This window comes from Fundulus heteroclitus, unplaced genomic scaffold (assembly GCF_011125445.2).
Source record: "Fundulus heteroclitus isolate FHET01 unplaced genomic scaffold, MU-UCD_Fhet_4.1 scaffold_770, whole genome shotgun sequence".
NCBI classification, from domain to species: Eukaryota; Metazoa; Chordata; class Actinopteri; order Cyprinodontiformes; family Fundulidae; genus Fundulus; species Fundulus heteroclitus.
Window position 1 is genome coordinate 1 of NW_023397220.1, and position 53,393 is coordinate 53,393.

General features: G+C 38.0%; 1 protein-coding gene across 3 annotated transcripts; it reads right to left on the reverse strand.

The window, feature by feature from the left end:
- Positions 1 to 2,774: 2,774 nt before the first annotated feature.
- Positions 2,775 to 42,911, reverse strand: LOC118561975 (ephrin type-A receptor 6-like). 3 transcript variants are annotated; one of them, XM_036134236.1, is made up of 9 exons: positions 42,795 to 42,911; positions 42,465 to 42,529; positions 22,757 to 22,885; positions 22,036 to 22,185; positions 21,787 to 21,948; positions 21,445 to 21,673; positions 6,378 to 6,533; positions 3,038 to 3,193; positions 2,777 to 2,924 (listed from the first exon to the last, which is right to left on the reverse strand). In XM_036134236.1, exons 3-9 carry the CDS (start codon positions 22,865 to 22,867, stop codon positions 2,845 to 2,847), a joined length of 1,044 nt encoding a protein of 347 aa, XP_035990129.1. In that variant the 5' UTR covers positions 22,868 to 22,885; positions 42,465 to 42,529; positions 42,795 to 42,911; the 3' UTR covers positions 2,777 to 2,844. The 3 variants fall into 3 exon arrangements, with proteins under 3 accessions (XP_035990127.1, XP_035990128.1, XP_035990129.1); XM_036134234.1 differs by having other exon boundaries at positions 2,775 to 3,193; XM_036134235.1 differs by having other exon boundaries at positions 2,775 to 3,193; positions 42,762 to 42,797.
- Positions 42,912 to 53,393: the final 10,482 nt, after the last annotated feature.

Here is a 53,393-nt window from a genome sequence, read left to right on the forward strand (position 1 = left end):
TTACCTGTCAAAGCTGTCGGAAAACTACATTGATGTAAAGTAAAGAAAAGTAAAGCAAACTTAACTAAACCAAAGTGTCAAGAAATGCAAATAAATCATTTTCACTCTGTATGAAATTAAGTATATTTGTAAATCTTGAGTTGTGAAATGATTGCTGTAGATATTTATTTAAATGGACAAAATAAAAAAGTGACAGATAAGGTCACTTATATTGAGCATAGTTGAATGAAAAGTTCAGTTTTAATGTAGGGATAGAATAAAGAGTGCAGCTACTGCTTTAATGACATCTTGCATGACAACAAAGGTTGTCTAAATATAGTTTAAAGGATAAAACATTGCAGCAAAACTTATATAAACACACACACATATATATATACACATATATAATATATATATTATATATATATATATATATATATATATATATATATATATATATATATATATATATATATCGACCAGGCATTGACTTCATCAAGCAGGACCTGAGAGGACCTTAGAGACCCCATTGCTACCAGCAGCTGCATAATAAAAGCCTAATGAATGGATCAATGTTAAAAAAAGGTGGATGTTCTTTAGGGCATTTATTATTCATAGCAAGCTTCTTGCAGCATATGAGAGAAGAAATTACAGTGTGTGAGTTTGAAAAATGATTTGGCCCCACCAGAGTCTCACGGTGGGATGTGAGTCTTCCTCATTGGAAAAATAACACATTCAGTGGGTGGTTTCTATGTTGGCTGAGAGCTTATAATCAGTTCCATCATTAACACTTTAGTAAGTCAGGACAATCATATCAAATGTAACTATTTAACACTATACAGACGGATTAAAAACTTTCTGCGGAAAGCAACTCACTAGACATGGCGCATGGTAAAGTGTATGCTTCCAAAGAGGCACATTTTCCATCAGATGCTCCATATTTTAAACCTGGACCAACAGTCTAACACTTGTTAATAATATGAAAAGTGTTGGCTCAGGTTTAACCATTGGAAACATTTGGCATCCTTTGTAAGCTGTTTTATCAAGAAATTAATAAAAGGAATAAAAAGGAGTTGTTGCTAGACAACAAAAGGCGCTGTTACATATGTATTATATTAATTTTCAGTACAAATGGAGAATTGATTAGACCCTATCTCATGTTAAACAGGGAAATGGGGAAAAAATATTCACAAATATATATATATATATATATATATATTAATGTAACACCCTGGAATAGTCTATTAACCCACCTTCATATTGACCTGCTTAATCAGCGATTCCTTCGGTATCCCTGTCCCTGAAATTTCAGTCTAAGGTTAAACTTCAGGTGTTTTATTTTTGCTAATTCAAGCTCATGACAATGATCCCTTGTGAACTCGTGGCTCAGCAAACCTTGGGTCAGTCGGGTTCTGCTAATTAAAATTAGGTTCAGCTCAGAGAGGCTCTGTCAGCTCTTCAAGGGTCACGAGTGTGTTTCACACATCGACTTGTTATTTGGACCTACAAGGTTGGTCAGGAGGGGGGCAGGGTGCTCAGGGAAGCAACACGGTGGTTTTAGTAGCATATCAGTTTCAAGTTGCAAACACAGCGTTATTTAAGTATGAATCAAATAACGAAGCACAGATTAAATATTATATAAATTGTAAAGCAGTTAAAGGTCAATTCAATGTTAACCCATCGGAGTAAAAACTAAGCATACCTAGTGCAGGGGATTTACGTTCTACTACCCTTTGTAAAATAAAGAACATAAAAAGCTACCATTTAAAATCTGTTTTAACTATTAAAACTCTTGGAAACTTATGCAACTTTGCTGGCCTGAAAATTTAGAAACCTTTTTAATCCCATCTCTGCATGGCTGGACAGGCAGAACAAGCCCGTTGAGACTGTTGCAGACAAATTAAGGCCAATTCCATACCACTTCCCCATCTCCGCTTCATTCTTAGTCCATAACGTTACCCTTTGCAAATTCATGAACAAAAAATTCATATCTGTCGCAGCTGGGCTGATGAAGTGAATGAGCATGAACTTCTGGAAACTAAAAAAAAAGGATTTTTAATTTTTTTTGTGAACACTAAGTTACTTTTCCACCTGTCCACCAAACACATAGCTCTGCCCATTGCAATGCTTGGAGTCCAGAAAGCGATTAAAAACACTGGGAAATCAGATCAAAACAGCATAAATCTCCAATTGTTTCGTGGCGATTACTAGGGGTGGGAATCTTCAGGCACTTGGAGAATCGAATGCTGCTCTAGTTTGAAGCACACAGCATGCTAGCTGCTGCACATCAGAAGAATGCACAGCTATGCAAGACTGAAGGAAAGGCTTTCCGTGGATCAAAATTTTAGAGCTATTTTTAATTGCCTGTAATCCTCTTACTTTGTTTGGTCTCACTGTGGAGCTGCATGACCCTAAGTGTTTGAGTTTTGGGTTTCTTTATGTTTCTGTTCTCTAGCTGTTGCCATTTTAGTTCATCTGCTTGTGAATCAGATTCTTAGTTCATTCTTGTGTGTTCATTTGTGATTATTCCCTGTTAGATTCCTTCCTTGTGTTTTTCTCTCTTCAGCTACAGTGCATTTCTCTCCTCCCCTTAGGTTACTCTGCCTTCATTAGCATCAGTTGTTCCTCATCTCCACCTGACTGATCTCACCTTTTTCTGCCATGCCTTTCTCCAAACCTCCTTCTGCATACAAGTTCCCTGGTTTTCACTGCTCATTGCTGGTTTCTTCTTTTATTCTGCCTCATGGTCCATCACTCTACCCCTTTTTTGCTCCTCGTGCCTGCGTAAGTTTGCCTTTTGATTCTTTCATTAAATCCTTATATCCGTCATGTGGAAAAAGTTGTAAATTACAACAGCTCTGCTACTCACCAGCTTGGTGCGTGTTGACGGTAACGTTTGCCAGTGATCGTGGAGCCACACCCAGTCCGGAGACACCATTCACAGCCTCCACATGGAAGGTATAATTGGCATAAATCGCATAATCCAGTATTGCCACGGAGGTGCCAGTTATACCGAGCGGTCGTGGGATAAATCTCAGATCTGGTTCACATGGCTCACATTGGGTCACGATACTGTCACCTCCATCACATCGTTGGCACAGAACGTTGTAGGTGATGTCACTTCTTCCTCCCGTGTTGATGGGAGGCATCCATTGCAAGAAAAGAGCAGTGTCGTTGATCAGTGAGACGAGATTTCTTGGAGCTGACGGCGGCCCTGAAGGCAAAAGCAAACAATAAAATAGAGCAATTTATTAGAAATTGCTTTCTTTTAATTAAACAAATACTTTATCCCAAACATACTCTTCACATGACAAGGTAGGGGCCAATTACTGAATTCTTTAGCAAATAATGTGCAATTAAAATAAGTGCGTAGGTGTTTGATGATAAATATATGTTTCAATCTTACTTTTTTTCTAGATAATAATCAGCCAGTCCTCATCTTTATTTTAGTTTTCAAAGCTGTCCATGATATCATTTGGCAACAAAATGTGGAGCGTTGTGAGCGTGTCTTTAAATGCCTGTGTGAAGTTGTGTGGGTGGTAGGCTTTTGCTGAGTTTGAAATGTTTTGTTCCATCAGGCAACTCGTTAATTTCTCACTGACAAATGTCTGAAATTTCAACCCCTTGTTAATGAGTCCATTTATAACTGGTTTTGAAACCATTGGATACCACAAAGCATAACTCAGTGACTGTGAAAACTTAAAGACCTGTAATAAAAATTATATTCTTAACCGTGTCAAAAAGCTTGTTTAAACAGAGGATCACTAATGGGGCGGAAACATGATATAAAATAACTTTAAACATTGTTTTCAGATCAGCTGGTTTAGATATTTCTAAACGTGCAGTTCTGTTTATATTTTCACAAGCAACCGTCTCTCAGGTTTACGAAAGAAATGTTCCAAAAAAGAGACTATATTGATGTGAATTTAAAACTCCCTAATAGTGGAGAAATATTAGCTAAAGTCCAGAAATACAACCAGTCCGAGCCATACTTATCAGGATTAGTCCCTCTGACCAGAGTGGTTTTCAAAACAGCTGGATTGTCTTAATATCACCAAATGGATTTTCTAATGGTTATGTAGTTGCATAATCAATCATCCATCCAGCCACCATTTGGTAAAATGTACCAAACCATGACTTAACTCAAGTACTGACCAAATTGAAATATTTGTGTACCGTTACACCTATCAAGTGTTGTTTTGTACAACAATACGTCATTTATGTCAGAGAAGAGTGGGCAGCATGTTTCAATATGATAGAAAGCTAAAAAAAACACTCAACAGCTTGGATCGATCCGACCATGTCTGAACAGTTCAGGTCGCTGGTGTCATGGTGTAGAAGATATGTTCTAGCAGCACCAATTTAACACAGTCACACCACCGCAGCACATTCATACACCGATACGCAGCTCGGTAGGCTCAGTGGTTAAGTGCCTTGCCCAGGGGCACATCGACATGTGACAAGGGGAAGCTGGAATAAAACCAACAACCTTCCAATTGCAAGACAACTACTCAACCCATCAAGCCACAGCCACCACTGATGGTCACTTCCCGCTGCGTAATACCAGGTCATAGATCTCAAATGATCTGAAGCTGGTTTAATCCAAGGGTCTCTAGAGTCACAGATCTCAACCCAACAGGGCACCTTGAGGTTCTGGTGGAAGTGGAGACTGGCACCATTAAATAACTGAAATCAGCCAAAATATCTGCAGCAACTGCATGAAGCTGTCACGACAACATGAACCCCACATTTCTGAGACATGCTTCTGACACTTTGCTGAAACTATGTTATAAGGAATATAAGCGAAGCCCTGGAAGTTGCAAGCAGGGAAGTGTCACAGTTTGTGATTAGGCGTCAACGTTTGTTCAACATTTGAGAAGAAATAGAAGTTAACTAGAGCCCTTGGATTTTTGCTGATGAAAATGAGGGCAGAGTCACACAACATACGCAAACATCATCAGCAAGCAAAACGTGTCTTTTGAAGACTCAGATATTTGTGTCCTTTTCCTCCAAAAGGAACAGTACAACAACACATGGTTTAATTAAACTGTCGTAGCAACATAATACCATTAAAGCAGTCCAAAGAAAATGTTATTTTTCAACAAACCAATAGTTGCAAGAATTTACGGTGTCCTAAAGTTTGTCACTGGAGAACGAGTTTAGTAACTTATAATCATTACAGTTATGAGGAACATATTACTTGCTGTTTAGCATGAATTTGAGTTGCATAAGAGAATCACTCATCTTTTATGAAAGCACTGTCTCTTTGTGTCAAAAACATATGTGAGATACATCCTTTAACAAAACACATGGATTATTTTTCTTTTTTGTGACTAATGTTTAGGTCTGTCCACAGATTCTCAGTAAGATACAGCTTAGGACTCTAGCTAGGTCACTCCAGAATGTTAATATTTTAGTACAGTCAGAGAAAGAAATGGTTACAAAGTTAAAATATCAATTTAAAACTAAATCCCTGAGAGGTATGAATCAGTTATGGCTGAACTTTAGATTTTTGAATACTTAATTTTTAATGGTATTGGATGTAGGATAGAGCTTTTAACTTTTTTAAATTCATCAATATTTATTAAAAGTAGTGACTTCTAATAATTCTAATGATTATTTCAAATTAAATAATTGAAATTCCATCCATCTGATAACTGCTTAAACATTCTTTAGGTGAAAACTAAGGCTATATTTTTAAATCTGGATGTAAGAGGAAGAAAAACCGTAAAAGCTGAATCTAGGGGAAAACAAAAACTGAATTTCGGAAAATATAAAACAGATTTTGCAACTGGCCTGTAAATAACCATGTTTTTCTGCTGCAACACATTGTTTTGGTTTGCAAAACCGGTATGGTTGCATGCAACCATTTTATACTATATAATGAGACATGACAGCATGCATAATAGGAACCCAATCACTTACAAATATTAAAGTTATTTGCTGCTAATAAAACATAGAACCTTTACAAGAACATTGCTTGTTACATTGTCATTAACAAGACGTGGTAGTATTAAAGACTTCTGTACTTTGTTGTAAAGTAGGGTTATGTACAGGCAAGAATTTTGTCCGGCACGTTAAGTTTGCTGATACTCAGTGATGCCTTTTTTTTTACAGCAGTTAAAAATCATAGGATATATAAGAATAATTATGGTTTTAGGGTCATGTGATTTTTAATGGGTAGAATGGCTTTGATACAGAGTGCATCCCCCTGTAACATGGTGCACAGCGCAAAGCCATGTTGCAAAAAAACTGTATAACACAAAGCCAGTCTCTCCAACTACTGGACACAAAAGTAATGTGGTTTAAAATAAAGCCTAAAGTGTTTCCCGTCTGACAGATGGGTGCAACGTCAAATGTTTCTTTTATTATTAGTTTTTCCGTTAATTTCTACTCACTTGTGCAGGCCATCGAGGAAGGGTCTTTGACACCTCTGTAGAAGCCTTTATTGCAGTGACAGATTGTGGCTGCCTGGTCATGGCTGGAGCTGTGCTGAGGACATTTGGAGCATTTAGTGTTCCCAGCAAACGCCTTGAAGTAGCCAGGTTTACAAGCTGGAGAGAAGAAATACAAAAGAAGACTGTTAGGAAAAAGGTAGGCCTCCTCAGATAAGTACTTCTCCATCAGCCCACCTCGTATCTAGCGGTAAAGTACTATGGATGACAAGTACCCACTTAGTGGCTCGGTAAGTTAGAGGCACAAAGCTAGCATGCAAGTTTGGCTCCAAAAATATGAATTTGGCAAAAAAGTTAAAAAGAAAAAATCTCAGAAAAAACATTTCAGAGAGTAAAACACACATATCAGATTCATTATACTTTGAGTGCAATATGCCAAGTCTTTAACTTTTGTGAATTTATCGATTACAGGTTACAGATTATGAAAACCCACACTTTGTGTCTTAGAAAATTAGAATATTGTCAAACAGTTAAATATCAGAAACTTGTGGTGTCACACCCTAATCAGCTAATTAACTTAAAACACCTACACATTCTTTTTAAAGTGAATGCATTTATTTGTTTGAGAAGAAGCCTTAAGTTTTAAAAAAAGTCCATACACTTTAACATTTAAAGCCAAAGTACAATTTGCAACATTTGTCCCTAGTTGGGTTTTTGGTTAAATAAAATCATGAAAAAGTAATGGATTTAAAATAACACTACTACTACCCTTAGTCTGGGTCAGTGGGCTACACCATCATGAGAAAGACTGCTGACCTGACAGATGCCCGGAAAATAGTAATTGGCACCCTCCAGAAGGAGGTTGAGTGTCAAAAGGTCATTGCTAAAGGAGCTGGTTGTTCACAGAAGGCTCTATACATGCATACTCATAGAAGGTTGAATAAAAGGAAGAAGTGTGGTTAAAGAAGGTTCACCAGCAACAGGGATAACCGCAGCCTGGAGAGGATTCTTGAGTAACATACCTTTAAGAAAATTGGGGAAGTGAACTGAGGCTGCAGTCAGCACAGAAGAACCCTACCCTTGGGCTAAAAATGTTGTATTCTTTGTATCAAACAGCTCCTGAACCAGTTAGACAGGAGAAAAAGATCCGGGCTGTCTCTCAGTAGTAAAGTCCACTATGTTTTCTGATGTCTGCAGTTAACCCAGCAGTCTACCAGGAAATTTTAGAGCACGTCTCGCTTAATTCTGCTTATAAGCTGTATGGAGATACTAATTTCATTCTCCAGCAGGACTTGGCTCCGGCCCATACTGGCACAGGCACCAAAAGCTGGTTCCATGACCATGGTGTTACTGTACTTGATTGGCGCGGAAACCCGTCTGGCCTGAACCCCATAGAGACTCTATAGAGGTAATGTCCAGAGGAAGACGAGAGGCTCCAGATCCAACAATGCTGTTGACATCGAAGCAACCTGGGCTTCCACTGCACCTTCTAAGCGCCACAGGCTGATCACCTCCATGCCACGCCACACTGATGCAGTAATTCATGCAAAAGGGAGCCCCAACCATGAAGATCATTTATTCAGAAGGCTGTTTTAACATATTTTCATTTATTGGATTTATAATTTTATGAGACACTCAATTTTAGGGTTTAATTATATGTAAGCCATAATTGTAAAAAAAAAAAAATACAATTGATGAAAACTTGAAATATTTTACTCTATGTAATGAATCCATATAATTGATTTAAATTGGCATATCCTTCTATTGCATGGTTAAATTTTAGATTCACAGCTCGCTAACATGTTTTTAAGTAAAAAAAACAAAATTAAAGACATCATAAGTCTAAAAGCACCTATAACTTGTGTACAGGGAGGCTCATTTCAGATGCTTTTACCAAGGATTTAATTTACCTCACACAGTCTCTAACTATCATAAATCTAAACCTCTGTCTTTTGACTCAGCCCTTTCTTTACCGAAGCACACTAAAGTGTTGTCCTCATTATACGCTAGGAAGCAAAAAAAAAAAAAAAAAAAAAAACTGAAATGAGGATTGAATAACAATGATGATAAATGAAAGATCAAAAGCCACAGACCAAGTTTGAACAGTAATAATGATGGCTGCCTGGAGCTCATTTCTTTTCATTATAGGATAATATATATAATATCTCAAAACCGGAGAGAAAGTATGGAACTTTATTTAGGTAAATTAATGGAAGCATAAAGATATTTACAGTTGAACCTTATACTCTTGCGTTAATTCAGGTTAGCGGGGTATTCTCTATTTCCCATCCAGAAACAGCTTTGCTTTTGAATTCCCTGATTACAGTTTTACCTTCCCATTTCTATTTCTCCATCAATTTTCCTTATCTTTTCAATATTTCATACAATTTAGCTCTTGCTCCATTTTCACTTTTTCTTGTCCCCCCCCCCCCCCCCCCCCCCCCCCCCCGGCTTTCCTCTCAGTACAATTCCTCTTCCATTTGCCTTCCTGCTTTAGTCTCTGTTGCCTTTTTCTTTAAGACTTATCAGACGATGGAAAATGTCATAACATATACTTACTCCTATCTTACCTAACTTAACTCAGCAATGAAAAGTGAAGCAATAACAGTTATTATTTAATTTCTGGGAATTTTATGGGAGGGAGATTTGTATAAGAAAACACTGTATGCGTGTGGGAGGCATGATAATTACAAAAGTAGCAAACAAACGTGCCAGCGACTGGACAGGAAATGCGATGCAAGAATTTAACACCCAGAGAAACTAGTGTGGGTCACTTTGTTTTCTCCCAGTCTGCCTCAGTTATAAACAATTAATCAGACTTCTGTTAGTTTGGATGATAATTGAGGAATTCAAGACAGGGATTCACCGACATACGTGCAAATACACATTTACAGTTCCGGTCGGACGTGTGAATACAGTCAACACATTGGTATTCCAGCAGCTCCCAATTCATTGCAGCCTTAACATTTGGTGGTTCCTGGGCTGTAACTGGAAACCCTAACACATTTATTTTGTCAGAGAGGCAAAGGTTTTAAGCGATGGCCAAGTGATGATACAACTGAACAACTTACAGTCATGTAAAACTTTTCGAACTGGTAATGTTGGAATTTGTCAGTGTTTGGAAGTGACCCAAAAGAACTTTCCTAACTTTGGTAAATTTACAACGTTCTTATCTTTCTGAGTTCTGATAAGTCTAATAAGTGCTGTGCAACAAAGCCACTGGAAAAAACTAAACAAGGAAAAGGGCAGTAAAAATAGTTTAGAGAAGAGTATTCCCAAAAGCTTGCATAATATTTTTAGTGCATCAAGAAATGGCGTCAACTTGTGGAAAACTGACACAAAATGTCTACTTTAAGTTTAAGTCTCCAGGTGAAATATGGTAAAACCAGTGTAAGAACAAAACCAAAATTCCATATAACAAGCCAGGAGCTATTTCTCCTGCTGCTGTGAGCAGCAGGAGAAAGTATATCTTTAGGAGTAAGTATATCTTGTAGATATATCTAAACCGGTTAAAAAAGCACACTAAAATATCTCCAGCTAAAAAAAGCTTTCCACACACAGATTAGGTTACTTTTATGATGGGGATTGTGGTCAAAACCACACCATGCGATCAGCATTGAAACTTTAAATCCCTGTAGATTTTGGGAGACACTCCTAACGTTTAAATTCATCCAACATATCAAACCCATTGATTTATTCTCTTCACCTGCTTTATGTACGGGGCCACAGGAACAGAAATGTATTCTTGTTCCCATGGAGGATAGTCAACGCAGTGTGACTTTGGCTGAGCTAAGCACTAACCATGTTTGTGTGAGAAAACTGTGCACAACTGTGCAAAAACTGTGCAAGTAGGCGAATGAGCACTGCCTCTTGATAACATAAGAAACACATAAATAAACTGAGGACCTGGAATCAAACCAAGACTTGAGAGTAAATAAGGGAAAATTTGTCCAATGCTCCACTTGCGGCTTGTTTATTGCATCCATGGACATTTAGTACACATACATGAAGGAAGAGACATTTATGTAAATTGTTTTTGTGTTTGCCTTTCAACTAAAACTAAGACTTGCAAATGGTAAGTTTTAAATTAAAATATTGAAAAGAAACTGTACACACGTTTTAATGGACCTCAAGTCATGTATGAGTGTTTATATTATTTGTTAAGTTTAGAAGCTTCCTACTGCCTTAATCAACAACTTCTAAACAAACAACTGCAAAATTACAAACTTTGGCTCCCCAAAATGCGCACAAAAAGATAAACTAGTTTCATTCAAAGGCAGTTTTATATATATATATATATATATATATATATATATATATATATATATATATATATATATATATTTACACATGTCTGGAGACTAAGGTGCAAGTATCAGGAACTGGAGGAACACAGTTAGAGGCAGGGCTGGAAAACCCGGGTGGAAACTATTGCATTGAGATGGCAGGGGATTGTTGGCTGTTCATTGTGTAAAGCAGCTCAGAGTGGCTAATCGGAAGGAACGGAACAATTACTGGAGTGCTGGACTCATGGCCGTTGTTCTCTCTCTCTCTCTCTCTCTCTCTCTCTCTCTCTCTCTCTCTCTCTCGCTCTCTGAAACGTCAAATTAGGACAATGAAATTGCTAAGGAAAGATGTTGAACTTTGACTTTTCATCGACTTTTGAAATGTTCATTGACTTTTGTAATGTTAAGATGCATAATGTAATGTTATATAGTTTAAATAATAGTATGATGCAACACCACATAACTGGGAATTTTTGTCTCGTAGTCCCTCAGAGTCAGAAGCATACAGCACCAAGTACCAGCCATGAGCCCACAAGTCCTGAGTGGGCAGGTGGGATTATTCATTATCATATCATAATGAAGATCATGGTCCTGTTCCATATCAATAGAGCCCTGAGATGTTAGATGATTCAGCACTACATTCATGAAACTGATCTGGGTTTATCAGATGGCTTTGTAAAGAGAGTTGATTTAATTTGTGCTGAGAGTTATGACCATTTTATAAACAGGGATGAGCGATATGGACTTTAAATTTTGTCCCAATGTATTGTGGTAGTGGTGTGATATCGATAAAAGTAATAAAAGAGAACCTACAGCTTCATGCAGTGTTTTTTGGGTAACCGTGTGGCTTTGACTGCATGTCAATGATTGCCCAACAAACACTAACACTGTCCTTTAAAACAATTAAAAATGTAACATATATTGAAAGACAACTCAAAATATTTTTCATCAGGACTCTAGTTACACAATGAAGTGCGATTTTTAATACCAAACTGCACAAAGTAACTGTATTTAATAATTTTTTTTTAAATGTATTGATATTTATTAACGCTCTCAATAAACCAACAGTGGAGAAAATAGCAAAAATAACAATCCTGACAATAGTGGTAGATAAGGGGTTTTTCAGACACCACTAGTTGGATTTTATATTTGTCGAGATAAATCTAAAGTCTTATCACAACAAGGAATTTTTCAAGATAACGATAAAACAATAGAATAAAGGCCCAGCCCTGTTTCAAAATGTGATTTAGCATCAGAATCAGAGAAGAAGGGGTCTCTGATTCTGGGGTCCACCAAGAAGTGGACCCCAGAATCAGTCTCTAATGTCAGAAAGAACCCACCAAGATGTCTCTGGCTAAAGAGGGGGAGTTTGTGGACCCTGAATGCAAACCAGAGTCCCCACTGAGTGGATCAAGAAGAGTGAGGTGTTCAGATCCCTTACACAAATTAAAAAGAAAATCAAAGATGATGATGGAAATGTATATGTGTTTCATACATTTTAAAAGAGATAATCAACACTTGCATAAAGATAAAAAAAAGCAATATATTTGTTTTTCATCCTGTTTTTGTTGTTCATTTTATACTGCTGTTTCCCTGAATAAGTGGTATACTCCACCAAACGTTTGAGTGGTGGAGAGTAAGCTAAAACGTTTTCAGGATGACTATTTAGTTGGTAATCCTGCTCAGAAACACTTTTTTGTTATAATGGGTAAATTCGTCCTTCCACCCTGAAAGTAGTTAATACATTATTTATTCACAAAAACAAGTTTTAAAAAAATCACTCTCTCTCTAGTACAGTTAAAGAAAATACATATAGTAGGCCTATATTATACAGCAGTCTGTCAACAGTAATACTTCTTTATTCTTCAAATCTAATTATCCATCATGGCCAAACAAATACATAAAATGAAACAGAATGATGCAGTGCTGACTAAATGGGTTAGAAAAAAAACCCAAAACGGATTAGTTTTTGGACAACACGCGTGCTTTTAAAAGTGGTGTATTTTGTTGAGATGTTTCTCACATTTCTAGCCACGTTCTCGTTGTTTTCTGACTCCTCAGTCAGTAAAGATGATTGAAACACTGTCAGAAACCCTTGGCAACAAAAGTACCTGAACAGAAGTCATTTTTCATCAGCAAATGTCTGCAAAACATTGTGAAACATTCCACAAAACACTCAGACACATTCACAGATGTTGGTGCTCAATTCGACTATAGAGGTTTCATCATTTTTCTTCACGTCATGTAATTCTGATGCTAATTTGGATGAGCTAAAAGCTTTTTCACTTTGAAAACATGACTCCACATCCACACCTTGTAACAGTGATGATGATAGATTAGGTTTCAATTTAATGGCAGAGCTAGTGGATCCCCCTCATGCTCCAGGTCTGCTTTGGTATCTGCCGGTTTATAAAAAAAATAAAGCCTCAGCCTCCTTTTGCATCGCATGATGAAATCAACACACAACACATCAGTGGTCTGATGTGCTTAGTTTCAACCACAGGGGCAATAAAACATTTAGCCTCATCCACAAATAGTTTTAGTGTTTCCCCGTGATGTTTCAGTTTATGATAGACTCCACGTAACTAAAAATAGGAAGGATTAAACGGTCATGTTGAGGTATTTCAAACTGTGTGACTCATCTTTTGACCCCAGCTTGAGTTTCTCCACTAAAATTCGAGTCTCAGCAGGTTACCCTACAAAGAAGAGGTCCATCAAAGAACATCACTTGTGTATTTATCAAGAATGCATCGTAGGTAATTTTGAGTGCACTGTCCAAGGTTATAAGCTGTCTCTTGGCTTTACGTTGTCAGAAACAGATGGTGCCAGGGAGTATGTTTACCCTGCCTGGTCTCTCAGCTTTGATATGCAGATGGGAAGTTCACAGAGAATGAGATATGTTGTAGTCTGCCTGTGCTGAGTTAGAGGCCCAAGTAAACACAGTCCTTAATGGACCTAAGAGGGGCACAGTAGCTCAAACACAACCAAGACATTATCGATTCCCTCATTTCCTATTCTACCTCCCCTTAAATTTAAGGTCAGGAGTTTGTAGTCATGGAGGAAGCATTGTACCTTTGGATTTCGAGCAAAAATAGACATATTTCTATCGTGTCCCGCAAAAACCTAATGCTTCCCCACCATTAAATAAACAATAATAGGATAAATATCATGCAGAGGTATGAATTACATACAATCAATGTGCAGAAACCCAGAATTACTAATAATTTCATAATTTCTCAGTTTAGTCTGGTTTTACATGCGACTGGTGGATCTTTTTTTAATTTTTTGCAGAGTATCTGCACTGATTCTAATAGAATTTGAAAAGACATCTCTATTAGCTTCCCCCTGCATTTCACTGCATCCTTTTGAATGTGGTGCCGTGACGAAAGGATGTGGAACAAATAGAATCAGCTCTATGATGTTGCCTTATCTAGGTCATGATATAACCACCCCATCTCTGAGTAATCCTCTTGTGACTGACACTGAAGGAAAGCAATAGAATAATAATAAAGTGCATGATTGAGATGTCAGAACAGTCTGGTGGAATGCTGTTGGGGTGGAAAGCCGGGTTTGATAAGCCCCAATGCCTTTGTTTCGGCAGCTGGGAGGGAAAGATGGACGTGTTAGTACCGAGCTCTGCTTATATTTGGGAGCGTTGGGGTTTTCCCTATTCTCTATCTGGCTCTCTCATCCTCTCGCTCCCTCTCTCCCTCTTTTGCTTTTTTCCCCATGCTGCCTCTCAGACAGCTTTGATCACAGCACCCTTTGAAGCAGTGTTCCAAAATGAAAACGAGGAGAAAGCAGAAGTCACCGAAAGTTCACGCCTAAACTTCCTGCAACTACTGTTGAAGTGCATATCTTTATAATGGCATAAACCTTGACAGGAACATGGAAATTATTCATCAAAAAAAAAATTGGACATAAACCGTTAAAGCAGTAAATAATTGATTATAGGGCCACGCTGTGTTGTTATTTTACTCTGCTTTTTTTAACTATTATGCGATGGTGGATGTTGTTTGCAAATTCCACAGCAGATTTGTTTTCATATTGATTATTGAATACATTCATGAATTTGCTCAGACAAACAATTGAGCATGCTGTAACGGATGCTGTTCCTAATCGTGCAGCAGAAGAAATTGTGAATTTGTGGAGTTTTGGAATTTTTTCCATTCTCTTGTCTAGCTTCATGCCTTGCAGAATGGTGCACTAGCTGCCGTAGTTACTCATCCATTCTGATCTCCACACCGGGTTATCCGTCTAGGTTCACGGAGGGCCAGCTGCCTATCTCTAGCAGTCATTGCAAGAGGCAGTGTGCACCCTGGACAGGTCACCAGTCGCTCACAGGGCAACGCAGAGACACACTGTCACTATCGGGCCTGACTGCTGTCTTCATCCTGCCACTTGTCCCATGCTCTGTAATAATTAAGCCTTATGGACCCTGCCTCCCCGCTGCTCTGCAATCAACCTCATTCCATGCACTTGTTCTATGCTCTTTTTAAGCTTGCAGAAGACAACAAAGCAGCGGTAGGTTACTGAAAGCTGTAATGAGTAGATGTCCAGCGTTTTTTAATGCCTGTTATCTCGTTCTGACCATGATGATGTTTCCTGCCTTGCTAAGACCTTGTCGGCAATCTACCTGAGCTTCTGCGTTAGTGAGCATAACCTGGACTGTTCCTACAACTACAAGCCTAGTCTTGTCCCTTGGATTTATCTGTCTTTCTCAGTCTGTGCAAGAACCAAGCCTGTTCTACAGTCTCAGTCTCAGTTCAAGCTATCCTGGCTGTTTAGTCTGCAGTGAGCAGGCCAGCTCTTACCTCTGCCTGGACATCTGCTTGCTCCTGCAGAAGATCTCTTATTCTCATCCTGAGTTTTGATAACAAACCTTTTAACTTTTTAACATCATGTCTGCCTTGGATGTCAGTTTCCCAGCCTGTTTGCTACATAACACACACAGGATAAACAACCATGCACACACACACACTCACAATCACACCTAAGGCCAATTTAGCGAGACCAGTTAACCTAACAGTCATGTTTCTGGACAGTGGGAAGAAGTATCTAGAGAGCAGACAGGACTCCAACACCCTCATTAACCCATATCAGCTGCACGTGGGCACAATAGTGAGCCGCGAGGCGGGGCAAGGAGGGGGTGAGCCCCATTCCCACCGAGCCAGGAACAGCATGAAGGAACGAGAGAGCTCGCTGTGATCCGGTGTGGGGGAAGCTGTGACAGACAGGTTCAACATTAACCCCGCCCACTTGCTAACATCAGCTAATGTTCTCTCACAGACTTTTTAGAGATATTTACGTAGAGGCTGGAGTTGCTCAGCCAGTGTGTGGTAAACAAATTCCAAGTTTTTTCTGCACTGTACAGTAAAAATATTGACCTCAGAGTCAATTCAACCAGGAAGAAGTTGTCTTGTTATCTTGCTCAGTGTGAAGCCCCCTATCAGGCATCAGGATCTCCCTAATCCCGCCCACTGAGTTTGATGGGTGAAGGTAACAGTTTAAATGATTTCATGAGCAACGCCATGGAATAAATACAGAGTGAAGAAATGAGGGACACGAGCGGCTGGGATCTCGCGAGAGCTGTGCGTAAGTAAAAATGGTGGCATATACATAATATCAGTTCAATCCACCCAAGTAAGAACAAGCCAATAATTTAACAAAGTGAGGTTTAAATATTAACAATTGTTTCATATTTCACAATAAAACACACTGGGTGAGGAGAATTTCAGCGTCAATGACCAGTTTCCAAAGGAAATCCTTGATCGAAGGCAAGAATTATTCCAAGTTAGGAAGAAATACATGGCTGAGGAAGTCAGAGCTACAGTGACTGTAGATAAGCTTTATATCAATGGTCAGCTGTTCAGGGATAGGGAGGTCACTCCGTGGCTTTATTAGCAGCCCAACGGTTGAATTTAAAGCATGTGACAATTGTTGAAAGAGAATAGAACTGAATACGGTGATAAATTAAATGTATGTAAAGCTCAGCAACTCGTTTGCACGGTATGTTGGTTAGTCACGGCTGGGTTTTTGGATTATGGGTTGTATCCTTTTTCTTTCACCCCTTCTCACTCTCTGCACTTTCTTAATTATCTGCCTTCCTTTATCTTATTCCTCTAAATATTTCCTGTTGATCAGATAACCACAAGCACGTTAAATGACGTCACCTGGGTGTATATGTATATCTATTACTATAGGGACATGCACTTTCCAACTTCAGCTTCTCACTCATATCTATGGTAATTGGAGTCAGCGGGGGAGCTGCCCAATCATCTCTTTTCACCTCCCTCTGCCCGTTCCATCACGCTGCCACACATGTAGGACGTGCTGTCTGGTGATGTCCTTGACCTCTTTTATTATACATCTTAGACACTTTCATTTATAACATACTCACAACACACATATGTAGGGAATTAATTAGGGGGGTAGGGGGTAAGACATCAGTGTGATTTCGTAGGCCTCACCCCTTGTGGCTTCCTCTGCCCTTATTCACATTTAGACATTCAGGGTTCTGGGTAGGGTGGATGGGGCTATCTTCTGGAGGTGGCGTTGGGGTGGACTGTGCCCACCATTTTGATGTTGGGGTTCACCTCCCGGGTCTGGGGGCTGGATACCCCTCTGGAATGCCAGTGAATATTGGATGTGTGGAGTGAGTGTGTGTACCGAGTCCCCATTTTTTGTGCAAGTATTTGCATGTTCATGGGGGCACTAGGGTGGGAACGTGTGAATGCCACTCTGTATGTTGTTTTCTGTTTGTCTATTTACCAGGTTGGGTTTGGACCATCCCCTCTCCTGTGACATCTCAGGTCTTGACTAAGGATGGAGCCTGCCCCCGTCGTCCTGCTCTCCTCCGTTGGCTGCCGCCTTGGCCCACTGGTGCATTGGTGGTCCTCGGTGTCTGGGGCTGGATGCTCGGGTGGGTGCCGGCTCGCTCATGGTGGCTGCTTTGAGGGCCTGGTCCCCCGTGTCTCTGGCAGGGCTCACTTGGGCCTCGAGTCCCTGGGGTCCATGGCTGGATCCACTCCGGCATAGCTGGCTGCCAGCGGAGCCCACAGGCTCAACCCCATGTCTCCCGGTGGCTTTGGCGTTTTGGCTGTTGGGGGGTTCCTTGGGGCCAATCTCCCTCAGGTGGGGGAGGCATCTTTCCGTGTTGGCCCCTCTTGGCAACTTTGCTCAGGGGGTCCTTTCGGCATCTGGGGTTTTGGTTCCCTTGGCATCTGCCTTGGTGCTCTGGGGGGCAGGTCTTTGGCTCCTCCCAAACACTATTGAGCATTTTTCTTATGGAAAAACCTTACAGACACAAGTGCTCTCTCACAAACACCTACAGGTGCTTGGATTCAGGTACTTACATATTGACTTCTATACAAAAAAAACCTATTATTATCTTTAGCTCTCACTTTATATATTTCATATTAAATCATACTGTATTTTCTTCAGTGATGGTATCAAGGCATTGGTTATTTGTACCTGTGATACTTTATCGTTTGGTTTTCTCTTTGCAGGTGTTGAAGCAGACTCAGAGGATGTTATATTGCTCTCTCCCTTCCCTCTCCTCTTTCTCTTTCACATTTTCTCCCTTTTAGCATTTTGTCTCATCTGTTTCTCTCCCCTTTTTTCGTCTTACACATTTCAGTGTCCAATTAACATGAAATAGTCCCAGCATAAAATCTAACATAGCTCCTTGCATATAACTTAATCAAATGGAGCACTATGGCGAAAGCAGAAAGGCTCTGCTTTCGCCATAGTGCTCCGCTCTAGCCCAACAGTAAAATCTGTTGGGCTATTTTTGGCATTATGACAACAATTCTTATTTCCACATTGCCAGACTGGACACACACAAGAGTGAAATAATGAAATGTATATTCAAAAAAAAATATTTAATAATGTAATTAAAATTTTTAATGTCATAATTTAAAATGCATATTTAGATATTTAATTTTATATTTCATAATTGAATGGTACATGTTATTATCAAATTATATATTAAATAAAGAATTGTACATTTAATTATTCAATGGCATATTTAATTGTACATTTATTTCATGTTATGTTAATTTATTTCATGTTATATTTCATTATTTCATGGCACATTTATTTATTTCATGGTACTATTCATGATAGATTTAATGATTTAATGGGACATTCAATTGTGCATTTATTTAATTAATTTTACATTTCATTATTTCATGGTATATTTGAATTAATTTATTTCATGATATATTTATTTATTTAATATTGTCCCCTTTGACCCTCCATACTTACTGTGTTTGTCCTGATACAACATTAAATGAAAGCCAAATTCATGCACTCATTTTAAATTTTGTAGATAATGGTCTTAAAAATTTGATCAGCTGATAAATTACCTAATTTATTTTAAGTGCAGTTTCAGTCATTTGTCTTCTTTATTTTTTGTGGGGTTTTTTTTCTTGCCTGTTTCTTAAGGAAAACATTTTCACAGTGCAGTTAATCCCTCAAGAAAAACCCATGGAGCTCCCATAGCTCCATAGCTACTCTTCATCTGCACTACTTTTATAGCTCTACTTTTGTTGGTTCGTGTCATTGACATTCTGTTTTGATAATTTGCTTATTTTTGACTGAATGGTCTTGCCATGTTCAGTTCTTTTATGTACATTCATTGTTGTTAAGTGTTGAAATTACACCTCATTCCTTCAGGTTTAGATTCTAACTTATGTCTTGTGTTGTATTCACTGTATTTAAACTCCTCCTCTCGATCAGTGTAAGTATGTTTCCCCCTGGGTGTGTAGTTTCCTTTGTGTTCAGTTTTGTTCTCTCTGAGGTAATAATTCACCATAACTCAGTTTCCCTGTGTTTCTCTCCACCTTCCTCTGTTTCAAATACCTTTCATTAGCTTACCTGTATCCATTGTCTTTCTCCCCACTTTTCTCTGTAAATCTGTTCCACCCGTTACTTTGCCATGCTTCATGGCCTGCTCTCATTGTGTATTTTATGTAAGATTTCTTTAGTAAACCTCCACCATGATCTGTCCAAGCTCCTGTTTGCATTTTGGCCCTGCTTCAACAACAAAATACATGACAGCGTGTTGCGATTCATCGGACGTTTGTTTATGCCAAAATGACTGAATCAAACTGCAGCATGAGAAAGAAATACATTTTTTACAAGTTTTTCCACATACCTGTCAGCGGTAAATCGGGCTGTTGACAGTGTATCAAAATATACAGACCATACCAGACCCATATGTCTACCTTTGGGAAAAGCGTTTATGGCCAAGTTGTATTGGGAATAGCAGAATTTTACCTTAAATCAATCAACTGTATACTGGTATAAATTGAATTATTGACAATTTACTTTCCTTCCATCCATCTGTGACATAATAAGGAATAGTTTTTGGAAGTACAATAATCCCAATAATCATGAATCAACTTTGCACTCTACACCGACAACACATTTGCAATTGCCTAAGGTATCTGTCACATTGTTTTCACAGTGCTAAGTGGGTCACAACTGCACAATTTACTGGCATATAGTAGCTGCCAAGATAGCCTAGGGTGTTGCAACTACTGAACTATCAAGAGAAGCCACCACTGTCAGCAGAAGAGTGCGCACAGGGAGAGCATAGATTTGGGACGTATACAGGAGACATCATGAGATGGCTGCTCCTAAGCTGCCTTCTTACAGATAATCTCTCCTGACAGACTTCAGCGTTGTTTAACTTGGTATGATTGAGTGTGAAAGAGAGTCAAAAAATAGATAAAAAGTAGATAAAAGAGATCAAGATAAGAAGAAAAATTACACCCGAGGAGCAAATAAAGAAGATATTACAGACTGTCCTACATATCAGCTACTAATGAGTGTTTGAGCTGCAAGACCCTAAGCAACTACATCTCCACAGGGGTACTACATAAATTTCACCCCAGCCAGCCGAGACTGCTGTAAGTCTGCAGAAATCTGGTAAGAAACAGGGAGGGCACTGTAATTGTAATCACGCAGTGTGGCTCAATTTAGCTACTGCCTTAATTACAAGAGTCAGGCAGGGATGAAAGAGGGTTGGGGGAGATTTAGAAAAGACTAGGTGCAAGCTAAATTATCTGTGAAACTAACAAATGAAGGCAATTAGCCAGCTAGCTCCCAGTCTGTCTGCACGGAGGATATGAAAAACCAGGCCAAAAGACTATCTGGAACAAGCCAATGGTTCCTTTAACTTTTCATTAATGTGTTCAGTTCAGAATGTGCTACTTTTAGGTAATGCTGAGAGGGCTCATTAGAGAACAGGCATCCTAAAAAGCCATTTGCTGAAACACCACGGTATTCATTGTTGCTTTTATAAGTGAATGTCTGTGTGTACATTAAATTCTAAGTGATGCTTGCTAAATATATGTGTATTTGCCTTTATTTCCTCGAGGAAAGGGAATATAGTGTGAGGGTTTGACTTACCAGCGAGTGACTGAAGGACAATTACAAAGGGGAGGGGAGTACAGAATAAACAAAGTGGACAAGAAAGGAAGGAAGATGATAAAGGGAGATGGAGCTAAAAAATATGGATGGAAAGGAACAGGCAAGGATGCAGAACCTCAGACGAGAGGGGAAGCTATACATTCTATAAACTCAGAGTTCTTACATTTTCAGAAAGGGCTCTGGAGACCTGATATATGATGCAATGCTTTTCTTTTCTCTTCTCATGAATTGCCCTCTCTGTATTTGCAGATTTACACACTGTTTGAGAAGTGAACTGCCCTAAAATTAGCTCAAACACACATCCATGCAAATCCACCAGAGTGTAAAATATGAGAACTCCTCACCTCGGCAGTGGTCATCCATCTCCTCATGGCCGATTCTACAGATGCAACGTCCCAATGGAACCAGCCAGTCTCCATCGGCACCGCAGTAAAGTTTGGGTGTGTCCCTCTCCTCTGCGTTCTCCACACAAGCCCCCCTCACTTCCACCAGAGACGATGAGTCCATGTGTGGCACTGTTTCAGGGAATTCTGCCAGATTCCTTAAAGTCGATGGGCAACGTTTGTAGAACACCTTAAGCAAAACGCGACAAATTCAGGTTTCTACTAGAGTTTTGAAGACAATCACTGGAAGATGTGATGACAGTCATTTATGCAAACCAATGTAACAGCATCCGGTTCACAAACCTTGACAGACACAAGGGCAATACAAGCGCCCACGTCTTGAAAAGCTAAGTAGAAGCCCTTCTTTGTGACGGGTCCCACCTCCCTGACTTCTGTGTTGAGACGAAGAACACGATCTCCAAGGTCTGTTTGTGTGAAACTTTCATCTGCTGCAATAGTGTCCACCTTAAAACCAACGACAAATACTTTGCACTTAATTTTTGGATATAACAGCAGCGTGCTTTGGAAAAATAACTTTGCCTGGTAACTGACCTTGGCGTAGTCAGTGGAGCGAAAGCGCGTTCTTCCAGGAAGCGGTTCATCTGTCTGCAGATAAAAGAGGTTGAAGGTTTCCTTACACGTGCCAGAGACCCAGGGAATGGAGTTACAGTCCCTCAGGGTGAAACGTAGCTCCACGTATACCTGAGTCAAAGCGTAGAAAAAACAGAAAAACACATTTTTTTTAGCTTCTCTTTAATCCATCTGTTTTATTTTGGATAAACACATCTTTTTTGGCTCACGAACAAGATAACTTCTGTAATTAAACTAACTTATTTGGTAAAATGTATAATGATGGTATGAATTGTGCAAGAGTCATAAAACTTTAACTATTCATTCAAAGAAAACACCAGGCAAACAAAATTAATAAAAAATTGCAATGGCTAAAAAATTTTATAAAATGGGAACATCTGCAAACACACAGATTTTATTCCATTATTTTCAGCATTTAAATTTTAGAAATGTGCAAAAAAAATAGGGAAGCACTTCTTGCTCTTATTTATTCTAATGCAACAGTCTTCCAAGAAATATTTTTTTTTGGGAGGGGGAGTTATGAAATGCATCTGCTCATAATTTATCTTCTTTATGTCAAAAACGTAATTCCCTCCATGGCATCAATCTACAGAAGCAGTCACAACCACAAACTCATCAAGACAACTTAGTTTCAGAATGAATTTCACAAAAGGACAATGTCAAGGGTAGCGATGGTCCAGACCCGTTGAGCAGCTTGTCGCTGGATCCATCCAGACCGCAGCCAGTTGTTCTGGTTTGGCTCCATCACATGGCAAACTTGAAAGGTGTGAATAGGTCTGTTCTGTTCATCCATCTCTGTGATGGCATCCCACTGCAGACAAGCATCAGACAAAGCACAGATAAACATGTAACTAATCCAGTAACCACTTTTAATTCAGTACAATTTATACACACGATTGCTAATTAAAGATTACTGCTCTTGTAAAAAAAACTGATCAAACAGTTTTATTGGTTTAGCGTAAAGTACTTACTTAACTCTCAAATTTGACAGAAGAAATACATTTCTGGTCACCATTGTTCTGGGTCTTTAGCTCCTGTTTACACTTCACCAACATGGTGATTCACAAACTGTGTGAAAATCCAAGTCCTACAGAAGCAATATGGGCTGTAAATCTAAATAATTTAAATTGTTGTGTTTCCACAAAACAAGTCTAAAAGATCCCTGGGACATTGTATTTCAGCATCAACGAAACTCATTCTCTCTAATGTTTTATGTTAACTCTGTTCTCTGGTGTCTAAGGTATAATATCAGGCAAACAGTTTCAAACCTTTTTTGCAAAATTAATTAAGGTAAAACAGCCACATTTCCCCATTTGACTTGAATGACATGGTATTTCTGGAGTGTTCACAAAATGTATATGTAAAAAATGTAAACTTTGAACCAAACTGTGGATTAAGTGAATGATTGAACACAGCATGTTAAAATCCTTACATCAAGTTGCTATGGATAGCATCAATACAGACTACATTATGTCAACAAACCATTGAGAAATGTATTTGAACAATGTGAATGTGTCAGACTGAGGTTAGATTAAATATATGCATAATAAATGACACAACGCTGTTCAAAATCATTGCGAGACCTCAGATTTACCTATTCAAACCTTCCTAACTTTGAAATAAAACATTTTTTTAAACAAAAACATGACATTGGAGAGAGCCTAAATCAGTTTTCAAGTAGTTGCATCAGACATTGCCATTCATTTGCCTGCTCCTCTTTAAAGGTGTCAGAGCTTGAAAGCCCTGACATACTGGCTGGACTTCTCCAGTGGTGGTACAGCAACAGCTGAGGTTGTTCCACTTTTACATCTGGACTTTATAGCTCAGAAATGCTTGGCAAACAGAGACGTTTTTTTGTCTTTGCTTCTGTACTTCACTCTCTGCTGAATAGAGAGAATTACAGCATCACACATAATACATTTCAAGATGTCTGTTTTAAAGAAATCTCCGTTTCTAACTATACATTTTATACAACTCACATATTAAACAGAAAAAATGCTTCTATACATTTTTTTATATTATTATTATTATTATTATTATTATAAAACTTTCACAGCCTACACAGTAAAACCTTGAAGTCACAGACAGCTAGATTTTCTCTGTTCACCCTTTCAGTCTGCGTGAAGCTGGCATGTTCTCCAATACAGCGGTGTCCTTCCACAGATCAACACGCTTGGTAACTTGGGTTAATTGCTGACTCTAATTAGACCTGTGGAGGGAGTGGGGGTGTCTGTGTTGGACATGTTATGAACTTGTGAACTGTCTGAGGTAGCTCACCCTTGAACAACCCCAACCCTGCTTGACCCCGAACAGAATTGAGCTGATAGGGGAAAAAGTGTCGTTAAATGCTTGCTTTATAATACCTTTAGGCATTAGAAAAAAGATTCAGTGATGACACTGGAAAAGTAATCACCCCCAGACACAGTGTGTTCCACACCCTCTATTCCAATGCAAACACTTTTATGAGTTTATGAAAAGCAACTCACATATTTCAAAGATGTGACAGCGATTGAAATTCCACAAAATCTTTCATTTCTAAAATTGGACCTGAGTAGTATGTGTATATATATGTATATATGTACATACAGATCCTGTACATATTGGTGTGAATTTCATTATCACATTCAATGACATGGCTCTAATATTAAAACTTTAGAAAGTCTGAAAATTGTTTCTCTATGTTGTGAAAACGGTGGAAACTTATTCTTCAAATAAAAAGGAATAACAATATTAAATTTTCATAAATGAAAAGTATTAATATTTTGCGGTTTTGCAATTACAATTTTGAGGAGTATCAGACAAGAGCTGGAAACTAACGTTCTCCGAGATGGCTATTGATGTTGTGATGTGAGCTCCAAAGCTGCTTTATGAGCTTTCAAAACAGGGGAGAATTTATTAATTTTCCCCTTTCCTATTCAGAGGCAGTTCTCCACAAGACATAAATAAGTTAGTGTTGCCTCTGAGAGATCAAACCTACTTTCTTCAAAATGAAAATTACAATTATCAATTATCTTGTGTTGCAATTCATTATTACAATGCATTCAAGCTGCAATAAGGAAATGCCATAATGTATGCCCATCTTTACAAATATGCAGCAATAGTTTCCCCAGCTTTTCACAAAAGTCTAATTATTGCATAATTATAAGGATTAAAGTTAGAAGTACTTCTTTCACTTTCAGTGATCAGGTATTAGATAAATTATGGATACATATTTCTTAGAAGGTTCATAAATTACTACGAGCTATAAAAGATACATTTATAGTGTTTCAGCAAAATTTAAAGGACCACTGTAAAAGGGTTAGGTCGCAACAGCCTGTTAAAATGTCTTTGGTCTAAAATGTCATCTTTATAGCTTCAGATTTCCACTGTAAGAGGAGTTCAACACTCTGCACATTTTCCCTTGCATGTGTTAACGCAAAGTGAAAAAGAATAAGCAGCTACACTGAAAACACTGTGTGAGGCGTTACTGATGTCCCTCTCTACCATGTGACAGATTGATGTCAGTTTGTCATACCCCCAAAATATATCAGAAGACTATAATTATAAGCTCAGCACAGAGACTCGAAGACTCAAACAGGAAATTAAGCAACTGAGGTAAAGTGTTCTCAGTCATGAATTATTGAATAATACTTTAACCTTGACTGGAGTGTGCCAAAAGCAATTAATCTTACATTAACTAAGCTATGTAAATCATCTCTATGTGACACCTCCAGGCCAAATGATTAATCAGTCATAATCATTTTCTCTTTCATTTGGTACTCTGGTTACCTTAAAATTCTTTATTTGTTCCTTAATAATGCTTGGTAAACTTGGTAGACTGCAATCAGGTCCAGTTCTTTCTGGCACAAACTTGAAAATGACTTAGAAATGGGAGTAAATATTTGCACTCTATGTGCCACAATATCTGCTGTGGCAACATAACCTTTATAAATAGGACATTCATCAATTCAAACCATTAGAAACTCATTAAATGTGTTTCAGTTAAGCTGTTTCCACCCTCTAAACCACCTGAAGCTCCCAGTTATGTCTGCTGTTTCAGAATGACTCTGATTGGGTAATGGCCTTTCCACCCATTCTCCATTTTTGTCTTGTTAAACAATTTAGCCCCAAATTATTTACACCAGTAGTAGATTTGGGTTAAAAATAAATTTGTTTTCATTTGACCGACATGTTTCTTCTCACTAGAGATAATGATTAGAGTGGTCCCAATCAGTGTACCACCGTGAATATAATTTTATGAAGAGCATCTGTGGAGGAATCTGAAGACTAGGGTGTTGGCAAGGAGGCTTTTCCAACCTCAAAGAGGTTATCACCAAAGATAAATTATCAAAATACCAGTGGAAACAGGCAAAAAGCTGGTCAGCTATCGTTTTGGGGTTTGAGTACTGGAATACTTATAACATGTTTCCATTAATTAGCAGAGAAGTGTTTTTCATACATAATTGATTGATACATTGTGAGAGAATCTTGTCTCATATTCAGTCAGGAATGAATATTTTTATAATAAACAAATAAAAAATTGTAAATCTAAATCTGTGTGGCAGTGTAAAAAATGTTGGCCTTAACTGTAAATATGATCTGAGCATTTTTACGATTCTTTATCTACATAATTAATTAAAATGACTAATAAATAAAAGTATTTGGAATATGCTGTGTTAAATTTTTTGTTTACATTTTGTACAAAAGGAGTGCATGTTGGGACAAATCTGGAAAGCTTTAGGAGACAAATTGACAAAGTTACCATTTAACTTGAACCTAGGACCTGATATGGTTACAATTTTTCAGCAATCCCCTAAACAAGAAATAATTAACAAATAGAAAAACAGCACAATGTAATGTTCTGTAAGCACCCTCAAAGCCTGTATAGAAAATTGGGATGACGAGGGGGAACACCAAGTCACAGTACCAGTAGTGTTCTATAAAAACAACTAAAAACAAAAACTATATGTTACATTTTGACAAGCTACAAAAACTCTTGCTAAAGTTTGGGAAATCATCACAACTCACAACAGTTTTGTTCAAACAATAAATAATACATGTCAAACTCAACCATTCTCCCCTTTGTGGCGATCTCTGCTGTGTTCTGTGTTACCAAAGTTGCAGGACAGTGAAGTCAGCAGAAGGTCACTAATGCCAGATGTCTTTTTGACAGGTTTCTTGAGATGCATAGTGACAATAAGCAGAAGTGTACTACAATAAGAGTCAGGCAAGAACTGATATATTAAGGCAGATGAGAGGCGGGTATAAACCTAAAATAACTGAAATTGTTAAAGAGACATTTTAGTGTAAAGTTATTGATGTTAATGTAATTTAATTCTTGCATGATTTTTGTTTTACAGGCAAGGAAAAATATATCAGAAGGTATTTGATCATAACCGATTTGATGACTGCTTGATGCTTATGTCTGATTTGATACCAAGCCATCAACTGAAAGATATTTTATATCAATCACCTCTACTCTCTCTTCTTACAACTAATTTTTCTTTTTTTTACATATTAAAAACATTTTTAATTGTTGTTAATACCAGGGAACATTTTGACAAATAAAAACTGATTGATTATAAAAAGGATAAAACCAAAAACTCCCACGTTTTATGTGAGGGAGCCTATTCTCTTATTTCCACGCACTCCTGAGGAGAGCTTGACAAGAAAACAGGGGATTTAAAAAGGACTGGTTTGCATACGATCAGCATTAAGTAATTAGAGCTCTGTGATGCGTACAAACAAGCAAAAATGGTGATTTGTCACCGCATTTGCCTCAGCCTTTGAAAATATACCCCTAGGATGTAACATGGTTCAGAGCAGATAAAACAAATGTGACGAGTGGGAAAGATGAGCAGCAGCTCGCACTCTAAGAAGCAATCAGATATGCACCTACTAATCCTTATGACTATCAGTAACAAGCTCAGCAGACAGCAAAAACAGAGCACAAGGTGGATGTACAGAAGCTCAGAATAATATTGGAATAGGAGCGTTTAATACAAGGTTTTGAGACTTGCTGATAAACATTCCCACAGCTGACTTTGCCCCAACGGTGTGATGAAATACTGAATCTTAGTTTATCATTCTGCTTTTATTTTGTCACCAAAACACAAGCACAAAATTACACAGAGACATTTTCACCATTGTGAGTACACTGTCTGTACCCGTATGAAGACTTGTGCTTGTTCAGGACAAATATATTGAAGACCACTTGAGACTTATTTATGCTTGGAGCTCAGCAGTCAAATTAATTATTTGCAACCAGTTTTCGAAGAAGACTGGGAAATAATACAACAGCAAGTCAAAGCATATAAGAGCCAGTCCTTGAAAAGACTTAAAAAAGGTTTAAAAAGTTGGAGCTATTTTGTGATGTTAGCTCAGTTATCATTTATTCATGAAAGTCATATTATACTTTGTTCTTTTTTTTTATTAGCTTTTCAGTTTTTGTACCTGGTATGCAACCTTGAGACAAAAGTCCCAGAGAAGACGGCTCATCTAACTTTCTTCAAACACTTGATGATTTGCCTATAATGGATTCTGCTATACCTACAGTATATAAAATAATTATAGATTGCTTTATGTCTTCACCATGCCAAGTGATTATAGTGTTTTGAAAAAAGCTTTTACAGTTCTCCGTGTTGCTGCTCCTTGAGGTTTTGTAGGTACGCTAAACTTAAAATTCATCTGCAACACTTACTGTTTCTTTAATACACAATAAGGACTAGTAAGAATGAAAAAAAAAGCTACCCAATTTCAGATTAAATTCAACAAAAAGAACATGATAAAGCAACATAGAACAAGTCGTACATTGTGTGCATATACTGTATTTATGTTGGAGGGGGGCAGAGCACCTGCCCCTTCTTTTTGTTTTTACCCAAAGTCCCCTTTGGGTAAAAAAAATAATAATTAACCCTCTCACATAATGCCAGTTGAGAAAAAGCTTGGAATGTTTTTTTTAGACATTAAATAGACCAAGTAAACATAAGAGGTTTTTTTTGCAATTTTCTGTTGACCTTGCCCAGTACGATAGTGGAAAATAATGAAAGAGTTTGGTTTATCATTGTAAAAACCTTTGTTTACCTACTCAGGTTATAGTCTGAGAGGTCTGAGTAGCATAAACAGTTAATGCAAATCATTTAATAGTTAAAAACAATTAAAATATATTTTTCAACATTTCATTGGAATTTTTCATTTCAATTAATTGTGTTCATTTGATTTGCTGCCTTAATGCTCCCATCTTTGCCTGACTGCTTGTGGAAACTGATGAAGCAGTTCCTCTGAGGTATGAGGCACAGGTGGGTCTCACACTTTGCGCACTGCACTCTGTAACAAACAGCTGTTTGTTATGTCTAAAAATTAACACCTTTAAGTTTCCACTTGAGCACTTTAACTTGCATATTTAGCACTTTAAGGAAGCATATTCACACATTTTAGAAATCATTTTTATTTTGTAAGTGTTTCTTCATTATTGTCTTCCCTTTTTCCTGGTTTTAGATCCAGTGGCACGGCAGTACCTTAATAAAGTGGTTGGACTCTGGAGAAGAAGGGTCACAGAAATTAGAGTACCAACAAAGTCAATATTTGTACAAGATTTCCGTTTAGTCCTTAGTGTTTACATGTTATTGCATCCTAAAGTGCTTTAGTGAATTATGCTTTGTGTTTGTACTTACTTTCCCTTTGTGTCCAGGTCTTTCTCCTAAAAGAGACCTGTGCTGATAGAAGTGCTTTAAGAAGGTTCTGGGCTGGACCAAAACAGGGAAATGTATGGGGGAGCCAAGTTGAGCTGTTAGTAGTTTATGGGTTTTTTGTTTAGCTTTGGTATTTGGTTTAGGGCTTTATATACATAGCTTGTGGTTTTATATGGTTTATGGTTGTGGTTTTGGTTTATGGAGGGTTTTAAGTACTTATCTTAACATGTACACCCCTGAGAGAGTTTTAGTGGTTTTAGCCAGTTAGTGAGATAGCATTTAAGGCGCCTGTTTCCATCATGTGCTGTTATGCTGCCGGAGAAGACACTGCTCCATCAACTGCCAATGCACTTGTGCTTTTGGTATGAGCACTTTGTAAAAGGCATTATGATAATAATAATTAAGAATTGTGGCCCATGCCGTTTCCTGTCTCTGCATTGCTCCTTCCACACCTCACATACTCCAACCGCTAAAGGCCAGTCTACATGACACACTCTATTACCCATACGGCCTAGGTATTTGCACCAGCAACCTTTTTGGCCATGACAGCAGGCCACTGATCAGTGCTTACTATCTACAGGAAGTGTTAGTTTGGTTTTCTTCTGTAAGAAACTACAAAACATTGTTACATTCTTTCTGTAAATGGAAGAAAAGTGTTGAATATAGTCATATGCAATACGGAAAGGACTCACAAAATGCTTTATTACAGCAGACTCTAGTCAGTGCATACTATCAACATGTCAGGCTAGCAATACAATGATAATCTTAATGATGCAGTGTTACTATATGGCAACGTCAACATTTTAACATTATTAAATGATCAAATATAATGCAGTAAACCACAGAATAGAGAACTTAACTCACTTACTGTTGAGTATATATATTTTCCCCATCAAAAATGTAATATATTTTTTTGATGATTTCTGAGGAAATCAAATGGTAAGCCTCCTCCTTGCAATGAGGTCTGCAGAAAAGAGAGTAAAAATCCCCAAGGTCATGTGACGAATTTAAACACTGCTATTGGTTCTTTTAGGATCCCATCTCTCTATCAGTGCAATACATAAAAGTGGAGATACTGTGTGTGTGGAAGGAACTCAAAGGGCTTGTAACCAAATAGCATTATACCATAAAGGGTTAATTTGTTTTCATACTCCCGCCCCACTGACTCAAATGAAAGCATTAATATTATTATTAATTGTTATTATTATTAATGTTATTTCATAAAAGAAATAGCATGCAATGCCCCCCGGTCACCTCTTTTTCTTCGACCCTTTACCTCTGTGACACATCTGGTAACAGCTTTCTGTGCAATGAGACGGGAAAGCAGACTGCAGAGCTTGAGCTGTATCGACATGTGGGCTCTGTTTTCCAGATTCCCAAAAAGTTTTTTGTCATAACACCAGTAAGTGAGAGGCATGATAAGTTATCTGACACAGCAACTACTTTAGTCTGGAGGCCCAGACTAGCAGAGAGGGGCTAAAACAGCACAAAAACTGGAGGATTGAAGCGCCCTGCACTGCTGTGACTTAATCCTGAGTGGAAGGAGAAGACAGGTGAGGAGAAGGTATTTTTATCCGGCCATAATCATTCAGACAGTAGTTTGCTGCTGTTAAATTGTGAGCTAGCTGGTAGCTAAAGACTTTGTAGGCCTCTAAAAAAAAAAAGCCTCTTCCTTTCAGCGCCCTTAACAACAGCTGACACTCACCAGTATTATTTCTATTAGATTTGTTTGACAGGGAGATGAGATGCAGTGATGCTGCATTTTATTTATATTTAATCTTTTAGAGGGATAATGGAGATGCAGTCAAATAAAAGGTTAAAAAATAAAATCGAGATGCAGCTATTAATTTATAAACAACTGATTTAGATGGTAGAATTAAGTTAATAAGGTGTCACTGAAACATTATGTAGATTATATAAAATTTCTATGAACAAATTCTCCCCTCAGCGGACAATATAGGTTCTGTGTATAAATGTAATAAGATGATTTTATACAACATGTTATCCTTTTTCTTTCTTTTAAGACATTTTTAATGAAAAATTTCTAGAAACTTTCTTAAAATTACACAGGAGTGTGTGAACTTTGAATTTATCTTGTCAGTCATGGATTGAATAATGTATGTCTGTGTCTCTAAATAAGTGTATACATTATTCCTGCTCTTCTTGATTTATTGAAAATGACAGAAAAAATGTAATGATATGCAAACCACAGCTGTCTCACAAATAGATGGTAATGGGGCAAACCCTAGCTTGTAAATACAGAAGAAGAAAGTTATTATTTTAACTGAAAATTTAGAAAGTGAATATGCTCTAAATTTTAAATAAAACATTTCCATTTCCATTTTCCGAACCGCTTTATCCCTCATGGGGTCGCGGGGGTTGCTGGTGCCTATCTCCAGCGTTCACTGGGCGAGAGGCGGGGTACACCCTGGACAGGTCTAAATAAAACATTATTAATTATTATTATAACATATGTATTGACCAAACAAAGCACTCCCGTCCTGTGTGATTAACAACAAACAAACAAAAAAAAAAACAGGACACAGAACCTAAAACAAAAAAAACTACAGCCCACAGAGAAACTTTATGCGTCCTTTTCATAAAACAAATCCTTTTTATTTAAACATAATGATAAAACAGCTGGTGCATATAAAAACATGTTTAGATTATCATGTATATATTTTTCAAGGTGAGAGATGCCTCCTAAAGAACGACTTCTTAAACTAAAATATAAGGAGCTGCTTGAAGCAGCCAAAGTGAGCTGTTTTTCTAACCAGTTGGGTTAGAAAAAGTTCAGCAGGTAAGAGAAAAAAAAATTCTAGTCAACATACAGCTGTTTCATACTGAACCTAGGTAGACATTTACAAGCAATCAGTTTAAGAGTTGTTAATTATGTTAGGATGTACTATAGTACTATTGTGTATAATTGTGTAAAAACAAAAATGTGTTTGGCTGTCTAGGTTTCTAATTGACATATTTTGCTCCTATGCAGGTTGGAATATCTCTATACTAAATAATGTCTGCAGAGGGAAATTCTGATTGTAATACAATATTGAATAAGCATATGCGCTGTGTTGTGTTCTATCATTTTACCTAGATTTGAATCAATTTTATAACTCTTAACTATTTTTTAATACATTACAGTACATTGAACTATAAAAGTTATGTGAAATTTATACTAAAAATTTGCTCTAGAATCCAGTCAAATGTGCCCCTTTTTTTACTTTGAGCACCTGCCCCTTCAGTGGTCTCTGTACAACCCTGGCACACAATATGTATGTGTATTACTAATATTATGACCGCAAAGGGCTCTAAACATATTTAGTGACATATACTTATTGCCTTCTCTCTCCTCCTAAATAAATTTCCTTCAAGTTCCTTCAGCCACAAACATATATACTCAGGTCCTGATGGGAGTCTTTGATAGCCACTGAATTTAAAGTACAGATGCAACTTTGCCTCACAAATTTTGGAACGTTGACCACTTTAGACATGCAAAAGACACATTCAGCATACTGAGAACAAATTCATGCTTTCACAACCTTGCCCTTTAGAGTGATTTTATACGACAGATGAATCTGGGTTCCCAGTCAGCATTTAAGTATGGGTTGGTAGAAAGATGCTGAGGCTGGGACTGCCATGCCAGAGGCCTAGAGGAAGACCAACGAAGAGATTTATGGATGGAGTGAAAGAGGACATGAAGGTAACGGGTATGAGAGAAGAAGATGCAAAAAAAGGGTTAGATGGAAACAAATGACTTGCTGTGGCAACCCCTGAAAGGCAAAAGCAGAAATAAGATTTAAGACTAGGCTGTTGATTCAGTTGTGTCAATAGTAGCTGATGAATATCTGTTTCTATTTTTTCCTGGTGAATCACAGAAACCAGAGTTCTAAGTGACTTTCATTATTAAGCTTAGCATGACAGTGACATATTTTAAAACATCTTTTTGTGGAATTAGGCGTAGACTTTTTTCTAACTATGTTAATGCTTCCATTTCAGCTCTTTCCCCTACTCTGCAACCCTCCCCCTATGTTTTGCAAATTGATGCTGGTGCAGAGCATTTTTCAGGCATTTTTTGTGATGTAAGCAGAAGGGGATAAGGGAGAGTACGTTTTTTTTCCTTCAGAGGAACATGAAACTAGAAGACATTATGAGCTTGGAAGAGAATCACAAGATGAGTTATCTGTGAGCACAAAAACCTTTAATGTCTAGTTAAGAGGTAAGTTATTTGACCTTGTATTATAGTTGGTATCATTCTCAACATTTCTTAACAAGCAAAAAGGAAGCAAAGAAGACATAAAAAATGTTTATGCTCATAGCATGTGTTTCTTTCAATTAATTTGGCACTCATGTCCTACAAAATATAAGACAAGAGAGGACTGAATTACTTTCCGAAAAACAGGATGTCCACCCTTACCATTCGTTTTGGAGAAACCACTGGGTGGTGCTTCATTAAGCATGTGGGGACCTTTAGTTAGTGTCTAGACAGATTGCAAAAGTTCCCGGTGGCCTATTTAACTGCATTTTTAGATGCTATCAGGCATGGCAAAGCACAAACACCACTCCTTTCAGAGTGCTACCCAGGTTTTATTGGAACAGTACTATATAGTCAGGTTAGGTAGGGTAGGCAACTAAAGAAGTAGCTTTCACATCATAGTATGTATAATGATTTTAATTTTGATGCTTTACAATAATTTGGTTAGTTCAAGACTGCACTGAAAGTGAGAAGTTAAACATACCTTAATAGAAATAACTGAAAATGGCACCCTTTTGGTCAGACAGGCATCTGGCTGCTTCATCCACCTAAGATTCCTTTGAGAATGCGCTATTTTTTGAAGTACAATTCAAAAATATATGCAGAAAGAAAACCTTTTTATGTTGGCTCAGGCTCTTTCAATGTATGCTAAAATCATAATGGTCTCACTTGTATGCAGACAGCCTTAACATGGCTTAACATGGCCTTAAAATTATTTTCTTGACTCTAATTTGCTGAAAAACAGTGCCGACAAGCTATCTTCATATCATAATCTTTCTCACAACAGGCTATGTTTGTCTGTTTAATAATATTTACCTGATAGAGATGGCTATGTTGAAATGTTTGCATGGCTACACGTTGCTTCCTATAGTGATTTGAATTCCTTTGTCATTGCAACTTTATCCGAGGACAAATATGTAAATCGCATTAGGAATGATACTCGCTACATGTTTTATATTGGGATCTGCACATTATAATTCTATAGGCACTGTCTTACTGACCCCTGCTTCCTGCGCAGTGTATCTGTTTTTGCAGCTGTGGTTGATTGGTGTTAAAGAAAATATTCAGTCCCCCATTTTGATGCATTTTCTGATCCCGTTAATGTTGACAGTAAAGTTGTTCTGGTGCCACATTATTGAGAAGGGTGTATGCATGCATATTATAATGAGAAAACAATAATAGAATTATATATATATATATATATATATATATATATATATATATATATATATATATATATATATATATATATATATATATATTATCATCCCTCAGAACATACTGTGGAGTTATTGAAATTGGCACACACAGATTCAAATAAATGTACGTCTGCGAAGGATAATTAAAAGTGTACATTATGTGCATGTATATTTGTATTTTCTCTGAATTTGAGGGGGTGGGTGATGACTGAGAGCTGAGAGGTGTAAAGTTTTGGGAAGAGCAGCAGGCAGCACCCCAGATCTTGTCACATATCAATGCACCAGAAGCCTAAAATGTTCATAACTGTGCAAATTTTAATTCATGTTTCACCTGTTTTGTGGAATATCCTAATTTACAGTTTGTTCTGTAGTTGTTATTTATAATAAAACATTATAAAAAGTGCAGGAAGCACATATTTTCCTGGACGAGAGAAGTAAACAAATGTCTGGTGAGTGACCTCTATGCTGTCAAGTTTATTATGAGCCAGGTTTTATTTTGATCTTCCCTAATTAGCACATTAAATAGCATGTTAATGTCTGTTTCAGGCTTAATAATTCATAACATGACATGAATTGCCAAGTTCACATTGTATTGTTTGCCTGCAAGGAACCAGCAACAACTGATGACATATAAGCTCCATGAGTGGGTTGGCCATTTTACAGAGGATTATGTGACAGCTAATTTATGTGACTATGAGTTAGCCGTTCAGGGATGAGGTAGGCTTAGGTAGAAATTGCTGTACAGAAATCGAAAACTGACAAGTTGCGTTTTTTTTTTTTTTTAGGAAAAAATATATTCAAAGCATTTAATTTCACTTTTTGTGCTTCCTTTATTTTAATCTTAGTACCATTATTGGTAAAATTTGCATTGCTGCATCTACATGTACACATCACTGTTATTCTTTGTGAATGACAGGAGGGAAACACGTGTGGAAAGAAGGATGCAACATTTCTGGTGACACTCCTGTAAGGGTTTGAATATTTCATATCAAGACGTTTGGTTGTCGAGAAAACACACACACACACAAACATGCCCACACCAACTAACCAATAATGCAGACATGCTGCGTTGTTTCAGGAACAAAGGTGGGGGCCCTCATACCGAAGCAGAGGTTTGAGGTTTTGATTAAAGCAAAGCAATTTGTCTTTGTCAGACTAAAGGGAAGAAAGAGAGTAGTTGTTATGGAAATATCATTAAATCTCTGTAGTTTTGATGAATTATTGATTTGATATGAATCTGGGTGGCATCGTGCTGTGCTTTTCTTCAATCACTTAATGCTGTTGTTGGTCCCTATCGCAATAAAGTGTATTTATAGAGGAACAAGGGCAGAGTAGCCTTTTTTCCATTGAGGTGCTGTCACTTTGGAAAGATCTACAAAACCTTTCTGTATTTATTAGTCTTGCTTAATTGATTTATTAAACTTTTAATAAAAGAATAAAAGCACCAACATTCCCCCAACATACACACACACACACACACACACACACACACACAAACACACATCCGTGTTTTACATACTTACCGAGAACCTTGCATTGACTTTCATTCATTTTCAACCTTTTCTATGGCCTCACCCTGACCCTAACCCTACACCTAACCATTACCAGTACTAACCTAATTCAAATCTTAGTCCTAAACATTACCCCTAGCCCAAAAAAATGAGGACCAGGAAAATGTCCTCACTTTCCCAAAGTGTCCTCACTTTACTGGTAAAACATAAAAATGGTTCTCAATTAGCAGCAAGTACAAGTACAAACACACACACACACACACACACACACACACACCCTTGTGTCATATTATACAAATTGTCATTAAAAAAATCACTGCTGTTGCTATGGTTTCTCAGTCCCAGATGAAATATTTGTAATGATTCTTTTTCTCATGACCACCACATTTCTCCTGCCTTCTCCCTGCTCTAATCAGTCTCATCTAGTCCAGCTGTGCCATGTCTGATTGGCTCGCTGCTGCACCTGTGCACTGTACTACTTAGGCGCTTCACAGCCACTGCTTCCTCACCAGATTATCTCCTCACCTTGTGCCAGTAAAAGACCAGTGTTTACTTTTCATTCTCTCCATTTCTTTTATCGACCTTGTTCCACAAACATGGATTTATGCCTTTGCCTTACCAATGAAGGATCTCTACTGTTTGTCTGATATCTGTACTCTGACCCTCGCTCTGCCTCTCGGCTACCAATTCTCACCTAAACCCTCTGGCAAATACTGCCCCATCTGCCTCTTTGTGAATGACCATTGCCGGAACATTGACCTTGCTTTTAGATGCTGGACGACAGATGTATTTGAAAGGATTATTAGTGTTTGTGTCGCTTGAGTTAACTTCACTTTTTTCTGCTTTTGGCTTATTATTATATATTACAATCAAATTAGGTTAATCTTTGGATGTGTTCAGTTTTGCTAGTACAACACATAAACATTATCTTTGCTTGAATTGGTGTGTGCATTTGTTTAACATTTCCATAATAGTTATTATAAAACTAAATTTGATTTTTATAGTTGACAAATGTGAGAGCTGTTGGCTTAGTCTACTAAACCAAAGGAAGAACTTAAAGTTTAGTCTCAGATAATGTCATTTTTTTTGTGTGTTCTTTTAGTAGCTTATATTGGATTTTGACTGTGTTATACTTTATTATAGGCAGCTTGTAGTACTGTTCCCTTGTAGTGAAAATACCCTGGGATTGAATATTGCCTGGGGTCTTTCTGGTAGTTTGAATGCTTTGGTTGCAGGTACTCCGACTTCCTTCTACAATCCAAAAGCTTGCAACTTGCCTTTAGATGTAAGTGGTTGCCCACTTACATCCAGTGTGTTGCCCTGTAATGGACCGGTGGCCTGTCCAGTGTCTACTCCACAACTTCCAGTCACCAGGAATAGTTAATCATTAAAAATGATCTGGTTACACTGGACGTTACATAGCTTCATTTGTTCGAATTGAAAGCTTAAGGAACAACTAATCAGAACAACAGCAGTGATTTAGACCAACAATGTCCAATTAATATTTGTTTTAACCTGTAAACTCTTAATGCTTCATTTTATGTGTATTTAGAAGGGGATATTTATGTTATTTTCATGAGGCTTTTAACTGCACTTGTTGTACAAAAATGACCACACAATAAATTATGTTATATGGTAATTTTGTATGTTTTCAGCCACATAATTCCCAAAAAAGTGGAACCATTATTTTCTGTGTAGATTTATTATGTCACAAAACATAGCTCTGTGTATAGTTATCCATCCAACTATAAGTCATCTTAAACCACAACTTGATTTTTATCTTTATTTGAGGAAGATAGTTAAGGATGAAGGGTTATGTTTAGTTCTTGGGGGAAATCTGTCCAAAATATATTTCACAAAGATTATAGTTATACCTTTGGGGAAATGTAGCCACTCATTTGAAAAATATATTACATGTTATACCTTTCCATCATCTATGTAAGAATAGAAGAATAATATTACCACTGCTTTTAGGGCTGTGATGGTATACAAATACACTATCATACTTTGGTATGTACTTTGGGTTTAAAGTCATTGTTCAGTACATTTTTGGTTATATTCAGTCAAGAGTAACAAATAAAAATCAGCCTCTATAGAACTGACTGAAGAATTAGTCTAATTTCTTTAATTAATAAAGCATAAACACACCATGAGTGTTTTAGACTATGGAGATATTGCCTGTATGAACGCCTCTGTCAGCTCTTTACATATGCTAGACGCCGTGTATCATGAGCGCTTAGATTCATCACAGACAGTAAAAACATTGCTCACCACGGCACCTTGTCCTCGTTGGTAAGCTGGCCCTCACTAGATATGCACAGACTCTTACACTGGTATTTGTTCATTTATAAATCTATTCTTCATATGGTCCCACCATACTTGTCCTATTACTTTAGACGCAAAACAAGCAATCGCTTTCTCCGTTCCCAGATCTGTATCCTTCTGAGTTCCAGCAGTTCGCGCAGAGCCTTCTCAGGCGCCTCCAGCTGGAGAACATTTATACCAGCTTATTATAAAAAATAAGCTGGTATAATGCCTGATTGAATGGATGGATGGATTATAGAACAACAAAACCACTTGAACATGGCTAATGTTATTGTTTATGACTTTTTAAATAAACGTGCAGACATTTGAGAATTAACAAAAGGTTATAATCATTTGGGAGTTATGCTGCTATTTAGACAACAAAGTGTACAAGGTGTACTTGAATGCACCTTTGGTCAGAGGGACTACTCACAACCAGTATGTTGTCCCATCCCACATATTGTGCAGCATTTTGGAGTGGTTGAATGCTGCAGACAGCTGGATTTGGATTTTTCTCCAGCACTGGTGAAGTTTTCATTCAGCTCCACATTTTTTTCAGGTAAGTAATTCAGTTACCTATACATTGAAAAATCTGTTTGGTTTGGTCTAACTTTGTTTCTCCACCGTAGCTGCATGAGATACCTTATTGTTCCCCAAATAGCAGAATTTAGTGATGACTGGGAAAGCACTCTGGCTTGTTTTGGTGTCACTTTTTAAAGTTGTGCTACCAAATATTGCATTGCTAATACTGCATGTTGCATTTTTTTAGGTATAAAGCGATGCTATGTTTATTTGGTGCATGGATGAACTGATCCAGCAGGGCTGTGCCAAATATTTTTGGTAAGAATACATGTAGCAACACAACCCTAACTTCTCCTGTAAAATTTCTAGGTCATGGGGCAAAAGAATTATGCATTGGCATACCTTTTAGTAGATAATACTTTATTCAAATGAGTTTTGAATAAAACTATTTCACCCTGCAAATTAGCACCATCAACACTAAACACCTGTCTCTAATTAAGATTTCTATATATAAACCTTACTCTTGTTTCCCAGCCTAATATATTTGCAAACACATGCTGTTCACACAAATACATAATGTGCTTTAACCAGCAATTCTGATGCCACCTACCTCTGCTTTGGGGGAAGTAGAAAGCAAAGTACATTTCTTTCAGGAAACAACACCCAGCCACTGGTGCAGATACAAGATGACAGCTGGGTCAAAATCAAAACCCAAAAAGCAGAAAACTTCTCAAAGCCCATCAACTGTGTGAACAGTAGCATCAACTTCAAAAGGTAGGATGTCAGGGGAACAGGCAGCCTTTTTGTGCTAGGCTCAGCACATTGCGGACATTCAGGTAAACACCAAAGTTTATAGGAATACACACACACACAAGCTATCACCTACTCTTATACTCCCACTGTCCCCTAAAAATATGAAAGGCTTGCGGGGAGGTATGAAAACCCCAAAGCCCAAGGCAGAGAATGTCCCAACTAAGGCACAAGTAGAAAAAAAGGAGCACACCGATTTTAATAAAGCACTTAATATCTGTGGACACCCCACATGGGACTTCTACAAGTCAGCCAAGAAATAACACAACACCACCCCATTTATAACATGGAATCTGCGACAAACCTCAACTGAAATCTTCCGTGCAATTGCTGCTCCCCTGCCCACGGTTCACACTGAAATTCAAAAGTCCCATATCCATCCCAGATTCTGAGTCTGCCTTTCCCTCGGGGGAAATTAGTGCGGTTACTCTTCACTCCCTGTTCTCCTGTTCTAGGCACTCACTTATAGTGAAAAAGTCAAAGCCCAGATACCAAACACCAGCATGGTGTATAGTCTACTTTACATCCTTAAAGTTACCCATTAGGCCCAGTTTTAGCTTTAGGTTTTTTCTTTTTTAGATTTTTCACCACAGGAAGCCAGTGCACACATATTGGTTTTACTACTGAAGAAGGTTGGTATAACGATAAAATGTGTCACCACTGGTATATTTCCTTCATTCTTGTTTTGACCCAAAAAGATGTCTTCTTTCTGCTTCAATCTGAGGCACAGAAAAAAGTCTTTCTATCTCCAACTCAAAGAATCTGTGTTACTGAAAAAAATGGCTGCAAGTCAGAACATCTTATGAATGTGTGTTTTCCTTTGTGAAAAAATAAAAATAGGTATTGAAGACATCCAGGTTTTTCTGAGTGAACATATTTCTGTATTTGTTATTGAAAGAAAATTCACACTGTGTGTTAGTAACGACCCATGTAATTTAGACTGAAACAATTAAGCCAGTAATTTATGCATAATAAAGTTGAATGTTTAAAAAAGAAATGATAAAAAGCCAAGAAAATAGCACAAATTTGTCAACAATTAGAAGACATTATTTAAAATGAATGATGTATATTTATGGGTTCTAGTAATCATGGTATCAAGCAAGAAGCATAATACGATGGCTAAAAGTACAGAGCCATCTCAAGATAATCTCAACCATAACGTTGCGAAAATATGGATTGCATTTGTTAAAGATGTATTTTTTAACTTGAATTTTGAATGTGAATTAGAAGGCACAGTTTTTTCGCACTCAACGGCACAGATCTTTATGCCAACCACTGCACAAGACTCCACTGCAGAAGAAAAAGGCAAGCTAAAGCTCAATAAAAGCTTGTTACAAAACATTTCGGAAAGCCTAGTAAATACTGGAAGAACATAGAGTGGGTCAGATAAGACCAGAATTGAGCTCTTTGAATGGCATTGCGACACTTGTATTTGAATGGCCCGGCTTACGACCAGAAAAACTCTATAGCAATAATTAAGTTTAAAGATGAGAACATCATAGTGCTGTAATGCCTTTCAGCCTAAGGACAGCTTTAATGGAGCTAAAGGAAGGATGAATAGAATAATGAAGATTCTCGATAAGAACCTGATGATAAAATGAGTGTAAACCCTTAGGCAAGACGATGATCCTAAACTGCAATCCAATTAAAAATATGTTGAAAAAAGAACAGAAGATCAGAAAGCTTATAGGAAAACCCACAGACATTCAAGATCTGAATATAGTTTATGTTGAAGAGTGGGTCTGAATTATACTTAAGAAATGGATGAGAAACAATTCTTCATTCTGCAAATGTTTTGAAGCTGTTATTGCAAAAGATGGCTTTTGTACTAAGAAACTGATCAAATTTAAATAAGCTTGCTCAATAGTGAGTCTGTGTCATTCTTAACTATGGACTGATTTCTTGTTTTTGTTTTCTTTGTGTGTGGACTACCTGGGTTGTGACTGATATCTGGTGTGAATACTATGTCATTGGCTCCATTAGACCATCAGGTTAGAAAACGATGACATGTTCAACACTTATTTTCCTCACTAATTATTTTGAGATTTTTGAAAGACTTTATCATTTCAGTGAAAAAAGAAACCCTCACAGTAAAATTCAAGGAGGTAATTTCACTCACCCCATTGACGGGAAAGGTTTTCCAGTCCAGTTCTCCCAGTACTGTTGTTGTGTCCAACAGAACCACTGCAGACAGGAAAGAGGTGAAGGGGAAAAACGGTAATGGAAAATGAAGGAGATATGTTGGTGTAGCAGAAGAACAACCGGATAAGAACAACAACAACAAAATAGCAGCAGGCAAAGTAAAGGAGTAAGTGCAGGAGAGGTTGTACAGTGAATTTCAGAAAGAGGAGAGATGGAGTTGACAAAAATGGAAGAGAGTGCATAGTAGTTATCAAGCTGTCAATGAGGAGCTTACATAAGCTGCAAAGCTCTTATCAGATTCAACCACCTATGAAATAGCAGCTCTCAGGGAAGTCTGGGACAACTCTAACTCAGATCCACCCTCTTTCTGGCAGACATTTAGAAAATGTGTTCTTTCCTTTTCAGAGGTCAAGAAATTTTTGCCACATCTAAAACAAACAATAGAGGAATAATGGGGGAAAACAGAAGCAGTAGAGAAGGAATAAACAGTCAAATTATGCACACAGATAAAAATTAATTTTTTTTATAGCAATAAACACATCAGTTCTAAAGTGTTTGGTAGTGAACGCAGACACGAGAAGAACAAATATATATATATATATATATATATATATATATATATATATATATATATATATATATATATATATATATATATATATATATATATATATATATATATATATATATATATATATAAACCTTGTCTTCTGAAACTACAAGCCGGCTATAAAGTAGTAACTAGTCTTTACTTCAAATGGAAGAACTGTGTTTAAAATGGGGCGGTCAGCAAAAATTTTAAATACTGCTGCATGTGCACATGTCACACTTTGTGTCAGTATTTGACCTAATTTGTGTACATCATAAACATAGCCCATATACAGACCACATTTCCTTCCTGAAACATAATGTGTTTGAATATTATCTGTTATCTAAAGTGGAGAAAGGGAGGGACGGAAACAGACGAGCATTGATGTTCACACATAAAACCAACAAATATCTCATTTTACTGAATCAAGGTACCTTGAAAGGCTAATTCCACAATAAAATTCATGCTGTAAAGCTTCGAACTTTTTACAATGAAGACACAGTTTTAACAAACGGTGATAATTGTGGAATAATAGATTCTTCCCAGATCTAAAGTTCTTAAGTGAATCTTTAAAAGACAATTGAAAACCGTTTTCCAACAACAATGTAAAAGGCAAATAACAGTTCAATTTTCCATCTTAAACAGCGGTTTTTCAAACTGGACAAATAGCATTGATGTTTTTTGTTTAGGAGAGTGTAAGATTTGTTCTAACAAAGGCGTCTTTATCACCATGTTTATTAAATAAGCATCAAAGTAGATGAGGAAAGGGGGAGACTGGTCCCAATTTCTATTCTCTTTCATTCACCCTTTTTAATGTATTACCTACTACCTGTTAATGTAATACATTACAAAGTAACTGACTACATTTTACACTTGAATGCTGAATTTCTAAAATGGCTTTTAATTTGAAGTGGAGGATAAAACTGAATACAAAAAAGGCTTTGAATTATCTTATATTAAATCAAATCTATGCTAAAAATGGTTCCTAAAAACATCACACAGACTATGCATTTCTTTTTTATCAGAAAATAATTAACAATTTTGTAAACAATGTTGTTGGATACCCCTAATGATCCATATACATTAAATCAGCATAATAAAGGGAAGAGATGGGGTTACCAGCTCGACAGCTTTGATCTTTTAAACTTGTATAAAAAAACTGCTGAAAGAAAGATGGATTATTTTCTCCTACAGCAGCAGACAACTAGCTCAATACTCGATACATTAAAATTAATCAAATCAAAAGTTTTTTTGTACTTGTTTAGATTGTGTCTTTCCTTCAGACCCAGCCCAGGTAGTAAACTGCTTTAATTAATCTGTTAGAAAAAGAGATATAGTTAGTTAGAGGTTATTTTATTATTTTTTAAGTTCTTTAGTGGCTGTTTTTTTTTCATTTAGATATTTGAAATTATTCGGTTAATCTAAATTCATCTTTTTTTTTCTTTTCAAAGTTCAAGAGATCTAATGATTTGTTATAAAAATACTTAATCAATATATGTTAGTTAATCAATATATGGAAGTTTTAATATTGCCCATATGGGCAATTACTCAAAACCGTTTAAAAAAAGAGAACACCAGATTAAAAAAAAATAATATATACCTTGAACAATTGATTTTATTTTTATCTTTTTTATGTCTCTATTGCAGTCAATGGGGAGTTGACACTCACGTGTTGAGTAGCCATCCTCTAAAACAGTTAAAGTGGCCTTGTCACGTACTATGACTTGACAAGTTTCTATGCCATTAGCTCTCTGGTTGCATACAAAGGTTTTACAATTAAATTATTGTGCCCTGTTGGCTTATTATATTTTATTTTTGTGTTTTGCATTTTTTACTTGCTCAATTGGTTAGTTTACGAAGCACTTTTGTATATATTTACAATAACAAGACCACATGACCGGAAGTAGGACATTATGGATGTGCACAATGAATACAGAAGGAGAAGCAATGGAGCCGAACGAGTCAGCAACAGCCAGCAGAGGTGTGAAAGTACAATTAACCAACCCTAACCCTGTAGATGGGGTTAGTCTTCGATCGTGCCGAGCTGTCACTTCACTGCGAGGCATTGCAGATCAGTCTACTGGCTCTTACAGTACATGCGTGGACTGTGGCCATCTTGTTTTCTGATAGTTCTACTGTACTGCCGACAAATAGTACAACAATGTTTCAAAGTTTTTTAAGGCTCAAAAAGTACAAGTAAACGCTTGGTGTATATAAGACAACATAAGAAATTCCTTTATTGTCCCTCCATGGTAAATTTGGCAGTGACAGTGCTGAAGACATAAAGAGTTGCGCGATTAGGAATGAAAAAGTAACAAGCTAGTCTAGTCTAAAGTTAGTTCTAAAGAAATGCCAAGAATAAAAAGTAAATACTAGAGTAAAAATTGCACAATTATTTATAATATTACATACTCAGGTAAACAAAGATTACGTATTCAAGTTTAACAGGGGAAAATAAACTCCAGCCTACAAAAGGTGAGATAATATGTAGGATGCACGATAGTACAGCAGATTCTTGAAGTAGCCAAGGCATGTGCAGGTTTACCTTAGTATCTGGGAGAAACTATTCATGATGACATTAGAATCTGTGCAACCATTAGCATGATGTAAACAGTTATTGAGTCTGTTGGGAGCAGCAGAGAATATGAAGTCTGACAGCAGCTGGAAGGAACGATTTGTGGAAATGTTCCTATGAGAATCTGGGATGCAGCAGTCTGTCACTGAAAGAGCTCTCCAGCTCTGCAACAGCTCCATGCATGGGATGGGAGACATTGTCCATCAGTGATGTTATTTTTCTTACAGTCCTTCTGTCTCCCACTACCTGCATTGGCTCCAGGAGCATCCCAGGACAGAGCTGGCCCTCCAAATGAGTTTATCCAGCCCCTTCTTTTCAGCCAGTGATAGGCTGCTGCTCCAACAGACCGCACCACAGAAGATGGCTCATGTCACCACAGAGTTAAAGAAGGTCTTCAGGAGCACCCCCTGCACTACTAAAGACATCAGCCTCCTCAGCAGGTAAATTCTGCTCTAACCATTCTTTTCAAGAGCATTAGTGTTGTGACTCCAGTCCAGTTTATTGTTCAGGTGAACACCCAGGTACTTGCAAGAGTCCACTATCTTAACATCAGTTCCCGGGATGTTCACCCATGTCAGAGAGGTGGGTCCGCATCTGTGAAAGTCCGCCACCAGCTCCTTTGTTTTCCCCTGCATTTAACATGAGGTGGTTCTGCTGGCACCATTCTACAAAGCTCTAGATCCATCATCTGTACTGTGACTCGTCCTCATCTGTGAGGAGACCTACAGTACTATGGCAGAGTCATCAGGGAACTTCTGAAGGTGGCAAGCTGGTGAGCTGATGGAGAAGTGTGTGGTGTAGCGGGTGAAACGAAACAGTCCCAGCAGAGTTCCCTGTGGTGCTCCTGTGTTGCAGATCAACTTGTCAAAGACACAACACCTGTGTCTTCATATACTGCAGTCGAATAGTGAGGTAGTCGAGTATCCACTGGGACAGGTGGTGGTCCACCGCTGACCGCCCCAGGCTGTATTACAGGAGTTGGGGTTGGATGGTGTTGAAAACGCTGGAGAGATCAAACAACATGATCCTGATTGTGCTTCCAGGATTTTCCAGGTAGATGATCTTCATCTTCAGGTCTTCATCAGTTGCAATGGTAGCGCTACCGGCCTGTAGCTGTTGAGGTCTTTGGGCACTGGTACCACGCAGGAGGTGTTCCACAGCTGTCATACTCTCCCCTGCTTCAGTCTGATGTTAAAGATGTACCCCATGATGCCACACAGTTCATCCATGCAGCACCTCAGGGGCTTGGAGCTGATGTCATCTGGACATGCAGCCTTCCTCAGTTTGGTATTCTGCAGAATTTTCCTCACTTGGAGCATTGAGAAGAACAGGGCAGCAGATAGGAGTTCATTCATGGAGTCATCTGAATCAGAGGGGGTGAAGGATAGCTGAGAGCTGAGAGGTGTACAGTTCTGAGTGGAAAAATGAGTGGACGTCCAGAACGACAGTGCTCGCATCTTGTTAGTCTGGGTTGGGGGCTGGTTGGTCAAACCTCAGAAAGTGCTGATTCAGATCATTCACCCATCTCAAGTCACCTACATCCTGGGCATTCTGTTTGTGACCTGAAATTGTTTTTAGGCTTTTCCAAACCTCACTGATGTTGCTGTCCTGCAGCTGCACCTCCACTTTCTTCTTTGTAGCTGTTTTATCTTTCTCTGATCTTCCTTCTCAGCCTATTTCTGTACATCTCTCTCACCTCTTCATTATTTCCTTCTCCCCCAGCAAGGATTTTATCTCAAGGTTTATCCAGGGCTTGCTGTTGGAGAAGCACCTAACATTTATAATGGGCATAGTAGAGTCCACGCAGAAGTTGATGCAATGTGTGATGGACTGTTATTTCATCTATGTCTTCCCCATGAGGATCACACGGCTCATCCCACATAGCGGAGCTGAAGCAGTCTCTCAGGGCTTCTTCTGCCTCCTCTGACCATCTCCTCACTGTATGTGTTACAATGGTTCTATGTGCACAAGAGGCTTGCACACAGGCTGGAGGTACACTAAATTGTGGTTGGAGGAGCCCAGGGGAGGGAGGGATGCGGAGCTGTGTGCCTCTTTGCAATTTACATACAGTAAGTCCACAATTTTTCTCTCTAGTTTTGCAGGTAATGCACTGTTTAATGGTGGGGAAGGTGGAGGACAAAAATACATGGTTAAAGTCCCCCGAGATCAGAGAAAAGAGTCATAGATGTTTTGTATGCATTCTATATTATTTTATTTTAAGTTTTTTTTGTGTTTTCTTTTCATGGGCAAAATACGTCATTAGACCCCTTTAACAGACGATACAGTAGACACAAACTAGCAATAAACAGATCCATTTTATGCCATGATGAATAAACTAAGCAAAAAAATAATAAACAAATTATAATAAAGAATTTTCAAACAATTAAACCGTCAAAATAAAGTTAAACCGTGGACCGTTTTGTGAAATGGACAAGGTAGAAAAAGCTGCCAAACTTCGACATGGAGTAAAAGCAGCCTGTTCCTGGAACATGATCCAATTATCATAGTAATTTTGATAAGAGTACAAGAGAAAAGATGACAGAAAGTAATCTGTGGAGATAAAAAGCTTATTAATAATATAATTTTTATGTTGATTTCATTGATAACCCATTGCAGGACCATTAGGTGTAGTGTGATGTGATAAAAAAAAAAAAGAGTCTGGCTTTGTTTAGCATCTAAGAAATCTGTGTAACAGCATTACCCGCCAGTTGGGAAAATTAATCCATTAAATCACACCTGTAGCTGCACCTTTACCTGCTGTGAGTGCATATTAAAGCCCCACAGATACAGGCTTACCTTGTATCTTTCTTTCATTAATGACGCTGTGATCACAAAGACAAACATCAGTTGGTGCTCTGGGGTGGCATCATTAACCACCGTACAGTCATGCCAATAATTCATGCCTCTCAAAGCTAATCCGACACACTAATCATTTAAAAAAAAGTCCAAACAAAGCGGAGTCTGATCTTAGTATTAACGCCTGCTGGTGTTTTTGCATCAGCACACTAACAAGTGTTTGTTTGCCTAAATCCAAAATGGGATTGCTTACATACAAACATAACACTTTTAGCTGTCTGTACTCTGGTCACGGCTAAGGCATGAGGAGAGCCATTATCAGGCCCGTGCTATAAGCCCCCTGAGCCAATTTGATGTGATGAATGTGCAATTTCCTTTGTCTCCACACAGCCAGTTAATTACAATCTCTATCAATAAAGTATGTCCCACTTCAGTGGTCGACATTATAGACCAAGGAGTCACATCTTCAGATGACCTGTCGCTCCGGTGCACCGCAGACTTTGCCAAACTCGGATACTTTAATGGGGGCCAAGCTGTTTTAAGGGTCGACTAGATAACCAGAGGAGATAAACGCAGAGAGAGACTAAATTAACCACTTTAGTATTTACAGAGACTTCACTTAGCCTCGGTTCCCTGGTAATTAAGAAGTGAATTATAATAAGGCTTACTTCCCTACGTTGAAAGGAGGACAAAGAAAAAGATAGGGGAGGGAGAGGCAGACCACGAGACACAATGATATTGATTTTTGGACCAAGTTAGAACAATATTTCATAATCAGGAGCAATGTTCCATGGCATGTCTGACAACAGCAAATTTTTCCACTTATTCCCTTTATACATATTTTCCTACTGAAAGACATAACAAAACACTTATACAGCAATGCAGTCAGAAAATACTTTAATGCAGAAAATATTCTTGGAGCCAAGAAACAATGAACCGTGACTCAAGTGGTGAATATAATGCACAGATTTTTTCAAGCGCACACAGATATGCAGCTCTACTGTTTTCCAGAGGTCAAATCACATTTGTTTTGTCTGAGTATTTCATCTGGAAGAATACATTTCTGTTTGTGTCCCTTTAGAGTTTTTCTGATAATTTTAGAAACCAAGGTCTGCTCGGGTAATCTTCAACTTTTAAATGTGCCTGAGCAATGATTAGGATTTTCATTGGGAGTTGGCCTTCCATTATCGTTGAGTATCTGTAGCTGATGTTAAAGGGGCCTAGTTACATACTGTATTTTGACCATAAAAAGAAAATACAAAAAAACAAATATTCATCCTCAAATAAAACAATACAAATCAAGTGTTTGTCCTAATAGTGTTTACTTAGTCCCATTTAAGCCTGAAAAGAACTTTGCAGTGGGCGCGATCAGCAGACATTGACATTGTTGGGTCATCTGCCGGAGGTACCGCAGAACTATCAGAAAGCAAGATGGCGACAGTAGACACAGCCAGTAGACTGTCTTGGAATGCCTTGCAGTAAAGTGACAGCTCGCTGTGGTCAAAGACCAACCCGATCTACAGTCACTTAGGGTTACTCAACATTTTTATTTTCACACCTCAGCTGGATTATGCTGCCTCGCTCGGCTCCATCACAGACATATATACCTAGGCACCTCGTTGAGTGCTCAATTGCACATCAACGTTGCCGCCATATTGGAAGTGGTATAGTGGAGCGATTCGGTGAAGATGCCTTATTCATGCGCTGTGTGGAACTGTACCAAACGATTCATAGTACAAACCAGATCTACTGATCTACAGATGCTACTGGCATCACCTTTCACAGATAAGAATGAACATATACTTATGATTGTATTTATTCATTATAACATGCCTGTGCAAATTCTCAGTTATTCGGGTCGTGGCAACATCAACCAGGCTTACATCGGAGGCAACCGGACTGGCATTCAGTTATTCTGAAAACGTTATGACACTTATAGAGGAATCTGTGTTAATTCTGGTGGCCCACACTTGAGCCACCAGTGCTGTATTCATTATAATGTCATTATGACATCATTATAAGATCATTATAGTGTTGTATATATGTCTGTGGGCCCCATTGCTTCTCTTTGTTTACTAATTGTGCGCATGCGCAATATCGTACTTCCGGTTACATGGTCTTGTTGTTGTAAATATACACAAAAAACACTTTTTTACTAACACGTAGAGCAAAATCTATGTGTAAAACTTAGAAATAAAATATAATAAGCCACCAGGGCATTAACATATAATCACAAAACCTTTGTATGTAAATATAGTGAGCTACTGGCGTACAAATTAGCAAGGTCATAGTACTTGAGTAGATCCCTTCGACCTGGATTGTCATGAGTAACAATAACTTTGTTTGACAATACTGACAGTAATGTTAGGTACTGAAAAATAACTACCTTCCTTGAATCTGACTTTATTAGATATACAGTAAAATATTTATGATTTTATCAAAACCATTTAATCAGCACACTCTAGTTGTTTGGTTCTTTATTCTACCTGAGCAGAACTGGTCCAAAATGTTAAATGCCGGATTTCGATCTAGGTATGTCAAAATATTAATGCACAATCCCGTTTGAAACTGTTCTCACAGAAAAAACCAACAAGATTGATGTTTTGCTTTACTTTGTCTTTTTTTCAGATTTTATTAACCAACAACTAGCTGAGTTTTAGATTAACTGTTATTTAGATATTTCTTTCACAGAAAACCCATGAAGAAGAGACTTTTGATCACCAAATCTGATGCAAACGTGGCCTGTGTTTGTACTACTACAGCTGTTTTTGCACATCACTTCTAAAGTCAGTGTCCAATGGATGTGAAATTTGATTTAACTACAAATCAAATAAAGAGAGGCTAATCAGAATAAGATGCGGTTTAATCCTTTGTAGATTATCTTAATTTTGCCTCAAGGCACCAAGGTGACGTATACCAATAATGCCTTTTGATGCATATTCTACGAATATTAAGTTGGAAGAAATTTACAATAATTGAGGACTCACAGCTGTGCCTAGTGATGCCTAATTTAATTTAGTTGCACCCAGAACATCCCCAAAGGGAAGCATCCGGGGGGCATCACAATCAGAGGCCCAAACCACCTCAACTGGCTGCTTTCAATGCAGAGAACCAGTGGCTCTACTTTGAGCTCCCACCAGATAACATAGCTCCTCACCTTATCTCTAAGGCTGAGCCTGGCTACACTCCGAAGGAAGCTCATTTCGGCTGCTTGGATCCACGATCATGATCCATACCTCAAGACCAAAGGTGAGGGTTGAAATGTAGACGGATCAGTAAATCGGGAGCTTTGGTTTTTGGCTATGCTCTTTACTGAGCAGCACCCTCATTACAGCAGATGCAGCCATAAGCCATATGTACATCTCTCGTTCTATCCTACCATCACTCGTTGACAAGACACCACGTCTTAACTTCTGCAGATACAGGATCTTGACTGACTTGAAGCGGTTCTCAAACATCAGTATCGTAGCATTAGCCTTAAGGTTGCTAACATGATGTTATTTGGCATTTCCTCATAGGTAAAGTGCCTCAGAACAACACTTTTGTGTTTGCCTTGTCAGCCAAGAAGGGTTGCATATGTTTTCTTCTAGCTGTACGCAACATGTTGGCAAATATTCAAGCTTCCAGCAGCAGATCATTGTTTTGATTGTGGCAGCGAGGGAAGTGGCTGAAGGTCTTGCTGATATTGCAGCGCTGCGGATGGAAGATTTTTGCCAATTCTGACAAATTTGAATGAGCAGTTTATATTAATTTTGACAAAAAATGTGTAACTTTGAATCATTTTTGTTTGTTTGTTTATAATGAGATATTATTTTGATAATCCTACAAGTCAAAACTTTTTTTTTTACATAATACCTTTTATTTGACATCTAAGTCACGAAAGCAGTGATTAACCATAGTTAACTTTAAGAATAGGCCAACTGGACATTATTATAGCTGATAAGAATGTTTTTTTTTTCTTGGTAAAGCACTGATGGGCACAACACTCCATTAGATCTTCAGTCTGCTCAAATATGATTACAGTGTATATAACACATGGTCCTAAGGTCCCATACCAATTAAGACAAAACTGCTTTTCCAAAATATCCTCCTCATGTGTGGAATGATCTCCAGTTTTATCACCCTCACCATCAATCTTACTTGGAATGGCAGCTTTCAGAAATTTGCTGTGTTTTTCTTGCATAAATGACAAAATTATAATATTCTCACAGCAGGAGGTTTATTACTTTTTTAAATAAGAAAATGGTGAGCCTGGTATTTGGATCGGAACAGGAGAGCATCACTTAACTATCTCTGAAAAGAGCTGCTATATTTTTTTGTATTTGCGGTTCACAGAATATGTGACTTCAGAAAGTCACTATGAGTAAGTATGATTGCCCTCTATGTGTCATGTTCTGACCTGTTTGTCTGGATGCTGCCACACTCCTCCTGCACAACAGTTATTAACCATCTGCTTATGCACCCGTGAGCCACCTTCTGCGGCAGTGCAAGCAAGCTCATCTCCTTCACCTGTTCCTCTACCTCTATATACTGGACTCCTGCAGACAGACAGTGCTAGATTACAGAAAGCCATGTGTCAGTAGATGTCCTGCATTTTTGCAGGCCTGATTACATATTCTGACTTTGAACACATTCCACATATTACTCCTTACTTGCCAAGCTCTTGTTGGACATCTACTTCATCTTCAGTTTTCTGGACATGACATGGACTGATCTATTCACCAAGAACCTTTCCAAGCCCTTCAGATCGGTCTGCTTGTCTCTGTCCTCCAGTGAATGACCCTAGCCTGTCTTAAAAAAAAAAACTGATCTAAGCCTCGGCCAACCTGCCTGTCATCTGCTGCTGGGAGCAACCTGTTTTTCACCTTCAGGCTCCTCAGGTGTCTCCAGCAGAGTTGCTCCGGTCTCGGGCTTCTTCCCCTTTTTTCTGTTTTTTTCATCGCAAA

Excerpts from the sequence above, each read along its gene's own strand:
- LOC118561975 (XM_036134234.1), bottom strand. The coding sequence starts at position 22,867 with ATGGATGAACAGAACAGACCTATTCACACCTTTCAAGTTTGCCATGTG. Across the intron at positions 21,949-22,035 it reads GCTCCACTGACTACGCCAAG|GTGGACACTATTGCAGCAGA; the intron begins GTCAGTTACCAG and ends GTTGGTTTTAAG. Across the intron at positions 21,674-21,786 it reads TTGCCCTTGTGTCTGTCAAG|GTGTTCTACAAACGTTGCCC; the intron begins GTTTGTGAACCG and ends GTTTTGCTTAAG.